Source organism: Phalacrocorax carbo, chromosome 22, assembly GCF_963921805.1.
Source record: "Phalacrocorax carbo chromosome 22, bPhaCar2.1, whole genome shotgun sequence".
NCBI classification, from domain to species: Eukaryota; Metazoa; Chordata; class Aves; order Suliformes; family Phalacrocoracidae; genus Phalacrocorax; species Phalacrocorax carbo.
In genome coordinates this window covers 3,795,446-3,867,064 of record NC_087534.1, presented here as the reverse complement: position 1 = coordinate 3,867,064, position 71,619 = coordinate 3,795,446, and the positions used below count along the sequence as shown (strand labels likewise).

The 71,619-nt window shown below is 47.8% G+C and overlaps 1 protein-coding gene and 1 long non-coding RNA gene across 2 annotated transcripts in view; both read right to left on the bottom strand.

The window, feature by feature from the left end:
- Positions 1-28,716: 28,716 nt before the first annotated feature.
- CLIC4 (chloride intracellular channel 4) lies at positions 28,717-61,565 on the bottom strand. The gene is made up of 6 exons (XM_064471479.1): positions 61,395-61,565; positions 42,394-42,503; positions 36,610-36,735; positions 35,123-35,229; positions 33,693-33,874; positions 28,717-32,916 (listed from the first exon to the last, which is right to left on the bottom strand). Exons 1-6 carry the CDS (start codon positions 61,464-61,466, stop codon positions 32,752-32,754), a joined length of 762 nt encoding a protein of 253 aa, XP_064327549.1. The 5' UTR covers positions 61,467-61,565; the 3' UTR covers positions 28,717-32,751.
- A 9,042-nt stretch (positions 61,566-70,607) lies between these two features.
- The window catches only part of LOC135316798 (uncharacterized), a 5,991-nt gene continuing 4,979 nt past the window's right edge, over positions 70,608-71,619 (bottom strand). The window contains exon 3 of the long non-coding RNA XR_010376043.1: positions 70,608-71,619. This exon is cut by the window's right edge and continues 1,303 nt beyond it. This is a non-coding gene — a long non-coding RNA (uncharacterized LOC135316798).

The window sequence follows — 71,619 nt, the reverse complement described above, 5'->3', positions numbered from 1 at the left end:
AACAACAGCTTTTCAGCTGCCCCAAAGCAATGGGTTTCTATCCAGAATTTTTTTGGGGGGGGCATAAAATCCCTCTGCTTTCCAGGAAGGGCGCGCAGAGGTTTCCGCTCCCAGGGCCGGCCAGTTTGCAGCACGTGGGACATTTTCCCCAGGTACGGAAGCCAGGTGCTGGCCGGCCCCCGGGTGCCCGGCCCCTCTCACCGTAGCAGGATTCGCCCAGCTCCACACCACAAGATATTAAACCCAAAATTTGGCTTTTGCTTTCCTGCCCGCAGCCTGGCAGCCTGACCTTGGGAGCCCTCCTCTCCCAGCAAGCGACCGAGACCCCCATCTCCCCTGCTGCCCCTGCTCCACCATTTCTTTTCCAGCGAAAAATAACCCAGTGCTGATCCAGGGCAAGAGCGAGCACTTTGACAAGTCCAAAATTACGAGGGCCATATTATCTTTAAACCATTAAAAAAGAACCCCACAGTGAAAGCCCTATTGGGCCAGGAGAAACTCCAGCCAAGTTCCCCAAGTCCGCCCCCCGCTTCAGTTGTATTCCCCTGGAAATCCTCGCAAAGAAAAACACAGGGCATGAAAAAAAATTTGGTTTTCATTAAAAACCTCGAATGTGAGGCGTTCTGTAACTTTCAATGGGGCTTTGATTCCTATAGATGATGGAATGTTTGCAGAACATTTAAAAAATGTTCTCCACCTTTCTATCTTATATCGGCAGAAAATTGCGCTGGCGTTTTTCCCCCCGCCCGGGCGATAGAAGTGGCGAGCGTTGAATGCAGATGCAAACCCTCGCCTTTATTTACCTTGAGGTTTCATTTTAAAAATACAATATTTTTTTGTGGCTTTGGAACCAGAGGAGATAATCCACGTGGGGGGGAAAAGAAATGTGTGGAAAATGCTGCAGGAATTTTCTTAAAGGGGGATTTTTTTTCTTTTCATTGAGAGAAAGCAGGGTCACGCAGCACTTGTAGCACCCACATACCTCCCTGAGCACCACTGTCAGGGAGCAGAGAGGTATTTCCTACCCTCTAAGTCATCGCCGGCTGCGTGGAGATCATTGTCTTGGCCTGAAGAGATTTATTGCTGGGTTACATCACTGCTCCTTGGATGCACAGAATTAGAGAATCACTGAATGGTTTGGGTTGGGAGGGACCTTCAGAGCGCGTCCGGTCCAACCCCCCGCAGTGAGCAGGGACACCTTCAACCAGACGAGGCTGCTCAGAGCCCCGTCCAGCCTGACCTGGGGTGTTTCTAGGGATGAGTCCAGCATCAGCTGGTGACTTTTATAAATACCCCTTCACATGGCATCAGCCTTTTATTTCATTCTAACTTTTTTAGTGACTTTAAAGTAGCTTTCTGGCCTTTGCATTTTTGAAGGTGAGTTTTAACAGGTCAGACTTGGGTGGAGAGGACTGGGGGGAAATGCCCCTTCCCATCACACCCACCTCCCCTGCCAGCCGCTAGCAGCCATGCCCGAGGAGCCCCGCGACGCTGCCCTTCTGGCTGGGCTGCGACGGCCGCGTGTCCCAGGGCCCGGCCCCGTCGTGCCGGGCGTCCCCGGGGCTCGGCCGCCCTCGTTGTTCTCTGCAAAAAGCTTCTTTCCAGCCGTGCAGCCAGCCGGCTCCTCGGGGCTGTGCCGCGGCGCTGCCTGCGGCCAACCCAGGCCATGCTGCAACGCCAGCGTCGCCCTCCAGACCTCGCCAGGAGCCGGCACCCGCCTTCCCCGTGCAAACCCTGACCGAGCTGGCATTTTGGGCGACTTCGTGCTTTCTCCTGCAGGAAAAAAAAGAACCAAAACCAAACCCTTCTTGCAACTTGGCATCTCGGTGCCACGTTAGGGCACGCGGCAGCGGGAAGGAGGCGCGAGCCCAGCCCTGGGTGGCTTGTGCCGAAATGCGGCACCCCGGCACGGGCTGGTTCAACCGGTCGGGCTGGCTGAGCAGCGCCCGTTGCACCCAGACACGCCGTGTTCGACCCTATCTCTGCTTCTTTTCCCCCCCCTCCCTTAGGTCAGCCTGCCTGCTGGTGTATATTAAAGCCTCATCTCAATTACAAGAGTCTTTAGTCACCACCCAAGAAAGGGCCACCCAGTCTGCGGTGGCAGGGTGCCACGGCGGGTGCCCGGCCCCGCTGCCCTGAGCCGAGAGATCACCTGCAGCGCTCCCAGCCCGTATTTATCAGCGATTCCTTCCAGAGGGATGAGAGGGAGCCGAAGGATTTGAATAAACCCAAGGGAGCCGCGCACATGCTGCCGCGGAGGCGATGGGTGCCAAACCCCGCGGATGCCGTCGCTCCGGCCGCGCCATGCTGACCCGACGCCCTCGGAAAAGCAGCCGTCGTGGGGTCTGTAGGTGCTCCCCGTGCTGGCGTCGCTGCACGACGGCAGGGTCCGGCCAGGCAGCAGCGGCCCGGGGGCCTGGCGACGTGGGCTCTACGCCTGGCCACGGGGCTTCGCCCGCCTGCTCTTCCGCAGGCAGGGACAAGCCCGCTCTGCCTGCAGGCAGCGCCCGGGCTGCAGTGTGTCAAAGGGGTGGGAAGCATCATGGAATTAAGGCTTTGCCTTCACTCCCCTGGGGTGTCCCTGGGCTCCCCCAGCCCCTGCACAGGGGGCTGTTGGCCCCTGCCCGTCCCAGCGCCCTGCCCCGGGTGCCGAGGCGGCAGGAGGTGAGGGAGAGCCGGGCTCAGGCGTGCCTGCCTGCCGGAGCTCACGTAGGCAGGAGGTGCCGCCGACCTTGGCTGCCTCCCCTCCATCCTCTTCCCCTCTCACGATGGGCAGCGACTGGGAGCCAAAGGCACTGTCACAAGGCGATGTGGCTGGTCCTTATTTTAGGATGTGAACGCCAGCAGCCCCCTCCCTGCCCCCTGAGAGCCCACGAGCAACAAGCGGCCAAATAAAAGCTACCCAGCTCCTGCCAACTACAAGAAATACAAACCTAATTAATATTTTTGTATAAAATGAACTTTTAGCAAACGTTATCCTTGCACTAGGAGTACAGTTACTGCCTCTGCGGCTGCCGCTTCAACACCACCCATAAAGAAGTTATAAACACCCTGACGGAGCCTTTACAGATTCAAGATCCAAGGTAGTTAGCGCGCAGGGGTGGGCAGGGTTAAACGCCAGAGACCTTGCACTTGTGCTGGCCGTGCACCATCGCAGCATCCCACCAGCCGGCGGGTGCTGATCCGGGCGGCGTTGAGCCCCCCGGAGCTGGGGAGCAACAGCTGGGGCACCTCTGAGCGCCATCGGGTCCCTCGCATGGTTCCAAACAAGCTGAAATTATTCAAGGCAACCGTCAAAGGCCCCTCTATAACCCGGCGCAGGGTTGATCTGTGCCTTCATGAGCTCTAGCACTTGCCTACAGGGGAGGGGAAAAAAAACGCTTATTAGATTAAAACCAAGCCCCTCTTCATGAATCCTCTCCCTCTTCCTGAGTCCAATCATTTTAAATGCAGAGGTGGAAAAAAAAAAAAAAGGATAGCTTTAGACTTACCCCTTCACAGGAGATACTTCGTCCTTCTGTAACTTTACAAATAAACTTTGCTTTAAAAGTTTGACTTGTGGCACAGTTTTGGCAAATTCAGACCCCTTAAATACACCGTTTCCTGCATTCTTGATTGCTATCTGAAGGCTTGTGAAAATATACAGGTGGATGGAATAAATTTTAACTCTTTGCTCCCCAACCTCCCCCTCCGAGTCAGAAAGCTGCCGGTCTAATGCAGAGCTCAGGGCTGCTCCGCAAGGGGCCGACGTTCCCGGCTGGGGACCAAATCTCTGCTCCAGCAGCACGAGTCGATGCTCAGGACAGGCTTAGAGAAAAATAGGAATTGGGCCTAAAGGAAAAGGCTGGCTGTTAGGCTCAACCCCAGCTTCCTGCTGCCTGCGCTGCGGAAAAGCGGAGGACAAGTGGGATGGAGGGGACGGAGGGGACGGAGACCCCCCTGCTTCACCGGGCGGCTTGGTTTGCCTGTCCATGAAATGGCCTCTCAACGCTGGCAGCAGCCAGAGCCAGTTTAATGCACATTTGCAGAAGCCCTGCGAGGCTCTCGCTTCACAATTGCAAAGGAATTTTTATTCTTGGGGTTTGGTTGTTTTTTTTAAAAAAAGGGTAATAATAATAATTTATGGGATGCTGGGCTTGAATCTCTCCCAAGACCAGGGACGGGGAGGCATCTGCCAGTGCCTGTGGCCCTCCGTGGGCAGAGCTCCATCCCGTCCTGTCCCCACCGAGCCCCATGGCACCGGAGGGGCCACGGGACCAACCTGCCCACGGAGCGGCACCAAACCAGCTCCAGCTTTCGGCCCAGGATTAACTCCCCCAGGAACCATCCGACCCCTTTCTCTGTGGGGCAGAGCTTTGCTCTCAGCGAGGTGCTCGCGGTCGAGGTGTTTGCCCCCCACCCTTTGGCCGTCACAAGTGTCCGGGGGGGGTTGTGCCCAGCGCGGTGCTGGCCTGGCCGGGAACCTCCTTCCCTCCTGCCAGCGTCAGCATCCCTGGGGAGAGCGAGGCTTGGACCTAATCCTATTATTTCCCAGTTATTTCCTCTCTATCCACTGCTCGGACGCTGCCAGGGCTCTTCCAAAACCACCGGGGCTGTTGGTGTTGGCACCTCTCCGCTCTGGGACCGAAGGGGCTGGGGGGTCCCCAGCCCACCCAGGGGTGCCTGGGGATGGAGCTGGGGGGGGGTCAGGGCGGGTGATGCTTTGGGGAAGCAGGCACTGCCGGCGTGGTTGTCCCGGCACGTTTCCTCAGCACCATCTCACTGCTAAAGGAAACAACCCCTGCCCGTGCAGCGAGCAGGGAGATTTCAATCATTTAAATAAAAAAAAAAAAAGAAAGGAATCAAGGAAGCCGTTCCCGCCCCCGTCCTCCTGGACAAACAGCCTTTCTCAACCCACATGCAAGAACTAATTTCTTTCTGCCACATCAAGATACTACGGATCTGAATCAGCTGTTTTTACAGGAGAGGATTAATTTTTTTCTTTTCTTTTCTTTTTTTTTTTGTATTTGCCAACAAAAGTATTAAGACATTCAGCTCTGCAGATGAAAAACGAGTGGCTGGAAGGAAATACAGCCCAAAGCCCCACGTGAGGCGTCAGGGGGAGTCTGTGCTGCCCAGAGCTGGCACTTTGGTGAGGAAAAGCCGGGCACTGAAAGTCCAGTTTAATTTCCACTAGAGCAGCCTACAAATGCCAGCAGCCCTGCTGGCTGAAGCTTGTCTGGAAAGTAAAATAAATAGAAAGAAAATAATACTAATTTAAAAAGAAAAACCAAAATAAAAATTCCGGCCAAGCCTTTTGATTAAAGGGGACCCCGGGAGCTGCAAAGACGAGGGGGCTCTGGTTTTCCTTCGCGCCGCGTCGCCGTGATTCAGGCGCGTGGCTGCCCGCTTCCCGCAGTGCAGGCGGGCAGGGCAGGGGCAGGCAGGGGATGGACGCACTCCTGGGCTCCTCAGCAAAGGCAGAAGCCAGCTCTGGCTCTGCAACCAGTTCCCCGCAGGGCTTGGACAAGGCTCTCCCTCCCCGGGTGAGCAAAGGCGGCGCGCAGCCCTCTCCTATCTGCTTAGGCTGCAGGTTTTTAGGACGAGCTTTTTGCTACGCAACAGCCCAGCTCTGGTGCACATAAAGAAGGGCCTTTTTAACCTTGCATAGGCACAAGGAGCTTTGCTAGAGTCAAACCGTGCTCCCATTCCCACCCAGCTGCTCTTAGCCCAAAATCAGAGTCTTTTCACTCAGTTCGAGGTCTCACCTTGAGAACTGTGTTTGCTTTCCACATTACATGGTGGGATGTGTTCAGCTACAAGCTGTGCTCAGAGACCATGCGTCCATGGTGTGTGGGTGATGGACCAAGACACCCGCTCAGCCCCTGCCCCAAAAAGCCCCATCTGATGCCCAGGAGGTTCCAGCTCACTCGGCTCTGCCTCCCCCTCCCAGGCGGGCTGGGCTTCGGCGAGCTCGGTACAATAATGCTTGGGTTGCCAAAACCACAAGGAAAATAAACGTCTGTTTAAAAAAAGGAAAAGGGGGGAAATAAAAAAAAAAAGAAGTCACAGTGCGGTTCCTTTGGTGGGCGCCAACGTTGTCCCCGTACCAGGAACGGCCCTCGGGCCCAGCCCAAGCAGGAGGAGGAACTTTCAGCCCCCCCCGTGCTGAAATTCCCACCGCAGGAAGATGCTGAAGGTGGTCAGAAAGGTGCTGGTAAGAAATGTGCTGTGCAGGGGCTCGGCCAGCCAGGAAGGATGCATCTGCACCGGGATGGCGGGGCTGGGTCTGGCCTTTTTGTCTCTTTTTCCCCTGCAAGCCCAGGTGCCAGCCTTGGCCTGCCTTGAGCACACGGACAGAAACACTGACAGGACCAGGACAGCTACATCTGTCAGCCAGGGCATTGCTGAGGGACGGGTGCACGTCGTGGAGGTCCAAACAACCTTCCAGCAGGAGCAAGACCATCCAAACCTCCCATGGGAGTGTGAGCGATGCCGCAGGGATGCAGTGCTGGGGGCAGGAACCCCTCCGGACCCTTGACTCTCCTGAGGCCACCAGCCTCACAGAAAAGCCATTTCCTGGTGTGCAGAGACCCAGCACAGCTGGTGAGGGAGGGGGTTACTCATCTCCGCAGGGTTTGCGGCTCCTGGAGAAGGAAAGCTCATTTCCCTCCCTTGCCCCAGCCTCCCCTCCTACCAGGGACAGATTTTTGCCTTGCAGAGGCCAGCTGGGACCTCGCTGAGTCAGGCAGTTCCCATGGCCCTGGCACAGAGGGAGCTGGCAGAGCATCGCTGTTGAGTTTTGCTGAGGTGGCCAACGGGACCCTGCAGCCAGCGCAGCAGCATTTGCAACGTCCACAAGCCAACGCTGGGTCGTTCCCTGCAGGGTAGCACCAGCGTCACTGAGCAAGGCAGGCAGCAGCTCCAAGCTGATGGGAATATCCACATCCGGTGAGAATTAAAGAAAATTAAAGCGTTCACCATCCCACGGTTCATTCTTCCCATTTCACCTGGACCCCTTGTGCTTTGACCATGGTTGCTGACTCCCAGGCATGGGTTCAATCCAAGCCCACCACTGCAAACACCCCGTGTCAGCAGCCTCTTCCAGCATGGAAAACACATAACACCCACCGAAGCGCTCCTAAAAATTAGCAGTGTTCCCACCACTTTGCTATCACACCGGAGCATCCCAAAGGCTCCAGTTCCCAGCACACCAATTGCCTATGCATCTGCTCCCAGAGCCTTCCTCAGCTGCAGGACACTGTCCAAACCCTCATCAGCTCCCAGGAAGGAAGAGAAGAGCTCATCAAAAGCTCTACATGGTGGTAACACCCCCCCGATCAAAGTGAACACTTGAGTCAAGATGAAGGATGGGGGAGATCACCCAGGCACTGCTCCCCCAAAGGCACCGCCTCACCCTCTTATCGGGTCCTGCAGCATCGCCTGATGTCTGTCCTTGCCCGCCATGTGGGCAGGGAAGGGTGAACCCATGGCCCCCAGCCTCAGAGGACACCCTCTGAGTCACGGAGGGAATTGCACAGATGGTTTAGGTGTCCACCAGCTGCCCTCCCTGCAACGGGGTGAGGATGCAGGCGGGACATGCCGCCGCACTGCAGGATGCGACGGGAGGCTGGACGAGCCGCTCAGCTGCGGGTGCTGTACTGAAGTGGGGGGCACAGAGCCCACCCTGAGCATCGCCACCCTCGGGGTGCTGCAGGGAGCCCAATGACACCCCATCGCTGCACACCTCTCCCCTCCCCACAAGGGACAAGGACATGGGGCAGAGAGGGGGCACACGCTGCCAGTGAACCCTCGCCCCACTCCAGCCTAGTAGGGGCAATTAACAGGAGCCAAATGAGGCTCCTGACTCACACCTCCTTCCCCAAGAAGGGTCTCAAGCGCTTGGGCATGGGGGCCAGGAAAGCCCCATTGTTCCACAGCTCCCCAAAAAGGACGGCGGCTCCATCCCACCCACCTCGGGCACATCTTTAATTGAGGCGACAAGGACTCGGCTTTCCCACCCACTCCAAAAGAGCACCGTGGGACTCAGCCCGGGCGAGGGCTGACCCCCCCTGCAGCTGGAAAAAGCTGGTGGGACCTTCCTGGGATCTGCAGGGCTCGCACCCGCCAACCTGGCTCCTGGGAGTGGAGGAGATGCTGGCCCCGGGCGGCGAGAGACAGCATGGTGAAGATGAAAGCACCCGAGAGCATTTTGGAGAGATGGACAAGACAAAAGGAGGGGATGAGCAGACACAAACCTGCCCCAGATCAGCCGCACTGGGGCTGGGGTGAGGATGGGGAAGGTGCATGCTCAGATCCGAGCTCTGCCCCAGATTCATGGGATGACCTGGGGCAACTGCTTTCATCTTGCTCCGTCTCTGCAAAACTGGGTTAAACGCTCCCCTCTTTCCTCCTTGTTTGTTTAGACGGTGAGCGGGCTGGAGCACGGGCTGTCGCCCAGGCCCTCGTAGGACCAGTGCCAAGGCTGAGCCGCTCCAGGTCCCGTTTGACCCAGTAGCCATCAGGCTCGGACATCCCAACGCACCACATCCACTCACTGCGCAACTGTGGGAACATCCTAAAAAAAACCCTATTTCCTTGAAAGGAGGGTAGAAATACAGAAATGATTCTGACCCTCACTTTTCAGCAGTGGGGAGGAAATCTGGCTGTCAAAAGGGAGCTCCTTTTCTCCTTTGCTAACCATCAGCCTCCTCCTCGCTCCATCGCCAGGGGATGGAGAAGCAGTCGCAGAGCCCCTGCGGCCGTGTCAGGGAGCAGGACAAGGAACCGAGGGCAGGAGCGGTTCCCTTTGGGCTCTAAACCCCAGCAGCTTCCACTTGGGGGTTCACGCTCGCACCCCGCTCTGCACCCGCCATGCTTCGCCCATCCCTGGTGCAGGGACCCATCCCACCACCCAGACGTGGATGGGGTGGGCGGAGAGCAGCCAGGCTGGACGCAGCTCTCCCCAACACCCGCCAGGATTTGCCAGGACAAGAGGAAAGTGCAGCCCGTCTCGCCCTGCACCCCCCCGCAGCCTGGCCAGGGGACCTGGCTTATTAGCACAGGCACTGGAGGGGAGAGAGGAGGCAAAAAGGAACCCAAACCAAAAACCACACACTGCTGGTTTATGGGAATGGTTTGCATTGACCACAGGAAATAACACACACGTCCAGGCAGCCCTCCCCTACCAGCCTCTGCAGGGCCGTCACCACTGCGCAGGCGGCGCTCGGGCGGGCGAGACGGGCAGAAGCCACTGGGGTCACAGCCCAGCCTGCGGCCGAGGACGTGGCACCGCCAGCACCGCCGAGGAAAGGCAGGAGGGATGTGAGGGATGTGCTGACCCCGGCGCCACCGCGGTGACAGTGCCCGCACGCACCCGGCCGTGGAGCATCCCCATTCCCCTCCTCTCTCCAGAAGCGCAGCGCCAGAGTGCTTTGGCATCCCCTCTGCAAGCACCAAAATTCGGCAAGACTTTTGCTACACGGAGAAGCCCCTACCCACTCCCAGTGCTGCTGTTTCTCAGCCAAGCCTGCACGGTGAGAGCCGTGGCGCAGCGCCGTGCCCGCTTCACGCATCAGCCAGTGGCCGGGGAGCAGCGTGGTCCCCCCTCCGCTCCCCGGCCATTCCCCCTCACTGCTGGGCTGCGCAGCCCAGCTCAGCCCCGCGATCTGGTTTTCCGTGGCTGGACCCACTGCCCGCCAGACCAGGGAGCTGATCTGAGTCACCGAGCGGCTGCACCATCCCCAGCTCGCGGGGAAAGTGGGAGGCGAGAGCGGCAGCCGGCGGCGGGGAGCATGGGCCAAACTCCCCGGGCACACGGCCCGTCCCGGGGCAGCGCGAGCAGATTGTGCAATAACACTCTGGTACCAGCCCGGCTTTGAAATGCAAAGGCAGAAAGATCTGTTACGTTCAGGTAGTGCTGTTGTGGTCTAAGGCAAACAAAGTACACAATATAAATCGGCTGCAATTGCTAATCAACGAGCAGATTCAGACCAAGAGGCATCTCGCATGTAAATCGGATTTACCACTAATTAAATGCACAAAGAAGATTTTTCCAGGCATCCAAGGTTGCTTCTGCAGAGTCTGAACACCCACATGCGCACACACCCAGCGCCTCTGCAAAACGACAACTTTTTTTGCGCACAAAGCAGTTCATTTCCATGCGCGTGGATTGGGCAACGCCGCCGTTCCCGTGTTCCCTTCCCTGCTCCCGCCAAGGCCACGCGCGCTCCCAGGCTGCACGGCGGCTGCGCCCCGCGCCACCGCCAGCTCTTGGGTCTCCCAGGTTTCATCCCCGTGTCCATCTCGGGGCGTCTGGATGGGAAACACAGAGCGATGGGACAATTTCAGCTTATTTCCAGGTTTGGTGGAGGTGGGTGAGGTCTTGAAGGTGTCAGGCTCCTGCAGGTTGGGGGAAGACAGCTTGTTTGAGGGGAAAGACCCAGGACATCCCATCTCCCACAGGAAATCCCCAGGTCCAGCCACCTGCTCTGGCTGGCTGGCGGCACCTGTGCCACAAGGCGCTCGTGCCAACGGCCATAGGAGAAAGTCATCTGCCGGGATGAGGAGACGTCGCTGGTGATGCCCCACGAGCCAGACCGGGGATCGCTCTGCACCAGGAGCTGCGGGTCAGCGCCCAGCCCAGGCAGCGCTTACCGCACGCCAGAGCGGGCGCTGGAGGGGCGTTAGGGGATCGGAGACTTTTTCTTCCTGACCGGCTTTGGGGCTGCCACGAGCTGATACAGGCCAGGAGCCGACCCTGCCCCAGCACCCCGCTCCCAGCACGAGGGCGGGCGGCAGCGGAGCGGGGCGAGCCGCTCTGTGCTCCGCTCAGGAGGCTGTCCGCAAGCTAACGGGGATACCTCGGCAGAGGAAAGCTTGGGGTCAACAAGCAATTCCCTGCGGCGTGCTGTCATCCACACGAGGCAGCCAGCCTGTGGGACAGAGCGGCAAGCACTGCCTTTAATGGGTGGTGAATATAAATCATCTGTTAAATTTACCTGAAACTAGAGTAACTTCAGAGCGAGGAGGAGGAGATGGCGGCGAAACCAGGCTGGCCTTTCCTAGATCTTCTCCTAGAGCGGTTTTACCGGCAGAGCCCCACGTCGCCGCTTTGCCAACTGGACAGGCAGGATGGGGCAGTCGACCTGGGGCGACGCACGCAGAGGCAGCACAGCCTGGGACATCACACCCTGCTTGCCCTGGCCGCACGTGCAGAACACGAACCCCAGCGCTCCCAGAGGTGCTGAGGAGCTCGGGGCCACCGACACCCCAAAATCCCACTGCCCCGGGCCAGGGAGGGGTGTTAAAGACTCCCATTCTTTCGAGGCACATGGTCACCCCTGAGCATCACCCGCGCTCACAAGCAAGGCTTTAATCTGAGCTGGCTGGTGGCCTGCAAGGAGTCATCGTGCCGTGAGGACACGGCCACTCGCCGGCCCTCGCCGGGACGCATTTGGGATGCGTTACAGCAGGGCTGTCGGCAGCAGGCAGCACGGCAGCGAACGCTTCAAGGCCGGGAGGACAGACAGACATTCCTGCTGCTTCTTGACACAGCAGAAGCCCCTGTACGTGTCACGTGCAATTAGGGGAAGGATCAAACGTTATGTGGAGGCAGGGGGATGATTAAACTCCTAATCCAGCGCAGTGCTAAGGCTCGAGAGGCTCTAGCAACAAGTCTGCAAACCCATGGAGGGGGAGCTTTTCCACAGGGCGATGTTAAGCAGTGAAACCAGCGTCAGGGCTGAGGGCAGGAAGGTTCAGAGAGCAGCCAGGCAGGCTCACGGGGATGCTGGGGCCGACCGGGCTGCAGGCAATAGCTGGCAGCTCCTTGTCCCCGGCGGTGGGACGGCTGTGGCAAGCGCAGGGCTGGGCTAGACCCGCTGCTTCTCGTGCTGTGCCCTGACCACCCGCTCTGGCCCCTCACAGCAGCAGAGCAGGGGAGGTGGCAGAGGAATACACCCCAAGCCTTACCTGCAGGCCGTCCCCCCGGCAGAGCGCTTCCTCCTCCGCCATCGGAGCAGCCAAGGGGAGATCACAACATCGGCAAACCGGCCTCTTCCAGCTCCTCCCAGCACACCCAGACCCCCCACGCTCCATCCCCAAACGCAAATCTCCCCTTTGCGACAGCGGCTGCTCACAGCCTGCCCGTACGTCACGGCCGTGCAGCGCGCAGGTGACACCCAGGGCTGCCCAGTCACCCGTGGACACAAGGACGGGCACGGAGGCCACCGGCGCCCCGGAAGGCAGGCTCTGGAGGAGGGCAGAGGGAAGCGCAGCCCTTGCACAAGAGGGCAGGGGGCTGCTGGCGCTCGGCAGGACGGCTGTGGGAGTCATCCCACCCCGCGCGGTGCCGGCAAGGGGCAGGAGGGACAGTCTGGCATTTAACAGCTGGGTTTCAGAGCCCACCCCGCCCCAGGGAGATGCAGGGGACGGCCGGGCGGCAGACACCGCCGTGTTTCACAACTGCAAATGGCTTGTGCTCCCCCCCGCCGCCACCCACATTTGGGGTGTGTTTGAAATCTAGATGTCGACTTTGTATCTCCTGCTCATCTCCAGTTGAAGCATTCCTTCTTGTTTACTGGTCCTCTCCCAGTCACAGGATCCCAGTCGAGCGAAGGAGCCTTCATTTCCTAGGGACATCTTGCATTCATTAGGACATGTTGTTATTGACTTACAAGGCTGCTAATTCTCAAGGTCCAATTTAGTCCTCAAAACCACTAACATGTGTGTTGGGGAGTTGCTACATCACTGCCATCAGCCAAGAGTGCTGCGAGCCAAGGCAGCACAGCCGGGCACAGAGGAAGCCCTGGTTTAAAGTCATCTTCTCCATCACCTTGGTGGGTTGGAGGTTTGGGTCCTCTCTGCTGGTGCTCCGGAGCTTCGGCCCCAAAGGCCAGCTGCACCTTGTGCAGCGATGGCTCTGCAGGAGGCACGGCTGGCAGGTGAGCTCAAATATTCGCCCTCTGCAAGCGGGAATAAAAGTCGATGAAATGAAAGCTGCTGCTGCGATGCCAGGGGAGACGCAATGGGGTGACGGGGACACTTGGTCCCCCACACCAGCACTGCTGCGGGGCCACAGGAACAGCCCGTGTGCTGCAGGCACAGGGGAGATGCGGGCAGCCCCCCGGATGAGAAGCAGAGCGTGAACCTTTGGGGTGGGAGGACAAACCCTGGCTCCCAGGGCTGATCCGCCCGCGAGCTCTGCACCACGAGACAGCGCCGTCAGATGCTGTCTTAGGAGCAAATTCAAGTGGTTTGAGAAGTTGCCTCAGCCATGGATGAACTGCAACAACTGACCACAGATGGGCTCCTTGTCTGGGCCCAGCATTAAGTAAAACAGGTTTGCTTAACTCCCCATCTCAGGGTATTTCTCCCTACCTCTGGTACCTGCGGAGCCAACGGGGAGGGGCAGGTTCCTGAATTGCCTCCTAGCAGCCCCACTGACTATATATAGTGATCCCAAGCTCTTAAGTTAAGCCCCTTGGGGCACTGACTCAACGAACAGAGGTGGATTAAAGTCGGGTGGCTGAAGCAATTACAGCCCCCAGCTGCCTGCCCCACCCCGGCCGGGGAGCTGCAGCCCCCACAGTGGCGATGGCTGAACCACACTTGAAGCAACGCCTGAACCGCTGTGTTTACAGGCTGGTGAATGAAAGCGGCGCTGGGTTCCTCCGCTGAGCCAGCCCAGGAACCACGAGATCCACAGGCTCCACGGCGCGATGGCTGGCTGATTGCGCCGGCGGGGTCTGCAGTCCCCGAGTGGCACCGGCACGGGCGGAGGCAGTGAGGCTGGTGGGGATGCAGCTGACGCACCTGCGGGAGAACCGCTCTTAGAAAAGACCTCTTGACTGCACAAAGGGTGGTCACAGCCCTGAGATCCCTTTTTCCTTGGCCAACAAGAAACTGAGACCCTGTACAAAACTAAAGGAAAAAGCCATGAGACTGAACCTACAGCCTCTGGTTCATTGAGCTGGTACAAACCACGTCCCCACTCACCGCCTTGCCTGTCTGTCCCCAGTTTCTGCAGGTTTGGATGGCACCGTGGGGCAGGACCCCCTTCCCTGGGTGGCTGTAGCCTGGTGTGGGACCAGGAGTTGGGGCATCCCAGCATGGGGGTATCAAGGGTCACACAGGGTGGCTGGAAGTCCTTCAGAGAGGGATGGCAAACCTGCTTCCCCAAGGCTGAGGTGCTGCAGAGGTCTCTTTTGGGGTCACCTGGAGAAGGAGAGCCAGGAGCAGAGCTCCTGAAAAACATCCCCTCTGCAAAGGCGGTTTTGGGTACCAGCTGGCCGCGTCTCCCAGGACGGTGCCTGATGCGGGGCCGATGGCAGCATCTCCCGTGGTCCCGCTGCGGGCTGGCTTGGACAGCCCTCGTTTCCAAGCTGAGCCTCTCTCAGCGCAACTCAGTCAAGCAAAACCCATACAATTATCACTACCTTTCCAGGCAGTTCCTCAAGCGGAGCAGAGAGGTGATGGCAGCCAGGAATTTCATTAGACCCCTGAGGTGTTTACATGGAAGCAGGAACACTGCCTGGCCATATAAAGTATCTTCACACACACACAGAGGAGCTGCTCAAGTCACTCGAGCACAGAGATAACAGCTCTGCCATGGGCCGAAATTGCCACGGTAAGGAGGAGGATCATAGGATTTTCAGCCCGAGATCCAGCTGCGCTGCAGACTAGTGCTCCATCGGGAAGCAAGCAGGACGGAGGCAAGCGCCTACCGGGAAACAGCAGCAGATCATTAGCACCCAGCAGGCTAACGCGTCCCCAGGGCACGGTGCAGAACCAGGAGGTGCTCCCGGCCTGCAAGAAGTCAGTGCCTTCATGTGCTGCTACACCCAAGCCAACCCGCCCTAGCTGTAGGTGATGCGGCTCCATCACTGCCGCGAGCGCTGCTTCGGGCGGCGCGTCCTTGGGCGGCGAAGTGAGCAGGACCACCTTGCTTCAAGCACGCAGCACCCTGGGGATGGGCTCCTTGGGCAGCAAGGCTGATGGGAGCGGCTGGGGTGCTGAGGTCCCTTTGGAAATCAGACTCCTCAAGTGGTTTGGGAAGGGCCCAGAGCCTCTCTAGGAGCCAATTGCCAGGACCAAGTCCCAGGAAACCCAGCCTTGGGCTCCTTTGAAAAATTGATTCTCAGGTCATGGCTAAGAGGGACTTGAATTCATTACCATATTTTTTAAAAATGCAGATGAAGAGGAGCCTGGGCAGGACAGATACAGCTTGCTACAGGCAGGCTTAAGGCAACCTGTAATTAAAGGTTTCAACTAATTCTTCCCAGGTTCAGGTCATTACTTAACTGCCCATCAGAGGACTTGGTCCCTGGAGGATGCTGACCACAGCCACTGCTCTGGAAGAGCTGCGGAGCACACAGGTGGCATCAGACAGACCCAGTGAACCACCTGCCAACCAACGCCAGGATGGGACATGCCACCACAGGGCTGGACACCTTACCGGGTGGGGTTCAGCCAGGTCAAATAACCAAAAAGGAGCCTTTTGGCACTAGAAATCTACACCTTACCATTGGAAAAAGCAACCCCAAAAGTCTTCAGTAAGCAATACGCGCCTCCAAAGGCTGGAGCGCAGCTGCACGCAGAGGCTGAGCTGTTCCCCAAGTGATGTGCATCTTCAGAGGGCCACGAGAGACCGGGGGCGGCCTTCCCGACACACAGCCATCCCTGGAGAAAGCTGAACAGCACCAAATTGTTTTAAGGCCTTAAAACAGCAGCTGAAAAATCCAAGCAGATCATTTCCTACTGGACATATTTGGGAATGTATTTATTTTATATCTCGTGAAAAAATTCCAGGATGTAAGTGAGAAGCCAAGAAAGAAAAAGAAAAATAGAGGGGAGGGGGGGAAAGAAAGAAAACAAATTTGAACCAGGAATGTTTTACGTGCAGTATTAAATCTCCAGCACACAATGAATCATGCAGTTCTTGGTCTAACAAGGAGGACTCCAGAAAGTCTGTAGTATGAAGCAGTCACTGGAGACTCTAAGAAATATGACAAGCTTGGTCCAAAGTGCACAAAAGAAGGGTGGTTTTTTTTTAGTAAAGGAAAAAGGAAAGAAAAGAAAAAAAGTAATGTTGGGGGGGGGGGAAATCTCTGAAATTACAGTCCTACAACAGCTTCATTTGTATAATCCTTCTCATGCCCAGAAGCTGTTTTGCAGCGCTCAACAAGACTAGAAATAGATGACAAAACGCAACAAAAGCAATATGTATTTGAACTTTTGTTCCAGATCCAAAACGCGTGTTCACGGTGGGACAAGCGCATTAGGTGAGCGAACCCGCTCCTAGGCGAGTATGTGCATACAAATCACGGAGAAACAGGGCTGGAGCCCACGGAGCTGCCGAACCTGTTCCCTCGCCCAAGGCGCGCTGGTGTTTACATAGACAAACATCTGTCTGGAGCGCTTTAACACGTCCTGCACCCCCAGCGGTGGCTGTTCCCCAGCCTGCCGAGAGGACTGGAGATTTTTCCTGACACCTAACCTGAATCGGCACCTTTTGTTTCCTCTCCCCCAGACGGCAGTTCCCATCTGCACTGGGGGGATTTGTGCCTCTTCCCAGCCCGTTTCTCTAGGCGATGCACCCTTCCCCTTCGTGCACCCTGCTCTAGGCTCCCGATCTCTCCTCTCTACCATGGAATTCCAGGAATAGCCACTTACCTCTGAGGTTTGACCTTGCAGCCTCCAGCCCTCACTTCTTAGCTCGGGGCAGACGTGCACAGGACAGCACGAGGCAGAGAGAACCCTGGGGAAAGCCTCTGCTCTCCCAAAGCTCTGGCACAGCCTCTCCTGTCTCTCCCCATGCTCAGTTTGAGCTGGGCAAGGCAGGAGCCACGTTCCTCTCTTTAGGGCTGGAGATCCTAAGGGATGGATCTGGGGGAAGATCCGGTGTGGCTGTGAGATGGACTTGGGTCTGGAGAGAGGGTACGTGCGTTCGGCCAAAAGGCTGTCCGAGATCTAAGGTGCTTGAGAGCTCCAGCAGTGATGCTAAGCGTGCGCAAAGGCAGAGCTGCCTCCAGCACTTGTAGAGCCAGCAGAAACTGGCACAGAGGACAGGCCACCGCCGCAGCGGCAGACCCAAGACCCTCAACCGTGGTTCCACCAAGGCTCCCCACTGTCCTACAGAGACGTCGCTTTATCTGCTACCCGAATGCAGCTACCCCTGCCCCAGGCACAGCAACACCTTCCCATTCCTGAGGCAGGGAGCAAAGAGTCATGTTTATCTCCAAACCTGCCCAGACCAGCGCCACCCAGCTCAGGACCTGGCTGCCCCTTTGGCCTCCAGAGCGAAACCATGGGATCTGCAACAGCAACAGGCAGCCGTGCATCTTGCAAAGAGAAACGCCTCCTGCCAGGGACGGCGTGCGTGCCAGGGGGGCTCGTTTCCCTTTCAGCCCCAGACAAGGAGCAGCCAAACTCCTCAAGGAGCTTGCCCACACATCGACTGGCCACGGCGAGCCCAAAACCTCCGGCCTCCCTTAGTCAAAAGCAGCAACATCAACAGAGCAATGTCTCGCCTTGCCCAGTCGCACCAAGCTCCAACTGGAGCGATTAATCTTTATAACACGTGGAAGGAGGAATGCACAAGTCAGCAAGCGAGCGGGGCAGGTGGACAAGTCTCGGGGAAGGATGGGGCGGGGGGGGGGGGCGTCTTTTTTTTGGTAGAACAACAGGCTGCAGGAAGCAAAAGATCAACCTGTCAGCTTGGCTCAGCCCAGCGATCAGTCTGGTACTTCACAAGCAGTGAAACACTTTGTGGTTTTGCTCCATTACCACCATCGCAGGGCCTTTCTGGGGAGCTCGCTTGCTTCTCGAAGCAACTTTGATGCAGGATGGATACAGTAAAAAAATGGGGGAGGGGCAGAAAGCTTCCCCCATGGGCATGCACAAGCACAGCAAACTCGTTCCTTGGCCTTTCATCTGCCTTAATAACATGGTTTCTGTGGCATCTATAGAAACCTGTTAATAGCAAAGATTATGAGCTCGTCTAAAACATGAATCCACCTTTTCCGCATATTAATGGCTGCGATGGAGCCTGGGGAGCACAAAGTGAGGACGGTTACCCAGCCGGAGAGCAGCGGAGCCTTTCAGCATCTGCTGTGGTCACCACCAGCGTCCTCATCGTTTAAGCTCTCCTTGCTTGATTAGGTGAGAAATGGGAAGAATTATTGCTTTGATAACACCTAAGGTGCCCAGCTCCTGGGAAGCTCCTGGACCTTCACCATGGGAATTTCCTACACACTTGTGAGGAGAATCCAGTATCCCAAACCATCACCGGGGCGGGAGCAAAGGGCATCGGCAGCAACCACTGCCGCACGAGCCAGCAAGGCAAGGACTTTCAACAGCGTCCCAAACCGAGCTCTCATTCCCCGTGAGGTGACACTAGAGGGCATCATCAATGTCCAGCGTTGAACAGCTCTGCAGATTCTAAGAAAGGCCTGATAGACTCCTTGTCCTTGGTTTTTCCAAACTCGCCATGTCCGATAATTCTGTATTGCCATAGACAGGGCTAATTCAGGATTAGGAAAAAAAAAATGTATTCCTGCATGGAAGAGGCTCCCACGTGGCCCTTGTCAGGTGGAGGAGGCAGCAAAGCGCTTGTGGTGCAGCACTAGGCACCAACTCAAGAAAGCTGGGTTTAATACCTGTCCCATCTATTGCCAGGAGGACAGGGACGTGAGACCTTCAGCTCTCACCATTACAGCCTTCCTAGAAGAGGTGACAAGTGCTACAGGAGAGATCGAGGAGTGAGAGGTACTTTTCTTCTCCATCGGTTCTCCATTGATCCTGAGGCCTCACTGCACACCTGCAATGGTGACCTTTGCTTCAGAGCTCCAGCAACCCCATTTCCCAGAACAACCACGATCATTGTCATGAGTGACGCAAAGTGGCATAAAAGCCACATCCCGCGGGGCAGGACAGGAGCCCAGCAGCAGAGGTCATTTCAGGAGCCTAAATTCAGCTCTGCTAACTAGCAGGCAGCACACAGCAAGAGGAACCACCCAGGATGGGCCAAGGAAACACCTTGTGGGAAAGAAATGGTCTTAAAATGCCATAATAAGAGGCGCTGGTCGCACTGGCCTGCTTGGTAGGCTTTGGAGAGAGGCATCACACGGGCTTCGGTTGCCCAGGGTCCTTCCAAAACTATCCCGTATCTAGAGCCGTGTTTTGTCCAGGCTACAGACCTTAGTGGTTTGTGGCATTTTGAGAGCGGGGACCCCTACAACAGCAAACACTCATTCATTTCCAGTGTCCTTCACTCGTTGGATGAGGAGGGGTCTGAAAAACACCAAGAGCACAGACAAACAGCAAGAAGAGTCCTGATGTCCATCCGCGGTCGCCTCTGACCTGCATCCTCAGAAGTGTGAGACACAGGTCAGCACATTGGAGATGTGCCCCAGATCCTAGATCGCGGGGACAAACGTTTCTCTAAGCCAAGCCCAAATGCACTCATGCTGTTAAAACAGGGTCAGCCCAGAGCGTTAAGCGCTTTTTCACTTCCTTCATTCTCTGCCTCTCCAGAAGTCAAACATGTTCCTGTGCCTCTGTATTCCTCCCTCTGGACCACTACGAAAAAGCAGCGGGATGTCACAGGAGGGTGGCAAGAGCCGCCAAACCCTGGGTGGGGTGAAAGGTGCAGCCTCAGACATGGCCCCCCACTTGGGCAGGGGGACGAGTGCTGGGCCACCCTGCTGCTCCCTGGGAGCTGCCGGGGAGATTCCCTGAGCCGAGGCTGACCTCCACAGGCCAGCTGGATAACAACAGCCCTGCGCTCCTCCTCAGCACCAGGAAAACATTTCCAAACCATGCAAACAGAAATAGGGCCCTTTCCCCGCTAAACCCAACCCGGTGTTACCAGAGCAGCGGGAGCCCTTGGGAACTGGGGCCGCCTGCCTCATGTCCCAGCAAGGATGGCTCTGTAGGGGAGCTGCCAGCTCAGGACACAGCAGCTCCCAGGCTTGTTTCTCCTCTTCATCTTCCCAGCTCATCCAAGGCTTCTTTCTGTGCATCTCCCCTACCGCTGCCTCCCCTTGCTCCAGAAATTAAGAGGTTATAAGAGACACGGATGCCACAGAAACGGAAGGTTCACAACAATTCATTAAGCTCTTGCTCTAACAGGGCTTTCCAGGGCCCTGAGGACCCCTGTTGCACACAGAAAATAAAGCAATACTTCAGTGCCAGGAGCAGATCCAGGAGTCCCAATTCCCCAAAGTCCACATCATCTGCTCAGAGCAAGCAACGATAGGCAAGGACTGTTGGCACCTTTGCACTAACACGGTGCCTGGAAGGGCTTATCCTACCTCCAGTTAATCGGTAGGGCAGCAAACACCGAGGATTTGGTTTTCAGCTCAAAAAGACAAAAAAAAGATCTCATCAGTGTAGCTGACATTGAGGCTCCCTTTTCCAGGAAGGTCTGGGCGAGCAACGCGTACGCCCTGAGAAAGACCAAAGTCATCCCTGGAGGGCAACGGCAGCTCCGAAGCCTCTTGCCTTACTGAGGTTTTCACTAACAGCTGCTGATCTGAATTCCTAGATGCAGCGTTTGCCTCCTCAAAGCCTTGGGTTTGTCTGGGTGTTAGCACCAGATCCAAGAGCTCTCCGGCATCCAAGCGGATCTGCTTTGCCCTCCGCACACACCAGCAGCCACCAGCCTCCCCGTGGCACAGCATGTGACGGGGACGGAAAAGCGTGGCCCCGAGGAGCAGCGCGTGGCCGGAGCGGTGGGCAATTTCCCCACAGAAGGGCAGTTGTGAGTTGGTGATGCTGGGGAGGACTTCAGAGCAGGAAAATCAAAAGTGGGATTATTCAGACACTCATTTTAATGCCTGGAGGAAGAAAGTGAGCAGAGCAAAGCTGACCAAACTGGCAGGACAGAGGGAGCGGTTTGCAGGTCTGAGACATTTAAACGAGGATGTTGGCCAGATATGACATGAGCCACTCCGTGTCCCTCCAGCCCACAGCAGTGCTGAGCCCAGCCCATGCTCTGACCAAGACCTTGGGTCTCACTGAGCCCAGTGTTCCAGCACCGACGCTGTGACAGGTTCCAAAGTTGTTTCACAGAGATGGTAACAACCACCTTCTTTCGGAGGGCTTAGGAGCAGCTGCGTCCACAGCACAACATTCAGCATGCCGAGAGGCAGGTTTTTCTCTCTCCCACTGCTGCTACGGGTGGGAACTGCAGGAACAAGCAACGCCGATGGGAAAACAGCTCCTGCTGGGGAGGGGGCACAGTCGCTGTGACCATTCTGCCACCCTCTCCTGCGGGTAACTGGACGTTTCGCCCTGCGGACCCGTCACTTCCTCCTGGCCTGCTGCTAGAGAAGAGACTGGCTAGGCCAGTGCTGTGAAGAGACATGAGGAAAAAAAAAAAAGTCTCCCATGAAAAGAATCATTCAGGAAGGTGCCTGGCAGACAATTTGATGTACCGACACATTCTGCAGAGCCAAGTGTTTATACTGAAGTGAACTCTGTACAGATATGCACTCTAGGCTGGGCAGAGATCAGGATCAGAGCAAGGGTGTAAATAAAATTATGAGTGTAACATTGATTCCAGTTTGCCCACTAACAACGCTCCCATTCACTCAAGGAAACATTCCCAGGAATCACTCCTATTTGCTCTCTGGCAATTCAGGCTGCGTTTTTCTCCTCTGTTGAACCAACACTCCTGATAAAGCAGGGAGCCTTCCGGCTACTATCTCAATGTAAAAATACAAAGACACCCCGCCTTTCATTGCCTGTTCCAACCAGACGGTGTGGCCAAAGCGGGGATCCTGGGGAATCAGGGCTCCTGGATTCCTTCCTGGCCCTTCTGCAAACTCTGGGAGAGGCACTCCACCCTCTGCACACAAAGTGGGGGCCCTGACATGTGCCCACACTCCACTAGAACGGGTGCATTTATAAGCTCAGCTCCCCTGCGGACGTGATAAGATCAATCCTTGGGAGCAGCGTAACCGCAGCAGGACAACACTGCAGTTGGGTTGTTTAACCTACACGCGGTACCCCAGATACAGCTTCACCCTTTGGGCCAGGTCAGAGCTGGGGATCTCTCCTCCAGGCCGCGCTGCACGATGTAGACATGCACCAGGTGACTCACGCAGGGGCACCCAGAGAGTCGGCAGCAGAGCCAGCTACTGCGCCCAAAAGCGAGTAACCTGGAGGGACCCCCAACGAAGCTGTGAAGCTCAGCTATTCTTGGGAACCAGTCACAACTTGCCTCGGTTTCAAGGCCTTCTCTTATCTTTTGCAGCAACTTAGGCTCATTGTGAAATCTTACCACTGGAGATGTTAACAGCCAGGATTTATGGCTTCTGTAGTTTCCCTTTAATAGCTTCAGCTGGGGAAGCGCTGGCGAAGGATGAAAGATGCTGGTACGGGATGGATGTCAGGAGAAGACTTCAAAGACTTCCAATACATTGAGCCGCGTTATGATACTCAGGATCCTTCTCTTACAGCCATCCAACACTTTCAGGAGCCTCTCCCTCCTTAAGCACAGGCTTAACCATTTGGACCCACAGTCAAGCACCTGCAGATAGGCTTGCAAGGCTCACAGGCAAGATTCTGCCCTGAGGAGCCCCTGTTCGGTTGCTCCCAGCAAGTTTCTCGTCACCTACAGCACATTACACAGCAGTACCTTTCTCCTTACCCCAGATTTCCCCAAATCCTTCCCTCCCACGAAGACACTACGAACCACCAACAGGCTCAGACCAATGCAGTAGCCACTACAAAATCCAGTTTGGAGCAGGAAGTTTCATGGGAAAGCTGAGCAAGTTCTGCTGTAACCAGTAACTACCCATAAGGAAAGTTCATCTGGAGGGGAAGGACAGAGGGAGCCTGAGAAGGGATTTTGCACACTAAGATCTATGGATCGCGTTGCCCTGTGGGCTAGTCGCACTGTGAGAAAGTCTGCTCATGTGCATCTTTCACTGCCCACTAGCACAAAAGCATCTTAGACTAACTGAACTGGTCTGTCACACACTGAGTGCCTGGAGGGCAGGTAGCCACGGACGGCCTCCGTCCTGTGAGTTGCCTGCAAGTGTGCAAAATTTCTCTCCTCAAGGAATCTAGCAGAGAATTCCCCCAACGGTCAGAGCAGCATTTGCTCACACTCCTTCCCACGGCAAGCTTTACTGCGTGGCTGATTCTGCTCAAAGTCCTGAAAATGCTCTGAAATTAGTTAGAGCCCTTTGAAGAGATCTCAGGCTGAACACTTCAAATCCGCCAACCCCTTGCACGGTGCCTCCAGTAAACGTGCATGTACTGCTGTATACCTGATTCCTAGGCGAGTGGGCGCAGCGAGACAAAAAGCCAACCACTGCCTTAAAAAAAAACAACCAACCCAAACCCACACAGACTGCAGGAACTCCCAGTCCCTATAAGAAATATTGCCTGAGGAAGTTAAAACTAAGAAGTAGCTGAAGCAGCATATGCCTGCCTACACCTTAAACCCACATACACAAGCAGGGGCTGCAAAAACTCTCAGTATTTTCCTGCCCTATGTCCTTGCTTCTCACGCTGCGTCCTGGCTTCACATGCTCCTGTCACAGGCAATGCCACCTGGCATGCAAACAGCAGTTTAAGCTGTCCAAGTGCCCTGAATGACAAGAAGAAAAGCACAAGCTTCATCATTCAGGTTCGTTTCAAACGTACCCACAGCAGAAGCCCATGGATACAGATCAAACGAAAAAATTCAGCTACAAGCCACAGTCGGTAGGAACGCTAACGCAGCTTTGTTACACTGATGTAACTTCGTTCTCAGTGAGCCAGCAAAGCAGATAAACAGAAGTCACTGTGACCAGCAGAGCTAATAGAAGCCAATTTCCTTGGGGCACATGCCCTTGTCCTCAAGCACCCCTCTCTAGTGCAGCAACCTCAGCTCCCCTCTTCACCCCACGAGCCTCCTGACCAAGGCAGGGTGCAGCAATGCCGTGACTCCTCTGGAGCTACGTGTGCGCTTAGGCCAGCTCTGCTGCCAGACAGCAAGTACATCCGCTGAGGGTCTTCAGTTAGATCTCATAGGGAAATCGCTGTCCTTGATACTTTCTTCTTTAAGTTTCCTCTTTGGTAACAGACAGAAACCACTACCAAAATCTTTCAAAGGCGATTAATCTGCTTTTAAGAAAGCAAAGCTGAGACCCCACAAATGGAAAGAGCTTGCCAAATGGACAAGAAATGAACTCATGGCCCCTAGAGTCAAGTCCAGGGAACTATTGTCTAGACCATCCTTGCTAGACTCTTCCCAACAAGAACTTCACCGCAGAAACAGCCTCCAAGGATTGTGCAGCTCCACGTGGCTGCTCACAGGGCCCAGCTCTGCTGCTTTGTGTTTAAAGGCAGCGAGTCTCTAATGAGACTCAAGCCTCAGGCAGTAAATCGTTCAAGGAAGACGACCGGGGTCTTCATATTTTGCCTGGCCTCCCACAACAGCTGCAGGAGTACCCAGGGGTTCGAGTCCTCGGAAAGCTGTGCACATACAGCACGACATATACGGAGCCGCTGAGCCTCTGCGAGAAGGCTGTGCCGTGCCGTTCGTCGCTACCGGGCGCTGGGCTGACGGCAGCTGCTGCCTCGCCAGGAGGCTGGAGGGGGCTGCTCTGTGTTAAAAACAGGAGCCAGCTGCAGCTGTGCTCCACATCCAGACTAAAGCATCGCACAGCAAAGGCTGCAGCAGGCAGTAGGGGCGTTGAACCAAAGGAGAAACAGGAGCAGAAGCTGTCACGGATGAAGTTACTTATTGCGGGGGACAGGAAAGGGGCATCAAGATTGCTGGGTCCATGTGTCGGGCAAGTGTGACCAACAAGCTTCCTGTTCCCGGTTCGTGTTACTCTTCAAACTTGACAGGAGAAGGGAAAAAAGGTAAAAATAATGGCTATCTACTCCTGGGTTCTGCTCCCACTCCAACAACCAACTACTTCTGGGCAAACCCATTTCTATGACCTACAGTCCCATCTTCCTCATGGGAAGGACTGGAACAGGAGGCTGGAAACACACATCAGATCGGAGAACCCCCGCCGCTGCCTTGCAGGCGCCTCTGACACTTGACTAAGCTCCCTCTCCAGCACACTACCAAACCTGCTGCCTGTGAGTGTTTTATTATTAACAGTAGCTTCTCACAACCAGCTTTTTAAATCACGCATCATTTAAAACTTTGCCACGTTCTACACGTAGAGTTCAGCACCGTAAATGCTTTCTTCTTCACCCTGCATTCAACCCGTGCATGGGCAGAGAAGGCCATTTTTAACCAGCATAACCTTCACACTCATTAAGAGGAGCAGTATCACTTTAATCAGACTCTTTAAAATAAGAATTCCGTGTGCAAACTGACAAAGTCATTCTCCTAGGTCCTGCCAAGCCCTTTGCTGTAGGCAAAGGAGTTGAGACGTCCCTTAGCATCAATTTTGTTTGTTTATTTATAAAGTTCACGTTTGATCTTTGTTTAGCAACTGTTTTCATCTCTCTGTCCAGTGGTAAGAACACAGCAGTTCTTCTCTTGAGTCAAAGAATCATGAGGTCTCTTTTTCCAGCTCTGGAAACCGTCCAGCATCAGCTTGGGGAGCTCACCAGAAATTTAGCAAAACCAAGTGCAGGATGTGCAGGGAGAAGGGTTGCTCACCTCCAGAATTTTCATTTCTCACACACAGTTAAAAGCCAGGCTCTTTACGTCGCCGTAAGACTTTTCAGAAGTTATCCCATGACACTTGACTAGTTTACCTCCCCCAGCCTCTGGTTACTTTTGAACACTGCGATCATGACCCCAAGTTGCTCAGCCACCACACGCTTTTGGCAGTCTTGGAAAAATACTAACCCAGACTAAAGAGCTTTGTTATTGCTGCATTTTTTTCGTTACACCGCTTTGAGTCTCACCGCTGTGCCTACTGACTTCAGGAGACCACCACAAAACCAAGCATTTGGGTGTGAACTGTTCACTAGTTCAAGGTGAATCTTGCTTTTGCAGACTGAATTCAACGAAGAAAGCAAAGCCCTCGAGCAGCAGTCCCTAAACAATTGTGACTGAAAGGTCCATCAACTTCTCGGGGACCATTCACACTGGTACCACTATCCCCTGCTTCATACAAGCCCATCAAAGGCCCTCCTTGGCCTCCTGGACCACCTGCAATCCACTGAGAGGAGTTTGGGAACCACTACAGTTAAACGTGTTCTTGATTAATGAGTCACTACATCCACCCTCTTTCTCTTGGAGACTTTCAGAGACAGCAAAATGTTCAGACATTCAGCTCATACTTAGCTTTCATTGTAATAAGTGTCCAAAAACCCTCGAGGCAACCATGTCAAATGAGTTCCTTTTCCATCCTTCTGAACCCAAAGGTTTGTCCAGGCTTCTTCTTCCTTCTATAAAAATCCCAACTACCCTCTGACAAATTGGTTTATTCCTACACCAGCAAGTACTCAATGGAGACACTTGCAGGGTCTCCTCAGCCTTTTAGCTACTGTATTTTGCTGCTGTTTATAAAAAAACTGAGTTAAGGAAGTAATTAGAAAACTGTTTCTGGAATTTCCACAGCACAACTAATATTATTGAGGCTTTTGGCAAATAGTATGTTTTAGCCTCTGTGCAATAAAACACCTGGAGCTCTGACAAAGCGTGCTAATTGCTAAAGGAATGGACCAAGACCAGTCAGATCGATCTCCTGAAGTGTGTCCAACAGCCCTGTGTAAAAGAGGGAACACTGCTAACAAAGTGCTAGTTTATTTCTAGGAACTTCTCGGTGAAACATCACAAAAGTAAGTTGATGAGTATCTAATAGTATTTTCAAACAAATAACAGTATTTCCAACAATACTTCAAGGCTGGTGCCATTAAGAATAAGTGCCAAGGGGAACCAGTGCTCAAGATCACTAGATCTGCCCCGGCTTGGTACCAGAGACTGACAGCAATTTCCAGAACATTGTGAGGCTCACTTTGAACAAGGCAGAGTACAAACAGAAAGAAACTAATCACTTAGATATATTTAGCTGGGGTCTGGCTAAAGCATGTTGATGCTGGGGGCAGACAGGACACGGGAGACGGGTGACACACTTCACAGGAGTCACTGCAATTCTCAGACTGCGCTGCGCTCAGCCCTTGCGATGAGGTGAACAGGCACTGGCTGCTTTCACAATTGCTACTTACACGGTTTAGGTAGTCCAGATCCTAAACCACTGGAGCTCATTACAGATCTCTAGACTAGTCTTCCTTGGGAACGTGACACCATTCTTGGAGAGGTAAGCCAGAGCTATGAAAGCTGGATCCAGGCCAAGTCCAAAGTTATTTGGATCAGAGCTGTCCCTGAGAGCCGGGAGAATGCAGCGGTCAGAAACACGTATGAAACATTCAGCCTCACCTAGCTCCCTTCAAGCCCTTAAAATCATTTCCACTGCTCACAGTCAGCAGCTACACAGAGCTCTTTGGGAGCAGGCTCCATAGCTTTCACAGAAACGGAAATCCAGCTGTTCCTTGCTAGGACATCCAGGAGGAACCTTCCACGCCAGCCTGGGGAGTCACCTGCGGTATCTTAAAAACAAAACCTAGCAAAAAATATAAAGGTTATTACCTAGTCAAAAGCAGCTCTCGCAGCAAATCATAGTTATACAAAACACTTATTGCATATCCTAAGCCTACTGCCTTTGCCACACAGGACCAGCATCGTCTTCGCAGCTCAACGTTCCTCCCTTTCAGTGTGCTCTTCACGTGGAGAGGGTGGGCGTACCACCACCTTCCAGCCCAAACTGCTGCATTTCGTGGAAGCACGTGACCGGACTCAAACAACGCAACTACAAATGCTATTGCAAAACCCACCTCTGATCACAAACCTTGCAGTCAGTAAAATAATACAGCGACACAGGTATGTAATCCTACCCAGGCTTTAATTGCTGGATTTGCTACTACTTCAAGCACGTCTGAGACTTCCCTGCACATGCTCAAACGCAGATGATGGCATCCCAGATTACAGGCTCCAGGAATGTCTGCTGGGTTCCACAAACTTCCTTTCAAAAACAAAAATCAGACCCCAGATGCACCTCAAACACTCGTAAGGCAGACAAGAGATTGACATGATAACGCTTAGGAAGTTTTGAAGAAAACTGCTGGTGGTCTTTGCTCTGAAGACCCAGTACCTAGTTAACATACGGAGATTAAAAGCGAGGGCATACGGTGTTTACCGTGGCTACTCGAGACATATTTGAAAGCAAAAGACAGTAAGGAAACACAGCTGAAACTCAGAATAAGAGCACCGAGTCTGAAATCCATGAATTCTGTAGATAGGACCAATTCAGTCGCAACTCCTGATATGGTTTAGTGGATCATCTGGGTGGAAACAAGTTGCACCAAACATGAGATTTTTTTTTTATGTCTTTTTAATCAATTTTCACAGTTTAACTCTGAAAACCTAGTATTCCACAGAAAAACAAGCTACCAAAGCTTATATTCTGAAGAGTTTCCACTTAAAATCTGAAAAAAAATCACCTTCATAATTTCTGTAGAGTTCAGTATTTCTCAACTCGTTCTTAACTTTAAGGCAGTTAAGAACTTAACAGCTAGTTATGATGTTAGAATCAGCACATATTCTGCCTTAAACCACAACACCACTGAAAAAAACAGAAGGCCAGAAACTGAGAAATTAAGAATATAATCACTACAAAGTTCTGTTCTGTAGTTTAGCACGGCACATTCAAGTCGCAGCTCAGACATGCGAGAACTGTAGACTTCAGAAATAAGAGAAAGATCTGCTTGGTAGTGAAAATATAATTTTATTTTTAACAATAGCTGCCAGCAGTATACTGGTATATCTGTAAAAGATGTTCCAGAGAGTGAAAGACATAAGCAAACTACAACAAATTGCATCAACTCTTCAAGTATTTCTGCGAACAATGCTCCAATTCTTGATGTCCTGTCTTGGGAGTCTCGAGATCCTATTCTGCTCCACTCTTCTTCCATCCCCCACACCCCCTCCAGAAACAAAACGTAATAGTTGGTGGCACAGGTTCTGAGGCAGATTAAATATTTTCCACTTGGGATAAAGCCTTCTGAAAATATTCATTGGATGCGTTCAGATAGCACTCTGAGTGGCAAAGAGTAAAAACAAAAAGTTGACTGTACTTAGCCACTTTTTTTGTTCTACATCGAGATAGGCATCAGTGGGTTTGGCTCAAGCATCTTCAATTTATTCATGTCTGTCTTCCTTTGATACGAAATGCTAATTTGCTACTTTAGCATAAAATCTCGATTACATCTCTCTTCTTATCATGGAACTGCATGCTACTCTCAATCAGTTTAGACATGCCCATTGCGGAAAAAAACACCGATTTTATGGGAAAATGCAAATGTGGAAGCTACATGGCTGTGACTGTCCGTGCGGGACGTTTACACAGACCAGCAGTGAACAGTAGATGGACAGGAAAGCTTTGGAGTCCATGAAATTGTTTCAGAATTCACATGCCTCTTGTTCAACAGGCAGCTCTTACACATAAGGAATCTCTTCAAGAAGGAAAGCTTTTTTAGGAAAAAAAAAAAATCATGCACATAGTATAATCTGTTCTCCCACACAAAAACAGGGTGAAGATGATGGATTTTCCCTTTATGCTCAGGAAATACACAAGTCACCTGTTTTAATGGGAATTTAAGCATATTTCAGCTTGAGAATAAAGTAAGTTATTCAGCATGCTAATACACGCAACCAACTTGCAAACTGGAATGCCTACTTGAAAGGGTAACTGCTGTTTTTAAATTGTGGAAGGGGCTAGAAGCATCATTTTAAATTTAAACAGGGGGTAGATTAATTGCTGTTTGATGAAATTAAAAATGCATTTAAAGATCAGATTGTAAACAAGTTGACAGAAGTCAAGAATTTACATAGTTATGAAAGGGCTTTTTTTAATTAATGTAGCGCTGGTGATTGGGGCCAGATGAAAGTGCTCTACCCACACCAGACGCTAAGCCTTTTACACACCACTCCAGCTATAACTCTGACGTTCTGAAGGGATCACCTGCAGAGGTGGAAGCCACCCGCTCTCCATTAGACTCCAGGCCTCTGCTGAAGCCAGCAAGAGGCTGGCCAGCTTCTGCCACAACACAACAAAACTGTGCAATAGGAAGCCTAGAAGATACTGACTCCTTTTGCACAGGACAGTTAACAGCTATCACACGGTAACCACCTTAGAAATTGCTAACCTGGTCCTCATTTGAATTATACCTATAAGGGAAAGGCTCCGACACTCAATACTTCATTGTACTGAGATAAGAAAAACATTAGTTACAGCAAGAGCTTTAACTTTGTTTACAAGCTTTCAGACACAATCATTAAAATACTTAACGCTGAGTATAATGTATTACAATTGTTTGAAGATTGCCTAAAAAGTAGAGAGAATATATTATCTATAAAAGACAACAAGCCTGGTATTTTAACAAGTATTTGTGTGCATTGATATGCAGGCAGTGCACACACTGGAAAACTGCATGAAAGTCTTTTCATGCTCATATGCACGTAATTGCCTCGTGTACACGCTATGGCTAATTTGCTTTTAAAAGGAGCGAGGCCCGATTACTACAACCTCAGACAACTTCCAAGGGCCATCCTGATCTAGGTTTTAAAGTAGAGTTCAAAACTTAACAACAAAAGTATGCCTGCAATCACATTGCTTCCTATATTTTTGTTTTTAAAGGTTAATTATACAATGGCAAAGAGCACCAAACCAACAAGGGTTGGGGTTTTTTTTATCCTATGTGTCACTAAAAATGTTATCTAACAAAACCCGAAGGCATTCCTTTTCTACATGTCACGTTGTAGGAGAGACTGAATCCCTACAGAAGATTATTATGGCTGAGAAACTTTATTCAGGATGAGAACGTGACATTAGAATACAGTAATTATTAAAGGCTACAGTTAAGTTTTTCCTAACGAGGTTGCTCTGCAGAATTTTCTTTCTGTGACTAAACACTCCTGTAATAAATCATAATAGGGTCTAAGTGTATCTATGGTTGTCATCGAAAGACACGTAACAGGATTGCTAACTGCCTTTATATTGGAGTTCTAGCTCTAGGAAGGCAAGACAAGGCACCACAAGCCATGTATACAAATACGGATCTTTTAGACTACCTCTTCTATGTCAAACTAACTTCATGGGTATATAAAGTAGCAAAAGCAGGATGCTTAGAAAAGTCAGGCTGGTTTTCATAAAGCCAGTGCTTACCAAAAAAATTAGTGTATAAAAGTGTTTATGTGAGCATTTCCACGTTATTGCAGAATGTTAAATATTCCAAGAACAACCTACCAGGAATAGCACTTTCCAGCTTCTAAAATCAGTTAAATATAAAAGTATCTTTACAAAAAAATAGGCATATAAGTCTAGCATTCTTTGGAGTTGTTTATGATGGTCTTTTAAAAATAACCTAGCCGTTTATTTCATGCATCAAAATCATTAATTTTAAACAAGAAAACTATTCCCTGGTTTAGAAATATTTGAAAATTGCTTTTTAAAAAAATTGTAGTGCTATTCCTCAGTGTTGCTGTAAAAAGATTATGTATAGTAGTGCAATGATTATGATTATGCAAAATTGCAGTCCAGGTGCACAGACAAGCAATTAGGACAAATTCCATGTAAAGGACTGGATTTCACACACCGTTTTTTTACAAGTGTAATTAATAGATTTCCTTTCAGGAAAAAAAAATGCATACTATAATTTAAGGCAAATGTTATCTTTAAAGGTCACTTTAGCTTTCTTCAGAAAAGAAATAGCTTGAAAAAGTTCCCAGAAAGACTCCCACTTTAACAGCTCTCAGTGTTCGGTCCTGCATCACTAATCATTGCACTGCTATTCACCACGTACAGTAGCTATTTACCAACTAGCACACTAACGTTACATGTACTTTGTTTACGAGAGCACAGATTTTGTAAGTATCACCAGAAAGACCTATACAAAATAAAGGCTCTTAACTACCAAAAAGAAAGCCACTTGCAATTTTTGAGGGGAACAGATGGCAAAGGGCATCCTGACAAATATTCGTTTGCTGCAACTCAAAATTCGGGACAAATGTAGGTTGCCAATTTAAAAAAAATATTGTTTTTTTTTAATCTCATCAAGCTCTTGAAGACACAACGAAGTACTAACTCTGAGCAAGCTTCCTGCTAAAGCACTCAAGCCTAGATTCAAACTCCCCTGACGTCTGAGGTCACTCAAATCCAAGTTTCACATTTGAGTCCATTCTCAACCATTACTGTGATTTCAAATCCAAGAGATTTTTTTTTTTTTTAATGTTGCCTAATATTCTGCAAATGGCTCTTTTGGATAATAAGTTCCCTTCTATATGTAAATAGGATAGACAAGCAGGTACAGTTCAATGTGTCACAGATATGACAATTGTGTATAGATCTTCTGGAAAAGCAATAAATTCCAAAATACATAAATATTCCTTTGTACCATGTAGCGAGACAGTATCCTCAACCAATTCATAGACAGGGACCAAATGTTTGCAAAGAGAAGTAGTAGGGGCAAGAGAACCCTTCAGCCTGAAGAATCTGGAGTTACCCCAGTGCAATATTAACATAACTGCATTAATGATTCAAACTTGCTGTGAAAGGAGGTAAGGAAAAACAAGCCTATAATTAACTCTGCAAACTTTAGGTAATTACTGTACCTGGTCTATCCACCATAACTTTGAATAACTGCAAGTTCATGCAAAAAAATTGCTATCTTATATGAAAAGAGCAGTCTGTTAGAAGCGTTGTTATGGAATATGCAAGAAGTCATCTCTTTTGCAAGTGCTGTTTACTTAGTGAGTCTCTTGGCTACATCACTGTAAGCTATTTCAATTTCTTTGTCTCCAGGACAGGTATTGGTGAATTCATCTCTGCTATAAGCATTCGTCAGGTATCTCCAAATCCCTGTCATTTCCTTGGGAATCTCAAAGTTGCGGTATTTTTTGGCTACCACCTAGAACAAAAGAATTAGATTATGAATTTATATCCTTCAATTTACACCCCTTTTCCATCCCTTGTCACTCTCTCGTTAAGCTATCCTTCCAACACGTACGCTCAGAGTCGCTCCTACAGTCAGCAGAACCTGCCCCTCCGGGATATGCCTGGGCCTGGCAGCACCCTGCCTCGCTTAGTTACTGTTACTGTCCTCACCCAGGCAGAAACTTAATCTGTGGCTCCATCTGCAGTACAAAACTGTCAAAGATCACTGGAGACAGTGAAAAGAAATCAAGCCACAATTATATGGGCACATCCTCACTCCTGTGGTTATCCTAGGGTACCTCTTGCTAGACTTCTGATGTTTTTGTTTGTTTTAATACAATCCTTGTATTTCACATTGTGTCATTTACTTCCTTGCTAATGGAGCGGTTTTCTCTACAGCTGTGAGACGACATCCGCTTCAAATATCAACCGGTCATAGGATGTTACCCTTCCTTCTACCTCAGTCTTCTAAGGGCTGCAACTGCCTGTGACCACATTGGTCGGTGCTTGTGCCTTTTCATCATCTGCCACCCAACTTGTCTTCGGGTTCACACCTTCACCGAATTCAGCCGCTCCATCCCTGAAGTCCTTGCAAATTACCTAAGTCTTACACAATTTCACGTACTGTTTATACTGTAGTTAAACTTACATGGGAGCTTACACGTGGTTGAAATGAGTTGGGACTCCAGAATATCGTAAGCCATAGCGTTTTGTTCTTCCTTATCACATAACAACATACAAGTCATTTACCTTGACAATGTGTAGTTTGGGTAGCAGGTTGCAGTCTGCTAATGTCATCTCATTGCCATCCAAAAACTTGCGGGTAGAAACTGTAATATCCTCCATGCTATTTTCATCTATCTCATCAGGAAGAGGAGAGTTCAGATACTCATCCAGCTTCTGGAGGGTTTTCAAGAGGCCACGTTCTAAGGCTACAGAGGGAGGAAGGAACAGTTTTAAGGAAAAAAAAGTCAAACCACAGCACACAAATTTCAAAGCAAATTATCATTTAGAATATTGATATTAGTACCAGATCCAAAAACCAAAATCCACATCACTGTACTACCCAGCACACACCATATGCTGAAGGATTTGTAACCCTTGTACAATTTTTGTGGCAACACTAACTGCTGGAGCTGCCTTTGTGGTAACCGGTAACACTGAAACTGACCTGGAATCCCTTTAAATATCACAGAGATGCAGGTTATTTAAAAGCTCGTTTATACATGAGCTTGCACTAATTGAAATATTCTGACTGTCCACAAATGTTTATTTTTGGTTTAAAAAGTGGCTTGTGTCAGTTTCTTAAGACTATTCCTATCTGGCTTAAACTAATTAGAATTAAGCTATGCTAGGGTTTATATTCATTCAAACATAAGCTGTTTAACATCACATGCTCAGCTAACAGCCACGACTAAACACACTGACTACCAAGGAGGTTTATGGAACACAGCAGCAGAGGGCAGCACACCCCACAAAATCGACACGTATTTCTTGACTGTTTACAGAGATGTCTTCAACCCCTCCATCTGAAAGGCAGCAGAAAGGCATTCTGAGTCCCTGACTATAGTTTTCCCTCCAAGTACATTGTGGACAAAAGATTTGTACTAAACAATTTAAAGGGCTAACTGTGCGTTCTTTATCTCCTACTGATCTCTCACCTTCCATCGACTATGTTCTCTCTACACAAAAAGGTCTTAATCTTTCAAAGAAAGCAACCTGAACTAAGCTTAACTCAGAACTCTGAATGGGAGCCCTCAATCCTAGAAGGGTCAAATACCCAAGTGTGCAGAAAGGCCTCCCAGCAAATGCACGGAGACTCAACCACTGGGGCGTGACACAAACTCTGCATGGAATTTGGTTCTGGATGTTAAAGTCGTTTCTATTTAGTTCAAAAGGCTGTTGCATAGAGAAGCGTCAATACGGGGGCATTTACGAACCACGCACACCCTACTAAAATTCTGACTGAACACTACCTAGGTGAAGTTCTCTTTGGAAGTGTTGAAATCTTTGTCTCTGACCATTAACTTTAAACCACAGGTTTAATTTATGAGAGTCCCTCAAGCGTCCATCAACATGCAGCAAAATTTGTCAGTGAGACACTTCACAGTAAAGCTGCTCTGAAAAACCCAAGACGACGAAACAACATGCGCACGGCTATCAGCCCCCGCGTAACCTACCTTCATTAGCTTCTGGTCTAGAATTTTTGATAAATGCAGAAAATTTGGCAAATATATCCATTCCAGCAGTGTTTGATTCTGGATGCTTTGGTGAAAGTTTTAGGTACCTAAAAAATAGAAAGCAGTAGATCTACAGCATGTCTCGCAGAATGATGCTCATCACATATCAACTAGCACAAAATGGCCCTTTTTAAAAGAAAAAATTCCACATCATGTACATTTACCAATTTATCCATTTTCAGACTAACGTGGAAGACTTGTTTCTCAAGCGTAATATCACACACTTCCATTTAAGTTAAAATTTTTAAACCCAACACTTTTAAATCACTTTTCAGAGGAACATCGAAGCACATTTCTGCTTTCTGAATCAGGCGTTTGTTTCAAGCACAGAGTGGCTGAAACAGGCCAGGGTCACAAGAGCAAGCTCCCTTGCTCTAGCGCAGCAGTGCTGCCATGGGGGCAGATCACAGTTCTCTAAACAAGAATATAATTAGGGATCAAACGGGTAACAAATTAAATACTCTTGTCCAGTCTCTGTTCACTGGAGGTTTGCTTTTTTGGTTTGTTTGGTTTTTTTTTTTTCATTTAAATATCAGCTGTCCCAGAATATCATGGACTCCAAATCTCTTAATAGAAAAGTAAAGCCTTGCCACACTAAAAAGACAGAACAGTTCAGCCTGCTAAAGGCAGCATCTGCATTTTGCCCTTTCCTGCCAGCTGAGGGAGAAGAAAGTCAACAGTTTAGAGGAAGCTTCAAAACACATTTCTCTTGCTAGTGCTGTGCAATCTAGCTATTTTTAAAAGTACTCAGTGTTTTCCACCATAATTTCCAAATACTAAATCATCAATCTGCAGGACTCATCATTATGCCTAGCACGAAGGAATTAATCTTTTAAAAATTATTTCCAAGTTGCATTTAGTAATCTCTGGTTCTGTACAACTGTCCATCTGCTTATAGAAAGCTGGAAGGAATTAAAAAATATTTAACACTAAGTACAAATTTCGCTGCTATTCCTGGTGAGAACAAGAAAATGACAAACTCTTGAAGACTTAAATACCACCTTACTTCTAGAAGAATGACTGCAAATACAAGTCTCGAAAAGACACTGCACATCTCCTTAAAAACGGATTCCCAGTTTATTACGGAGTCAGGACTAAGTTTTGTCTAATTTAACATTATTTGAACACATCACCAGAATGGCCTGCCCCAGTCATCAAAATTAAAAGTCATTTAGTTTGACAACTGCAGGAAAGAGGACAGGACTCTACAAAGGGCAATTTTTAAATAATCTTTAAAAAAATCTATTATTTAATATACAGATGAAGGAGCTGGAAGGAGGAAAAGTATGAGCAGCAGTAACTCCAACCTATTTTCCATGTCTAATCTTCAGTTTACTGATGCTGGAGAACATCTTAATCAGTGCAGAAAACCCCTTTGAGAACACTCCATCTAATCTAAGGTGACAAATTACTATTTTAACACTTACTTGGGTGGAGCCAAAACATCTTCCAGGAACTCTTCGATCTTATTCACATCTGTTTTCACTTCACCATTGTAAGTTATGAAGGGTGGATGAGTGCCTGGAGCCAAATTTTGAAGGTCTGCTGGTTTTCTAGGGTGAAATACAAACCAATCCAAAAGTAAGCATGGGACATCCGTGACCCTAGCTTTCACTGCTACAATCACAAAAGCACCGCCTGAGGTTTTCATGTCCTTGCAGTTTTAAAGAGGTATCACCCATTTTCTTTTTAAAAAGTGAGTTTACAGCTTGATTAGCATTTTGAATGTATACTTGATAATAATTAATTTCAAATACTTAAAAACAACTGCTTCCTCCTACCTCTGGCTATGGCTTTTCTCAAGTCGATATAATGTTGACTAGTGGGGGGGATATATATACCACACACACACTCTCTTTCCCAAGACCTGTAGTACAGAGTTTACATATAGCATAATCTGCAATCCGTGATAATCCTCCCCTTTTAAACAAAGCTTCTCTGGAAATAAGCAAGTCTGAGACAGAGCAGTATGTACAAACTATTTATTATGTGCACACAGAATCTGGTTCTAGACAAGCTGACAGATGCTTAAACATCATGTTTAAAAATTATGCTTAAAGCTTCCTCCAGTGAGAAAAACATTTACAAATAAGAGCAGCACACTGGGGCAAAGGGAGGAGAATCCCCAACATTAGTATGACTAGACACAAGAGAAACAGAATCAAGCTAAAATACTCAGGCATTTCTAAACCTTAAGTCAGTGTTGGCGATACCTCTCGCTATTGACTCCAGCTCCTTTCATACCAATCCTCAGCAAGCTACGCCAGCCTGTTTTATAAGCAATTGGCTTCTCTCCTCTAGTTGTGCAGTGCGTGATACTGTACTGACAAGGAACAACACTGCAGGCATTTATTTAGAAGCCTGTATGTCAGTTGCACATATACACCTACCTACTCATTCAGCCCAAAATGCCTAACGTACTCTTTAATGTAAAGCCCTCACATCTGCCTTGTCAGCAGCTTCAGATGCAAAGTTGAAGTCGGTAATGAGATGTGGATTCATTACATGCTATAAAATCCAAAACATCATCTGAAGAGCTGCAGCCAACTTTTCCCCAGTAAATCATCATGGTGTTAGTTAGTCCCATGCTAGTGCAACTGTCTCAGTGCAAGCAGAAATAAAATTACAGTGCTGCTTGGCATTTCTTCAGCAGCAGCACTTAACGCTTCCTTCTGATGAAGCTATTGACTGCAGTCCAGGATGACTGCTCAGAAGGACGCAGTCTAATTTCCCTAAGAACCTCTCCCCATTTTAGAGGACAGTCTGCAATTCCCAGTTCCTCAGGCCATCCCTGGGTACCAACATCTGACAGGACACGTGATCCAGATGAGGCACGACAGTACAATTACATTTCTGTCAAGCTGACCAGAGCACATGCTACCAGATGACCACCACCTCTCGCTAGCATGGTGCTGGATGAGGAACAACAAATGATACCTGATCTAACAGAAAGTTTGCCAAGATAAAGTTGCCCCTTTGTTACTGTTTAAACAAATCCAAACTGGACTGTAACCCTTGAACTTGTTTGTTTCGTATGATGCCGCCACATTTCTGAGCCAGCACCAGGCATCCCGGAACTGGATTCACTGGATACTGGAACTACAGTTCAAGAAAGCCTTCCTGACTGTACCGGAGAGAGAAGCTAGATTATTAATATACATAAACACAGTCATTCAGGGTAGCACGAGAAAGCAGCGTGTTCAGGAATAGCATTCAGACTCTATAAGCTAAGCACACTTTACAAGTTTATCCTGTAGAAACGTTGCTTTCAATTTCTTACAAAATTAAGAACCCCTGACAGAATTTCATGTCCTGCCCTGCTGAATCTTTTAAGCAGGGCAAACAGCAACAGTATAAGGTGCCAAAGTACACTTACGACAGATATGAGCACTCGGCAGTATATGTAAAACTGAATGAGAAAACTGATTTTCATACTTCAGGACATTAAGCACCCTGCTTTCAGCCAGGTGACAGAAGCCTCGTTAATACACCATTTTCAACTTTTTAAGCTTCCAAGAAGTTATTTCTCACTAATAGCTGCCATCGCCCTCTTACTTTTAGGATTTAAAGTCTGTCATCAGTTAATGCTTTAAGTAGCTTAACACTTCATTTAAATACAGCTTTGTAACCCATAACAATTACAGGAAGTCATTGTGGCTCACTTCCAATTTCACATGTTGGCTAGATAAAATTCCTCAAAAGGAATGTTATTTTAAAAACAAACACAGGCAAGACCACCGGATTTGCAGCAATACTATCAAAGGGAAGATTTTATTTCAGAAACAGACTAGTCTAATGAACTAACCAAAAAAGTTTTCCAAAGAATCAGAGTGCATCTCAGGAATCCCACAGCATTTTATTAACCCCTCTCGCCACTCCAGCCAGACCACCTGTATCTTTCAAGAAAAAGAAAGCAGAGATTAACATCCCACAGGCAAAGCCCAAACATAATACAGGGTTTGACTTCCAGTTTGCTGCTCTTGCCAGTAGATCATAAACAACCCCTGGTTTACCACATACAAGCCACGGCCTTTAGAGCACCATGAGTACACAGGAATATCCTTAAAAGGCAAAGAGTACAACTTCCCTTAATAGTCAAACAAGAAGGCAATTAAAAATATTATAGTGAAGTTTACTGCAGAGATAAAACTGGACAACTTCTTGTTTAAATAAAACCCTTCTATACTACTCAAAATAATTCCAAGTTAGCTGGTACCTGCCCCAAAGTTTACCAGGGTGTTTGGAGGTAGGGCCACATACTTAAATATCTGGCTATCCCTAGCTAATTAAGTGGGCAGGCTCTTTAACACCAGAGTTAAGGTATAAACATTTCATTGCTTTGCCACAAACCAGAATAAGCTATTAGCATTCAAATAATTTCTTGAAGATCAGACAAAATCCGGCCCCAAAGTGTCATATGCTCCACAGTGATTTAAAAATTACACAACTACTGCAATGAGTGTCTGAAGTGTAAGGTGGAAAAAAAAATGCCAGCAGTAAAAAACCCCCGTCTCCAGTTCCTAAGCAGTATTTTACACTGCTGAAGTTGCATTCACCTCTGGGCAGTCTTTAATTGTCCGTCAACATAATTGTAAAACCACATGATCAATATGTTTAAAATAGGATTTCAGAACTTAACTGAATACAAGCTGGCTTTGAATGTTGTTACAAGCCCAACAAACAGTTCATGGGCTGCAACTCTGCCCTAGTCACCAGAACAAGTCAAATCTCTGAGCACTGAAATGCTGCTTCTGAAAGGCAAAGAATAAAGCCTCTGTCTGACTAAACAGAAGCAAGAAATGCATGATTTCTTTGAAAGGGCGGTATGTCCCACTCTGTTTGCCTATGTGCATATTTTTGTGTCTTAAGAGTAGAACTGAGAACTGCAAAATATTCTTTTGTTAGCACAGTATGAAGTCCAATGAAGTTATGGAAGGGAAAAATACACGCCACAGAGTCAGTCAAACCAGACTCAGTTTTTCCTGTGTCCCAAGTCCTTACTGGTGCACTTTTGTACCCAACCATGACCTTTTAAGCTTCACAAACAGACAGAGCTCGCCTTACTGTTGTGCAGAAATCATGCTATGAGGCAGAAGCATGGTTTGCAAGTAAACCCTTTTTCATTTTTTGGCTAGCAAAATAAATTCAGATGCTTAAAACCATCACTACCCAGCTGTTCAACGAGCTTGTCTTTAACAGGAACAAAAAGAAGAGAGGGTAATTGGAAAAGCAGTTTCTTGTGACAGTACTAGAAGTATTAAGGCAACATCTAGCACCTATTATCCTTCTGGTAATGGTAACAGGGGAAAACACACCATCTGGCATAAAACGTTTCCACTTGAGCAGTTAGCTGAATTTGATATTCTGCAAGTTACACTACTTAGACAATCCAGAATGTCAAATTTGTATTTATGAAGCTTATTTAAAAGCCTAAAAGGAATTAAATTTGTATCAACATCTATTCAAATGTGAATTAGCTTCAGTGGTCCGCCTTTTCTTTTACCAGAAAATACATTTAGTGTACAACAAAAAAGTAGAGTTCATTTGACCTATTCCCATGCAGTTTTTAATTCTGCGCTTTTTGTTTCCCCCCGATATAAAAAACCTGAAAGAAAGCTTTCCTTGTGTAAGAAAAAACAATTTTAAACATCTGCAGCCAATTTATATTCTAAAAGTTAGTCTTACATCCCATTCCCCCATCCAGTTAACTCAAAGTTGCCAAAAGGACACAAATAAAGCTGATTCATCAGGCACCTTTGGCATTTTAATGATATCTCTCAGACTGGTTCTGCAGTAAAAATGCTTCCAAGTATAAAATGTCTCTTTCAACCTTCTTCTCATCCCCTCCCCGCCCCAATAACTGCAACAGGTTAAACAACGCCATCGTTAAAAGTCAAGGAAGTCCAAAACTACAAACAGTACGCAAGCACAAGTTCTACTCCCGAGGCTCCCGCAAACCTCATGCAGTGCTACATGGAAGATAGGATACATTTGGTTTACGTGTGCTGGCAGCAACAATTTGCAGTAAAATCCCACACTGGCCAGAGAAGATCTCTGCGCTGCTACAAATGCACACACAGTTGACAAAAGCTGCTTTCTCCCCCTCTGTCTGAGTGGCTGCCTCAGCCTTACTACACATGGAAATATTTAACACTAGCTCCTAACATGGAAGTAGCAACTTCAGTGATTTTTTAAAAAATCTAAACAAGTTACCTGCTTAAAAAAAAAAACTACAAGAGGTTAAGTCTAGCAGGGTGACTTCTTTCCTACACATTTTAAACTTGATTCATTAGAGAACACTGTATATTTCTATTGGCTTTATTTCTGAAAATAAGGTTGGTAAGCACTGGCAGTTTCTCCTCTCTCCAGAGAGTTCAGTGACTAATGTTACATTATATTAGTGCTGTGAAAACATTACTTCACACCAAAACCAAATACAAGGCCCCTGCTGAATTCAGCCTTACCACTTCTAATAAAAGTATATCCAACCTTAGGAAGTTAAGATTCCTGGATTCACATCTCACCCTTCTTCGCCACTAAGGTATTCATTTCAGAGATGGAGAAGTTGCAATTTAGCTGACACACAGCATCACAACATATCTGGCTAACACTGTACAAATGCAGAATATTTTATATTTTATTCCTACCCACTTAACTTCTATTTCACTTGTATTTACACCATGGACAGATATTTTCACATCAGTTTTAATCTTATTGCATAATAAGCAATAGTATCTTAAAATCTTTAAGAGCAGCTGCACATTATTTATGACAGTTAGCCAGTAATCATTGCAGGTTTGATCAAAGATTGGTTGATCTAAAACACCCATCCAGCAGTCTTCACTTGGTTCATTAGAGAACACTGTAACACTGTAGTGTTACACCTTGAGTGCAATCTCGAGGTGAAGTTAGTGTGATTCAGTATTCAGTTATAAGAGAGTTCATGTCAGCTATTAGTGTTACAGGAGAAGAGCATCATTTAACAAATGCAAAAGAATTTATCAGACCTATTCTTTTTGGTTACAGATACTTACAAATAACCATCAATGAATGCACTGTTTACATCAGTGTTGCCTCTTAGTATTTATGAGGACAGATTTTCTTTTTAATTTCAGAAAATAAACCATGCAAGGTTTAGAAGCCCCAGACAAACATCTGTTACACCAAACGTACTGTACTCCTGCTTGTCAGATAAACCAAGTGTTTCTTACCTCTTCAGGTCAACTGTTGTGACACTAAACACCACTCCCTTCAGCCAAAGAATCATGAACAGCCTCTGAGAAAAAGGGCAGTTTCCTATGCTTTCTCCATCACTGCCAGCCTGCAGAAGAGAACAACAGATCATTAATTAGAAGGTAGGACAGTGCCCATCTACACACGCTCAACAAGTACTGAAAGATCTTTAAATAAAGACAGACTTAGTAACAAGTCACAGGTTTTATTGCCTGGACAGTCTTCACGTCACTAACTCTTCCAAACACCAAACAAGCTTATGCTCAAACCTGGCATCATCTTGCAGGAACGTTCCCTTTCTCTCACAGTCCAGCTGATGCACCTGGGCCAGATATACTGAGGTATCTCCACATAATGCAGAGATGAGCATCCTCAGAATATTTAAATACACTTCATACGCAGAAGTCCATGCATACCTTCCCAATATCATTTTGGTTTGTTTTTTTTTTAAATACTTGCACCTTCCAATGATTTTTTGCTGCAGACATAATGAGGATTTTGTTACAGTGAAGTTTGCACATTTATGAAGTCAACTAACCTATTTACTTGTCATGTCCTCCAACAGCTGCTCACAAAATGTATTAAAACAAGATTTCAGACAACAAAATACGTTATCTTTCACACTGAAGATGATCCAACTGCTCTTAAGAATCAAGAAAGGGCAGCTAATCATATTTGTCTGAGCAGCCACATCTTTTGATGGCAGTTTTCCAACATTAATATTGTTCTTTATTACTTTTTTCCTTCTTCCACAAGGCATAGGTAATTAATTGTAGTCATCTTCCAGTTTATTGCTTGTACCTCGCACTGTGTCGGGCTACAGCGAGCCAAGTGCAACCAGGAACTATGAATCTTTATTGCATCGCAGGTGTTGTAAGGAAAGACATAACTAAGTACATAGAGACTTCACTGACAATAAAGTAATATTCCCTAGCCACTTTTTATAGGCAATTTATCAATAAGTCTTTGTCCTACTGTAACAAAGGCCCATTACACAGCAACAGTAAGCCACTCCAGGGCAGCCAGTGATGGCATGCATCTCATGATTGCTCTCACAATGAAGTATGTATGGCCGAGTTGGAAAATTTTAGGTTTTAGTGGGCTAGAATTAGGCGAGCAAAACCTTGAATATCTTGACACGTACTTTACATTAGACGAGTATCAAAGAATTTTGCTTATTTTTGAGAGTATTTCCAAGAATAAGTTTAATCAGTACAATTCTCAAAACCTGGGTAATTCTTTCATCATTACTTCTACCTGTTCCCCTGGCCTTTTTAGAATATATTGTAGGATATGCTGTCATTTCTCTGAGGGGTGCAGCCAGAAAACAATTATGTTCACTAAGCACAGGGTATTTAGAAGCAGAGGTACACAAGTGGAAGGGTTGCTCACAAGGCCTGAGCACTGACTGGTAGAGATCCAGCGTTTTAAAAAAAGGGCGGTGAGAGGGACTGGGACAGAGGAAAGAGAAGAAAAGCCAGCAAAAACTATGATCACAAGAGAATTAATCTTGAAGACCGGCACTAACTGGAGAAAGGTTTAGCCACTCATGCAAAGGAACTGCTTTTTCTTCAATTCTCTGCCAGTTCCCAGCCAGGCACTGAGTGGGAGCCACGTTTGGGAGAATGAAGGAAGGCTTTGCAATTAGGAAGAGTAACAGTAGGATTTTCTAACAGCAGGAAGAGAGACATTTTTTTCAGTGAAACTGTCTTAAATTCAGAAAGGTATTTTTAAAAAAAGCTCATGGAGCCTTGAGAGAAGGCTAAGACTCCCTTGACAGTTTTTGATAAATACCAGGATGTGAAGATTCATAAGCTGATTTACATTGCCTCAAGTTTATGGACTCATTTCTACAAGTACCCCTCCTGTCAGAGCTGACTGTCCCTCTGAATTCTTTGTTGTGGAGAGCAGATAGAGCCATTTTTTCTTCAAACCTTTATTAGTGTCATTAATGAAGATTTTAAAGAAAAAAGAAGTTGTCTTTCTGCCATAAATTACAAATTGCCTCCTTTATCTTTAGAAAGTAAAACTTGCAGCAGATAAATGATACTAGATTGTCTTAAAAGTTGGCATGTGACTTCTCAGTGTTTGGGAAAGTAAATTCTAAGAGCATCTACAAAAAGGCTAAAACCAAGTCAGTTTGGTCACTCTGGACATTCTGCTTTTCACTAGCTCGATCCACAATTTTCCATGTTGCATGGAACTGCTGTGAGGATTCTGGCTACTGTATTGATTATCATGTTCCTCCCTCACAAGATGCTCACATGAAGAAAGACTTCGTTCTGCAGTCCATTTCCCATAGCTCTATGCCTTTATGGATGTTAATATTTAACCACAGTGCCCATCCCTCCAGACAGCAGTGCATATTTCAGAGTTCTCAACTATCATTACAATATTGTGTTTACACTGGAACAGACATTTCCTGCATGTAAATTATGCCAATGTAGATTTATACCCATCTACCTTTTTTTTTTTGTTTTTGCCACATGCAAGATCTTATCTTCCTTTGAAAAATGATATTGAAAAAAGATAACACTTCACCCCATCTAAGGAAAATCTATGTTTTGTACTGCCCAGGCTAATTCGCACTTCGAAGCAGAAACAATTATTTGATTCAGAACTGAATTCTTTGATTCAGTCTTCGAGTTTTATGGCAACTTCTACAACGCTACTTAAACCAAAGCGAATGAGTTATGCTGCAGTAACAGCACAGGCATGCACACCCTCATCCAACTGAGCATTACCTCAGTTCCTCCAGTGGAAAAGCTACCACACATTTACTACAAAGTAAAAGGAGGAACGTGGGCATTTACCAAAGCGCAACACCCTGAGAGCATAAAGCCGTACCTTGAGGCACCTCAGTGGATGCATTCACACTGCTGTTCTCAAGTGGCTCTGGATCTGCTGCTGGCTGCCACGCTCAGCTCTGCAGCCTGTTTTGCTCACACGAGCCGCGCTTACAGGAGCCAGTACATGACCTAGTCAGGATTAGCTCTCCTCACTCTTCATCTTTTATTTAGCACTTCTGACCTCAAAACCAGAGACCAGAGCGGGTGCAATATGACATGCATTGTCAGAGGTCTCATCTGATATGGACTAAGGAAACCTTTGAATAGAAAAAATAAAGGCATGTGACCAAAGGAAGAATCACTGGGGTGGAACTGCCTGACATCAATGCACAGATAATCCTCAGCACCAAACCAAGTCTGGAGGCTTAGCTTCAGTACCACGTCAACAAATGTAATTGAGGCATTTCCTGAGGAGAGTATTAGTATTAAGTTAAATAAGCACTAATCAGCTCCCCTAATTTCAAACCAATACTTGAATACACATGAATAGTCTCCCAATGGATCATAGGCACGCATCTAGAAGACAACTAGTTTTCACAAGTCGCTTAATTTATGAGTTGCAAAATATGAATTTTAAAAACTCATTGCAGAGGGCTGATTAAGAGCTTTAAAGATTGAAGATCCATCACCAGACGCAGAAAGTAAGAAGTTACTCAGAAGCCAAGAACTAAAATACCTGTGGTGATAGCATCAGATGAAAAAACAAAATTGTGCCCCTACACATAAAACAGACTCTTTTTGCAGACAGAAGCAAATACAAAGATTCGTTATTACAAGGCTTCAGGGCTTTTCCTGAACCCAGGAGTTAGTTGTAAGACCAACCAACTCTTTGGCTGCCCAGGTTTTGCTACCCGTCAACGTGATAGGGAAAAGCAATGACCTTCTATCAGCAAAACAAAGCTCCAAGGGCACAAGAAAAAAAAAATACTGTTAATGACCGAGAGATGTTAAACATTTTTGTATCAGACAGACTTTGGAATTTATCAGCTGCGACAACAATACAGTTTGAAAGAAAGTTAGGGTATTGTATTAAACCCTATGCCTTCTTTCATATTAAAAAAAAAAAAATCAGCCCATCTGGAACCCAAAGCTACTTTTAAATCATAGAACTAAACAAAAAGTTTAAATTTTAAGGCAGAGCACTGAACTGTTGCTTTCATTAAAGTCCATTTTCCTAAGCCAACTAAACCGACCAGTGAGGACCAAAAAAGGTCAAATGCATTTACGCTACAATGCCAACTTGTACCGAAACTTTTCTTCTCTCCCAACACAGGCGTAACATCAAAATGAACAAACAATCGAATAGCATCTGCTTTTGTTTAAGACAGACAGGCTTTTTGGATTATTTGAATCAGAAAAAAGAATTATAGCCCACTAATACACACTGCTTTGAACAAAACCTAATGCATTTTCAAAGCTGCAGCTGAAAAGCTAAACTGAGCATAGACTTTTATGCCTACGTTCAATGTCTGTCCCACTTCTGCTCCAAAAAATACCAAGTTATTCTGAGCACATACTGGAATAGGAATGCAGTCCGAATGCCAAGAAACTTTTGGCTTCAGTGCTCTTGAGCCAAGGAATTCTGCTATGTAACTGTTTGCCCGAGAGGCCCATTTTCTATCTTCTTCTATGTGATGCACCGAGAGCTACAGCACAGATCTGTTACAACCAGTCATCAAGAGCAACACCATGCTGGCGATGCAACACATTCTTCTCCTTCAATCCCATAAGGATTTTTTCAGAGGGAGACAGAGGTTTCTGTGTCAGTTCTAACTCTGATTTTCTCCATTGGAATAGAGCTGTGCTGGCAGTAAACTATACACCTTGAGATACTGCAAGAATATTCTGAAATTCTACACAACTAGTCATGCAGGGAGTTAATCATCTAACAATTGTTGCTTAAACCCAGTATTAGAAGCCAGAAACCTGTCACTGTCTTGTCTTTCCATTCAGGCCATAATATTCCAGGATATCTTCAGTGTCTAGACCTCATGAGCATCTGAGTGAAGAAAATATTAAATGTTGGCCTCTTTGTGCTAACATCAGCCTAGATCATTTGTTAATTCAACAAGACTATACTCATTCTATACGATAAGCTTCGAGTTTTTATTTCAAATGCTTTCTAAAACCAGTCTAAAAATTCTTATTACTAAGTAATGCCAACCTTCCTACAGTTGGGGCTAATTTTCAGTTATTGCTACCAAATCAAGTTACCATTATCCTCTGAAGGAAGTGTACTCAAGAACATCAACACACATCTATGTCTCACTGAATACCAGGGTTTGGGGTTTTTTTGCACAGATTAGGACCAGACAGAAAAAAGTCCAACACTACACACAGCAAGGAAACATGGTATTTTTCAGTTTTAAGTATTTTGCTTAAGGATTATATCCATTGAGAACTAGCTCTGAAGAGCCTGGCTTTAATTTACCACCAGGGAAAGTACCCTGCCAAACCCAGCGTTTAACTTGACCACGAGCCACGGCCAACTCCTGCCATGCTAGAGATGCCATCAAGCAGTCTGAAAAGCTAACAGCTGTCATAGAAGATTTATTGCAGTAAGAAAAAACTAGAGATATCCAGCTGCCTTGAACTAAGTTGTGTTACCCTCCACAAACCAACTTAAAAAGAAACTTAAATAAGAAAGTACGTTCAAAGAAGAACAAAAGAGTTAGAAGGCAGTAAAACAAAACAGCATACTCACTGATAAATCAACCTGGTTTATCGCAGCCACAGTAAAACTACTGGCACTTCCCAATGCCAAGTAGCTCAGCCCATGCAAGAATGCCAGCTACTTTGGAAACAAACAAACAAAAAGAAATCTACTTATCCCACTGTCTGGAAGACTGAGTGTAGCTGATCCTGCCAATGCTGAAGCCACCTCCTTCCTTTCTCCTTCCCTAAAGCAGAGATTTCATTCAAATGAGATTGTTTTCCAAAAACCCAGAGTCTCTAAGCAATCATACATCTGTTTAAGTGGCTAAACAAGCTAAGGGAAGAAAACAAAATCCATTTTAGTTGTAAAATGTTTGTCTTTACAGCTGTATAAAAAATAACTTGACTCCTAACACAAGAACCCACATGTATTTACTTTACCAAGGTAGTGCTGAAGCTTACTGAAAGACTATCAAGAACAACAGACAAGCAAAGAAACACTTAAAATGACACGAAGCCCTTAAGATATAGTATAGATCTGACAAGCTCAAGAGTAAAACAGCATTCTAGAAGCCTTTGTTCCCGAAGACCTGCAGAATCGCTTCAAACCACAACCAGTTAAAAGGAGCACACTACAGGTTTCCCAAACTGGATCAAATGATTGCAGAAATATTAGTAACGTCAAAGTGCATCTGATGAGAAGTGTAACACAGTTCAGTCACTGCCTACGTAAATAGGACAAAAGAAAAGGGCAGAACACTAGAAGACCATTTCCTAATTTATTCAGAACTATCAAGGGAATCTCTCCCAGATTCAACATAAGCAGGAAAAAATGACATTTGGATAAAGAGGCAAAAACGTATTTTAGAAATATCTCACAGAATACCTTTCACCAAAGACAGCTACTGGAGCTATTCAATTATACCACCAGGGAAGTCCCCCTTCCCTGAATAAGCAATCTGCAAAGTCTAGAAGATTAATGTTCCAACAAATAAGCAGACTGGGGGTGGGGGCAGGAAATCAGAGGGTATGTTCACATTTTGAACTCAGCAATCTTGAATCATATCTCAGCCCTAACAAAAAGCAAATCTGCTGGAAAAACTACACGAAACAGCATGATGCATACCCATTACCACAAAACAGCAGGTAACAATCACTCTTATATTTTTCATGACCAGTGAATCCATTTTAAAAAATGAGTAAATTAATAATAATCCTATATCGATTACTGTTTTGAGAGGAAATGGTTAAGGTAAACTAAGCGATGCAAGTGAAAACCATGCAGCAATTCAAAACTCCTGAGATGAAAGGATACAGAATACAGAAAAGAGTGGCTTAACGTTCCACACACGAATACTGGAAATGGTCTGGTAATATCACTCTAAATCCTTGGAGCATCTGCTCAGACCTTTATCTTGCCAAGCTGAATAAACAGCATTCCATGCTGTTTATTGAGCAGTGTTTTCAGATAAGATGTAAAGAATTACATGCATGCAAGGACCATAACAGTATTTGATGTAACACCCATCAAACGCCTCCTCCATATGGTGCCACTATACTGACTGTCTTGTGTTTCTGGTCAGGCAGTAGATGGATGAGCTTCAGGGATGTTATATGTAAGCATTCACCCTACGAGCCAAAACATGTCTTAAAGGGTCCCAACGTCTCAAATATTAATGAAGCATCATTCAAAAGAAGAAAAGAGCTGACAAGGCAGCAAATTGTAGAGATCAGGACTGAAAAAAGTGGTGTCTGCAATACACGGTATTCAATTCATTCTCATGCTTTCAGATTTGTTAGTTTGAGAAGGGAGTTGGTTTGTGTTTTTACAGGAGGAACGGGTCAGGGAGCAAGCTAGAAAGTCAAGCCCTGAACTCTGATACTAACTAAATCTGGTTCAACCAGATTTAATTCCAGGGATGACAAGACACTTGTCAGTTCACCTTTTTCCTTGCCTCTCCAGGACAATGGATAGCTGGTGCCCCAGCTTACACGTGAAAGCTTTTGTTTCTGTGTGGCGCCTTATGCCACTAGGCAGATCAAAACTTAACAGGACATTTCAATGTGCAAGACTGGGACATTATAATAAATAAGGCTGATATTGCTGACAGCCTAAAGAAGTTGCCTACCACAAAAAGCAACAGACAGGGAAGGTCAGAACTGGGGGGGAACCCAGCAAAATGCAAAAACTCCCCACAGCTGGAAAGACAATTTCATCCTGTAAAAGATCCAGAATACTAGAAGGACCTTCATGCCATGTTTCAATATAAATCAAACATTTTACTACTGTTACTGGAAACCTATAGCTAGTGACAGCAGCAGGCGCTGCTTGCGACATACAAGAACCTAAAACGCTCATTTTCTTTGTCTTAATAGCACTGAAAGTGAGCAAGTAAACCTTACTCTAACCTTAATATTGAAAGATTGTCTACAGATACTTGACACATGCTGCTATGACATACTTTTCTTTCAAGTTCAGCTATCCTCATAAGGATAAACCAAGGAGAACTAAAAAAAAAAGTTAAAATAGAAAATGTAAAGAACAGTATTATAAGGATAGCCAAACTAGCGGAAGGAAACAGAATCTTAGGCTGTTTGTTATTCAAACACAGCAACAAAACAGCTATGCTAGCACAAACCCAAGATCAACCTTGGACAACTCCCTCCAGCGTGTTTGTTCCCTTCTCCCACCAGACATACCAATGAGAGTGTTCAAACAATTAACACTTCATAAATATTGCAAAAAAACATCCTCTTGCTTTAAGAATTAGCCAGTGAGAGCTGCTATCACCACTTCCACATGAAAGATGAATGAAGAAGGCCTGGGAACTACCTACTACACACGCCTTGTCTAACAGGATGTTATTCACCCACAGCCACGCAGGCTGAGAATTGTGATGTGGATCCCAGCTGAAGAGTCTGGACCACCTCATCGAGGGGAAAAGAAAAATACACACACAAAGAAGATTGAATTAAAAAGATTTAAAGTATTTCCCCAAGCTAGTACTGCTAGGCTCGCAGGTTATATCTGTCTTGACCTCATCTTTACGTTAGAATTCACATCTGACAAAGCTGTTCAAATATCTAACATACTGTAAGTTCCTTCAGTTCTGAGTGCTGATTACAGCTGACGTTTGTCATATTTATGAACCAGCTTTCTCTCCTTTACTGCATGTGTGAAGATCCATGTCAATCCCTTAAGAGACAGGAGCAAAGGCACGTCTCAAGCCAGCTTCAGGCTGCCGGTATCTCAAGTGTCAAGGCACAGGCTCTGTGTATTCCAGGCGATACCACAGCACAGCGTTTTAATGAAGCTGTCTGATGTATTTTGAAACCTATCCTACTCACTTACTGCTAACAGAAGTTAAAAAGTCACTAAAGATTCAGTCTGAGAACAAAATAAGCTTGTAGCAATCGTTAAGAAGATTTATTCACTATTAGATGTCCCTGATGAGCAAGCTAACTCATGCAGTTCTTTCACAATCTTAAGATGATTCTAAATAAAACATCCAACATCATTTTCATCACCTCAAAGGTCAGCAGTTTGGCACCTTATATAGCTCTTACTTCAAATTCACCTTTGCTCCTCACGCTGTGCGTTGTCAGTAGATGAGCCTACAGCATCACAGGCAGCACAAGGAGGGCACAACCCTGCATCACACCTTTTCTGCATAATCTTGTTCTCTAATGTCATTATTAACTAGCCTCCACCATAAGTCTCCCCAAAACCTTTCAACAGCTTTTGAACTTGGAAGGTAACTTTTCTCCATAAAGGATGTGATAAGCACATGTGATAAGCACATACTTCATTATGTGCCATCTGAAAATAAAAAAATATTTTCCGGGAAAGAATGTACCTTCATCTCCAAACTGAAGACAAGTGACCTCAGAAAGGACCAAATGAAGCTTACACCACCTTAACACAGTCTTATCCTTATAAGAACTATATTGATTACAGCAACCCCTTTACTTGACCTTTATAAAGGAACTGTAAAAAGCTTGGTGATGCTGTATCAAGCTACACTTAAAATTCTCAAATCACAATCACAACACCACCATCCACCAGTTTTAGTTCTATAGAACAATTTAGGTAATCACTGCTATCTCAAGTAGCTAGTCCTTTAAGAAAAACATAGGGGAAAAAAATAGAAAACAAAAAGCATTAAGGCCAGGGTTCATTCCTGAAACTCATCACAAACACAAAAAGCCTACTATGATTAGCCTGTATTTTCTGTATGCTGACTGACATCGACCCACCCAGGGAAAAAGCAGCCTTAGTTACCACTGCCTCTTGACAAGCTCTATCATCTTTGCGCAATTCATAATCGATCCAACTTCAACATCAGCTGAAATTTCTGTAAACTCAAAAAATGAACTGAACTCCCTGCATTTACTTGAGATCTGGCTATTAAACCAGGGAAAGGAATGTTTATCAGCCCACTCAATTAGCCTCTGAAGTCATTAGCTTTCTGATAAGCCACCACTGTGTTAGACGTTGGACTGTAACAGCAACTGACCATCTTAGGATGATGCTACTTTTAGCCCTGTGATGCCATCCCTAACAAAATAATTAGCAGACTTGTCTTGTACACTTCCCTGCAACTCTTATTCATTGCTACCTAATTCTCACTGTAAAGCTTTTGGAAAACACTATGGGATCTTCACGATGTATTGAAGTAGCTTCACAATTCAGCAGAAATTAATTAAGCACTTCTAGTTCTTTGGAGAAAAGAAATTATCCCGTGTTCATCCTCTGGGAGAATCAGATGAAGAGTCAGAATCAAAACTTGCATTAAATACTAACCATGATTTTATTCAGTGAAGAAATTAGCTTAATGATATGCATACAAAACCTTGGGATTATTGTGGACAGCCACGCACATTACCACCTCCTAGGCTGACACAGGAAAATTAAACTATTCATTAACAGCAGAAGCCTAGCATCTCTTCTGTCACTCTTATTCCAGCAGCAATACCTTTAACAAAGTGATCCAGTTGTAACAAACCTCGATAAGATAAAACAGGGCCAAAATGTCTAAAATTTGCTGCCTAACAGCCTGACACATTCTTGCAATATTCCAGTAGGAAACTGTAAGCATGCGATTAACTATACAGTACTAAGGGCTTCTTTTATAGTGCCTGAAACCTGCCTTTGGGTAGCCAGCATCTGAACTTGGAATAGGCGTTGCATATGACAACGATTCTCTCCCCACACACTTATTAAATTTGTTAACAAAGTACAGTGTGTGCTTTGGCTACAGCCCAAGAGACCTACTTCCAACTCTTCCCACATCGAATAATGAAGCATCTGTAAAAATTACAGGAAAGAGCTGCAAACCTTGACAGTGGGGCTCAGAAGCCCAAGTAAAATTTGTATCTTTGGCATTTAAGAGTTCTTCAAATAAATCTTTGAATATGCATTACTTCCGCAGGAGAGAAAAACAAAGAACCCCGTTTATGGTATTTTATAACCTGGTTTTCAGAGCTAAAATGAGCATGAGTTGGACAGATTAGCGGAGAGGAACAACGAAGAGCTGCTCCAACTTCACCCTGCGCGCTGCTCCTCCTCCACCAACAGCCAGGCCCTTCAAGTTGCCAGGCTGACTTAGACTGAACCCTAGCAGGAGCAGGAGAGCCGGCATCAAATGGCCAGATGAGTTTCACATGAAAATGCAAGCCCAAAGGCAATCGCCTGGGAGCTTCAGAATTCAGCTGAAACCACAACTGCCTCCAAATCAGAGTGTAAACGGTAATGTCCACAGAAGAACGCGCCAGTGAACAAAGAAATTGCTCAAATTCTCAAAACTCCATGAAAGTGGCAGTTTTGAACCTGAGGCCCTGCTAACAGTGTATTCAAAAGCTATAGCAAGGAAAAACATTATCGTAGACTGAAACTGGTGCGAGGATTTTTATCTTAGAGCAGCTAGAGAACAAAGGTTTTGAGTAAGGCTTGCTCTCTGTGGCTTCTGGTGCCAACACAAGCAACGTGCAACTCGGTTACTAAAAGGCACGTCTATGACCGACTCCGCATCCCACGGGAGATGGTATCCCAGCTCTTCAGCTGCAGAGTAGAACTTCCTCCTCCGGGACATTTTGCCTTATCTCATTAAGCTCCAGGACAGAATGTCTCAGTAGAGTGGCTAATGCATCACTTTGAAAGACTACAGAAATATACTTACGCTTGCTTTGATTTTATTTTTAGACAAAGCCATATTAAAAAACTATTTCCTTTATTTAAGAAAAGCAGCTCTCCAAAGTACAGCCCATCAAACTCCAGCCAAAATAGCAACGCTTTAACAGAGCCAAAAAAACTCTGAAGCTGATCCAGTAGCACTGACTGATGTCATTAGCTCTTCTCATGAAAATATACAGATATTACTTCACTCCTGGATTACACGCCTATATTTAGTTTATACCTAATATGGATATTCAGTGTACAGAACTAAGTCATTTCCTTTCCTCGTGTAACACTGACTGACGTCACCATCTCTTCTCATGAAAATATACAGATATTACTTCACTCCTGGATTACGCTCCTATATTTAGTTTATACCTAATATGGATATTCAGTGTACAGAAATAAGCCATTTCCTTTGCTCGTGTAGAGTTCCTTGCCCTTTGTCTAGCCAACAATACAAGGAATAAGTTTGAACTCCCAGAGAACTCGCACACAAAGGCATTTGTAACTAACAGCAGTTCAGCTTATGTTTTTCACTTCAGCATAAACAAACAGAGCATTCAGAGCCCTAAAAATCAGATTGTGCCACAAACGCATGTTGGACCTGAATTAAAAAAATAACCCAAACAACTCAAAAGAAGTTTTAAAAAATTAACTATTGTCTTTTTTAGGAAAAAAGTATTCTAAGTACAGGATTTAAAGTTCCTGAGGTCAAAGCTCTATTTAAACCTATCTCAAGGCAACACAATGATTTTGGGTTTGGGTGTTTTAACTGTTAAAATGTTCACAAACTCTTAATACAACAAATGAGCACAGTGCGAGTACCTAGCAGCTATTTTACGAGTGAAACGGTATCATTCCAAAGTGAAGAATATGCAAACAAACAAACAAAAACAAACAAAAAAACCCACACCACACTTGATTAGGACAATAAGTTGTTTGTTACAGGTTATTTACAAAGAACTCTGAAGATAAAAATCAAATTAGATTGATAATAAGTACAGATATAAATTATTTTTCCATGGACAGTCAAATTGCAACCAATCACCATCTTAAGTTTGAAGGTTTATAGAGTTGCACTGCTCAGTCACTTATCAGTTGCAGGGCAAAAGAGTTACCAAAAAAAAAAAAGACAACAAATCCAACTGCCAAGTACACTTATCCAGTCTTAAAACTTAAACGTAGTTCTTGTGGATTTCTGAGTGGTATGTCCAGCCCAGCCAGAACTTAGAATTAATGTAGGCAGTGTCAGAAAAGTGTGTAGGCCTTGTGTTAGTCACATCACAATAAACATCTCATTTAAAACAGAATCTGAACATGCTCACACTGGTGAGAAAATAACGACAGCCCAGGGCTCTTTGTCCCTTTTAACTAACGTACACTTTTAAAAAACAGACTTGCAGCCTCAGAGTACAAAAGTCATTTTCCAAAGCACATAGATTACTCTTTAGCTAGAAGTTCAATGAATGCCCCAACTAGACTCTTCCAAATACAGATTTTGTGTAAGAGACAACACAACACAGACTTCAAGGATCCACAAGTTCAGCTACAGAACCAACTACTTCTCTGCTCACCCTATCCACATTAAAAGAGAGACAGTAATACTCCTCAAATAAAGAACTCTTTTCCTCACTGTTTCTTTCCACAAGATTAGGTCAGGATAAGCAGTGAGAGACTAGACGGTGGCACTGAGTCACTTCAGGCTGCAAGGGTAATGATTACTAACTTCTTAGGATGCTAATACTGTCACAGTGCTGCCCACTGAAAGATTATCAGACCCTTCCACCCACTTCCTAACAGTGAAACTGAGTTTACATAAACATTCCTCGTATCTAGGTGTCATTTCTCAACAATCAGTTATCTTTCTGTACAGACAAGACACCTTGTAAGAAGATTCTCATTCTCTTCAAATATTTTCACCAGAACTTTGGCGTTAAGTATGCTCTTCCCTGCTTCTGCAAATTGCTTACTGCACATACACACAATCACAGACTGTCGTAAAAAAGCATCAGGAACAAGACGGAGACCGCAGATCCTTGATGTGTATATTTACCCCTGACTTTTGATACGTTCCAGGCCCTAAAGTTTGTCCCCCAACACATGCTCTGATACACAGGCTTCTCTTTCCCCTTGAAGCCTTCAATGCACAGCCTGAGACATTGCCCATCTGGGAAAACTGAGGACAGATGTGTCTTTTACAGCAGTATCCATGCTCACAGAATGCATCTATGGCGTACGGCACTGGTGTGCACCACGGAGCGAGTGACTCAGAAGCACCACTCCAGATGACCATACAATCCCAGCCAGCAGATTAGCAGGCTGTGAAGGGCAACGAGTTCAGACCCAGGAACTCAGCTGGTTCTCAGACCACTTTGTGGGGAAAGGAGGAAAAGTGCACGAGTGTTAGACCTTGTTCAGCTGCAAAGTAAAACACAAGTTCTCTTGGCTATCTGACTGAGCTGTCTAGATGTTAATCATTGGAAAGGGGAGGATAGATGCCAGTGAATAAAACCATTACTGTTAAAGTTTATTCGGAAGCAATCTGTGACTGAAGGAAAGTTAACTCATCTGTGTAATCCCTTTGAAAATGACTGGAAAGTTTAGTTTCCAATCTTTTGAATAAAAATTCACATTTACAGTTGAGATCATCTCTGTATTTTTAAACAACATTGTACCAAGCGCACCAGTTTCTGTATTAGCAATCAAAATTGCCAGTTTTGGTTAGAAGATTCAAATCAATAAGCCATGGATGTTTCTGGCTATAAGAAATTTCCCAAGCAGAATTTAAAGGAATAGTTTGCTGGCCAAAGAAAGAAAAGGCCTGATTTATACCAACTAAGCACAGGATATACCAAGATGGTTACACCTCAGTTTATAAAGGGATCCTTCACAATATGCCAGTATTTGCCTACAAGAAATAAGCCACCCATGAAATTTTGCTATCTATACCAAACACATATCAAAGGCAGACTGAGAAAGTTCTCAGGTGCTGAAGTTATTACATCAAAAACTCCAAAGGATGATCTGGTACATAAGGAAGAGACTTATTATCTAATAAGATTATCAAGTGACAAGCCTGCCCCTGACAAGACTACCTCTGAGAAGCAATGTTGCATGTCTCTAGTCTCGTTACTTCCTTATATCAATGTTCCTTTTAATTTTACATCTATATTGTAGTTGGAAAACAAACAACAACAAAAAAAAAAGACTACAAACAAGATGAGGGGGTGGTTTGCTATAAACCAACATACAGCAGCTATACTAGCTCAGAACGACACATCAGAGCTTACGTAAGGATACTCACAGACAATGAGAACTGCAAGACAAAGGCAGACCCGAATGTATGCAATTCAGACAAATCACACTCCTCCTCCCGCCCAGCCTGAGCTAATATCAAGCCTGCTGCTGGAGATGCAGATGCACACATCCCCTTCCTTCCACAGGCTCCGACATTTAATTGAACAAAACCAACCTAGTTCCCGGAAGACAAACAGTTCACCTGCCAAATTTCTGTTTAATTCAGATATACAAAAATGTAGATGAGCTTCTGTTATGATCACTGGAAGTGTTTTAGAGTAGGATGTTTATTAAATGTGAAGTCACAGCTTTTTTCCTACTGACAGTACAATTCATAGGTAAACAGAGAGTAGACACTATCTGATTTTCAAAACAGGTGCCCAATTTCACAATGACATCTTATTTGAAAGCTGCCAGAAATCCAAGGTCTAATTAATTTGCAAGTACACACACGTTACACAGTTGAAGAACACCTTCACTCAGTGGTTACCTACATCTACAGTAATCCATCCCATGCCAGCAGATAATACCACTATGAATTTCTCGTGTGGGGTTTTTTTTGTTTGTTTGTTCAACAAGTTTGGTGTTAATCATCTGTGTCTTCACCTTGCTGTTACAATAAGAAAGTGACACCAACTGCCCTTTAGAACACCAAGGGCTGAGCTTTGGGCAGCATCCATCCCCATCTCCTTTGTACACTGTCTTAAAGAAACTGAACAAGTAGTTTCGTAAACTGTCTTGTGGTTTCCACAGGTGAGTGGTTCTATTTGGCCAAGTCAGTCCACCACACTTTTTATTTACAATAAAAATCCACACAATCAACTAAATTGCAGCTTTTTGGCCTAGACAAGTTGGACTCAGATCACAGTGCTCGAGTTTCTGCATGCACGTTCGTTGCAAAGCAGCCTTCACTACTCTCAAATGCCACTAGGGCATATAAAAATATCCTTGTTAGACAATGGAAGTGGGCCTCCCTCGTTAATAAAACATGCGAACATATGAGGAACCTAAACGAAATCAGATACATCACTAGTTTCTCCTAATCAGCTCTCAGAGGCAAGACTTGAAAAATAATTACACTTAGTTTAGAGACCGCAAGCAGCCCACCAGCGCTGTAATGAAAAAGCTGCTGAAGCTACTCATTATACGAGACCAAGAAGCAGGTTATTCACCTCAGTTTCAGCACTGTAACAGTTTATTACTTAAATATCCTAATTCTGTGACAGACTATGAAAATACAAGTTACAGCAGACTGATACACTGTCGTTTGAAAAAATTAAAGCAATTTGCTGGTGCCAAACTGCCCTATATAGTTATTCATAACTGAAACCTAACCATGTGTGCACTCCTCCCCATGCCGTGCCCATCCTATTTTGTTACTGATCACAATTTAATAAGATTCAAACCCAACATTTTGGGCATGAAGCCAAACAGTTTCTCCTGCTTCACAGGTTTGTTTCTCAAGGTTTAATCCGTACCTTTGTTTCATCTTAGTCTGGCTGCTACAATCCTTTGTATGCAGGTCACACAGTTGCCGCCCTTCAGCCGCAGGCATTTGGCAGAGAGTTCTTTTTTGGTCAAGAAGTCTTTCCACTACCTCTATCTTAAGAGCTTCGCTGACTAACAGTGCACAGGTAGAACCAAGGCCCCATATACTGTTTGAAAAGTGATTAGCTACAGTGCTAAATACTCTTAGAAAAACGACAGGCTTTTTCTGGGTCGTGCCTGTAACCAAGTAAAAAACTGCAACAGACGAAAGCAGAAACTGCGCTTCCCTTTTACGGGGGGGGGGAAAAAAATGACTGCATCAAAATCTAGTGCTCTCCTAGACCGACACTATTAGTTTTATTGAATAACCATAAATATTCTGCTTGCATTTTACGAAGTGACCATCTTAATGAGACAGGTAGCAAACAAGACTTCTATTAGCTTTACAAAAACACTGTTCCAATACTGCTTAACAGCTTCAGTAATGTGCGGGACAGGCAGCAACACCTCGATGAAACAACTATTTTGGTCTGTCTGCTGGGATGGGGGGTGTTCTTACTCTGCAGGGTTTTGCAGGGAAATAACCTTTACCGGAAGATCATGAAGGCAGACAAGAATAACTCTTTTTTTAACCAGAACTCTATCCTAAAGGCAGGCAGCATACAGCTTGCAGGAGTCATTCATAACACTGGGAAAAGGCTTCCTTGAGGGAGATACTACTCACTGATAATCCCAAACATATCCTTCTTAAATCCATGCCAATAAAGGGAGTCTCAATTGAGAGGTATGGAAAAATTCCCTGCTTTTCCCCTTTCATATAGTCTCACATCTTTATTGGTACAATAACGATTTAATCAGAGTCAATACATCTTTCTCACAACTAATTTTACACTTTCTTCCATGCTACTCCTCGTGCATGAAATATCCTCTTTAAACAGACCCACAAAGCTTATTTCCCCTGCCCCCAAATCCTTCTGCCATCAATCACTGCTCTGATTTGTTTAAGAAAAAAATCGGCCAATGAACTTTAGGACAGACGAAGATAAGTTGGCATGTTATATTAAAGAAGTACTGCTATAAATAATTCAAAGTAATCTGTAACTTAATTGCTGTACTAGTAAATTCTAACCTCTACACTAAGAACCTAAATATTCTGCCTAAAATCAGGTCTGGAGTCCTCCACTGCAATGCTTTGCCTGGGCCCCATTACTGCCTCTTGAGACTACTAGAAAGTCCAAAATGGGAAAAATTCCATACTTTAGAGGATCATTTAATAAATAAAATAACTTATTTGCAAAGCTCTACCTAGTCTGCTGGAAATTGTCACGTTTGTCATCATGGCTTTTATAGTAAGCAATTCCCAAGACCTCAGATGAAGGTTTTCCATTCTTTTCTCACTGCAGCAGAAACTAACTTCATCTGAAAATCAAAATACTTAATCTCTACAGAAGCTTTCTTCAAAGTTTGAGCATAGGGGAAAATAAAAAAAAAGATTAGGACCATTTACTCCCTGCACCTTTGAGATGAAGTAAAAGGAAGATGCTGCATCACTAGAGCCCCAGAGGATGCAAAATATTGCATCATACTGCAATATGTGAATGCAAAACATGCGGGGATACCATACGGTATCTTTGCCAGATAAGGGCAGTAAAACACACGCTCATTCTTCTAGTTTGGAAGAAAGGCTGGTGATGCATTTACATGTTCGGTCTCTGCCACGAAAATGAAGACTTTTTAGGTAGGGGACTGAGTGAAAAGTAACTCGTGTTTTTACTACCTTCGTGCGCACGCAACGCATTGGGCTGAATCGCCGGGGGGATGTACGGCGGTGCACAGAGCAACTTACTCCTCTCTGCCACCGGTGCCCACCCTCCTGCTATGCACCAGCTGCAGCGTTCGCTCTCGGGAAAGAATTTTCCAGCAAAGGCACGCCGGACACACTTTTCAAAAGTGACTTATCTGCGGTTCGCGTTATCGCTCGCCGCATCGGTACACGGTGAGTCAGGCCGCGCTCCCCGTACGCCCTCCCCGCACCGGGCACACGGCCTCGCCTCCCCGCCCGAGGGCCCTTTTGTGCGGGGCCTCCCCCCCACCGCACCGAGCGGCGGGGCGTCGCCCACAGCCCGGCCCGGAGCCGCCGTGAGGGGAGCCCCGCGCCCCCGCCGCCCCCCGACCGCGGGGATTTGGGGAGGGGGTGGCTGGAAGGGGCTCCCCGACGGCGGGGATGGGGTGGGGCTGGGGGGAGGGGTCCCGGAGGCGGCGCTCCCCCCGCCTCAATCCGCCGGGGAGGGGCGGCCCCGAGCTGGAGGAAACTCGGAGCCCCCCGGGCGGGAACGGGCGGGAAAACGGCGGCTGGGGGAGGGGGCGCCCAACGGTCGGAGCGCGCGCTCGCTCTGAGGGGAGAGGCGCGCTCTGAGGGGAGAGCGAGGCGCGCTCGGCGGCGCCGAGACGGGACTAACCGGGACGGGAGACCGCCGCCCCCCCACCCCGCGCCACCCCCACACCGCCTTACCTTGACGAAGAGCTCGATGACGGGCTCCTTATCGCCCTCCTTCAGCCCGTTCACCGGCACGGACAGCGCCATGCTTCAGCCTCCGCCCGCCGCTGCCAGCCGGGACGACGGCGACGCCGCGCACGGATCGCCTCGGCCCGCCCTGCGCGCGACTGCGGCCGGGGCCGGGCGGGGGGGCGGGGCCTGTCCTGAAAGAGGCGGGGCCGGCGCCAAAGGGGCGGGGCCGGGGCTGAGGGAAAGGGGGGGCAATAGTGTCTATGGCGGGCTCGGGGGCGCGGTGCCGCCTGAGGGGAGGGGGGGGGGTCCCCGGCGGGCAGAGCCGGGGACACCCCCGGGGCGGTGGGGGACCCCCCGGGGAAGTGGGGGGCACCCCCGGGGCGAGGCCGGCGGCGGGCGCTCCCCGCAGCTGGTGCGGTGCCCGGTGACCTAACGTCTGGGAGCGGCCTGCTTAGGCCCGGCCTTTGGCGGAGGCCGCAGCCGTGTGGGCGCTGCCAAGCCCGGGGAAGGGGTCCTGCGTGTCGTCCCCCCGCTGTCACCCCAGCCCCGGGGCCGCAGCCCGCCTCGCCTGCGGGGAGAAGCTTCAGAACTAGGGGTTTCCCCCTCACGGCCCCGCCGCGCCGCAGGCGGCTGCACCAGGGCAGCAGAAATAGCTTTTTCCCTGGCTGGGGGGAAAAAAAAACCAAACTATTTCGAGAGGCAGGGAGGAGTGTTTCCAGCCTAGTTTCTCTCTCGCTATTAAGGTCAGGGACTGAGGAGCTTGGACAGAAAAAATGTGCGGGAGAATTGGGCGAAACGTCGGAAGGAAATGAAACCGTTTGCCCTTTCCAGTCTTTTCACCGAAATAGCACAAGGCAGCACACAGCCTGCGATCACATTTTCCCCATGCGACTTCATGCCTGCAGAGTCCAAGCCGCTGTGAACAGAGCGGCTTTTATGCCCCAGCAGCACCCGCCCTCGCTCCCAGTCCTTCCTTTTTTCAGGAGCTCAGACTCTTAATAGTCTGAGTTTGGCTGCACCTGAATGTCTGGGCAGAGCCGTTCCCAGGGTAAGGGTGCGCTGGGGCTGTGGGATACCCCGAGGAGCCATTGAATACTTGTAGACGCAGCTCTCCGCCTCTACTGCTTTAATGCTGTCTGTGACCCGGCGCTGGGACGAGCCTCCCTGTAATTTGTACCCAAATGCATCCATGCAGCCAGAAATGGCTCCGGATGAAATGGTTACCGACAGAGTGTTCACTGGTAATAACAAAACCTCGTATCTCTCCAGGCGTTTTACTACCCTCAGTTCTGCATAACCGGATGTCTTTAAGCAAATTTCATCTTTGAATGCCCTTGAATTGTTCATCTAGAGCAGGAAAATCTGCTGTCGGCCCCTCTCCCGGTGCTGGTACAGCTGGGCAACCGATGTGACAAACTCCTTTTCATTCCCATTCCTACAGCTCCTGTGCAGCCCTCCTCAGCTCAGCGGCTCCCTGGGAGTCGGTGGAAGACTTGTTTCTGTTTATTTGAGAGGCAGTCCAAGGAATCTCACTGATTCATAGGGTGGGACAGTCTAAATTGGACATCGGTGTGTCACTGTAACCAAACCGATGTGGGAGCAAGGCTGGGCTGCGACCAGGAATCTCCCTGAATAATTGTCCTTAAATTAACTGCAGCCTGAACCACAGACGACACCATCGTTGGAAAGTGGGTGGGATAGAAGGGAGGGAAAACCATTTCCCTTAAATGGGATTGTCACAGAGACCTTCCACAAGCATCATTTTTGGGGGGTTATGTTCACTTTTTCCACATGGCAGAGTAAGACGTTTGCACCGGTTGGACCAAACATCCCCAGTAGGTTCAGGAACTGGTAACGAGGGGCTTTTATTGCAAGGCCATTGCAGCACCTGGCAGGGGAAAGTTGCTACCCTCTGCTGCATGTTCCGTGTCTGCTGGGAAAGGCAAGAGCTGAGTCCTCTGAATCGGGGCTGAGCCGCGCTGGTATAAGGAACACGGAGCCAGATGCCCTTCTCAGCCGAGGACCAAGCCTTCCTCCCCGTGCTTCACCCTCCTCTGCCAAAAGTTTCAAAAATCACAGGCTTTTGTAAAACTTGAAATACTTTATAAGACTCCCCAAAGCAAAGAACCACCTCCTTCTCAAAAGGCAGTGGTTTTAGTACAAGGAAATAGCTCTCCCACGGTGCCGCTAAAGGTAGGTGTAGAGCAACAAATTTGAGGTCTGAGAGGCACTCTGTGCTTTTTTTATGTTTTACCAGCTATACAAAGGAGCTGCCAGGGCTGTTTTTTCCTCACTACCACTGAATTTCTTCTCTAACAAAAGGGTTTGCATGCTGTTTTCTTGCAGAGCGGCTAATAGCTAGCTTATTTCATTGATACCCAGCTGCACCAGCCTTGTCTGTTGCTTAATATCTTCTGTTATTTTACTTTTAGATGACATTTTCCTGGTTTCCAGCTGGCATCTACCAAACCCCTCATCCTCCCCATTCAAATGAAACCTCTTTCTCTAACAATGCTCAGGATGGATTTGAACGTTGAAAGCTCTTGATTCTTCCCTGGTTCTGTAATTGCTGCTTATGTTATTCTGGAAGATTTTTTTGCAATAATACTTAGAATTAATTTGCCCAAGCTTTACAAAATAAATAACCAGTCCTCCCAACAATCCATAGGGAAGTGAGCATTACCCACCTTTTACAGCTGTGAGGAATGAGTCAGAAAAGTTAAGTGACTTATTCAAAGCTAAATTTGCACCGAGTCCAGGAGTCAGAACAAAGCAATTGTGGGCCCCCCACCTACGCTTAGATCAGTAGGTCACTCCCTCTATATTATTTTATGCTGTATTGAGAAGGCTTATTTCCATTTGGCAGAGCGGCAAAACGGCATATTATTGTTTCACTTCTCTCGCACTTTTGGCCTTTATGCAGCAATTTTCCATCTCAAACTTTCCAAGTGCTGTTGAAACTGAAGGCGTCAGATGTTAAAGATATCAAAGCAAGCGCTCTCCTGCCCCGGCCCTCACTGCGCACGTTCAGCCGGTGGAATTCGCTGCCGCGTTGACCCCGGGTTTCAAAAATGGTTTTTAAGGGGAATTTTTGAGCCACTGGAGCTGCTCAGCATGGCAGGTCATGTTGCAGCTCAGCGGGACTGCATGCCGTGCGAACACCCTGGCTTTTAGGCATAATTAAACTGCTTTGAGAAGACAGGGTGCTGAGGAAGGCTTGGAAGGCAGAGTGCAGCACAGCAGCTCGCTGGACCGTCCAGTGCCGGCTGCGGCTGGAAGCGAGAACCTGGCCTGAGAGTCGGGTTCCTCGTAGCTCTTGAAAGCAATGGTGGATGAAGCTGCGAGAAGAACCTGCCCACGGACACCTATTAAAAGAAAGGCAGGAACGACACACCCTGGTTTAAAAATACCAACATTCTCATTCCAATGCTAATTCGGGTTCCTGGGCTTGTCTGCAGGCTGGGATGCTGCAAAGTCCTTCCCCGGAGACTTGAAGCGGAAGAGCAGTGACCGCAGGCCCAGAGACCGCGTGCCCCAGATGCCCTGTGTGGTGGTGCCCCTTTAGCAAAGTAACCCCATAGACTCCAATTTCCTTAAGCCTCCCACGCAGACACACCGAGCACGATTTTGGGCTCCCATCCATCACCTGCCACCGAGGATGGACTATTTTGTTATGCTGATATTGCTCATTGATGTTTTATTACCCCTGTGTTGAGCAGCGTTTGTTTTTGAAGCCGATCGGAGGGTGTTAGCCCGCCAGATTTACAGGGAGTGTGGGCGAACTCAGACTTCTGCTTGTGTCAGACTGTTTGCAGTTTGCTACAGCTCCCAACCAGCTGTCCCTAGATAGCTCATTTTCATCCGGGGCGGATGCCAAATTTTGGTGTTAGCTGCAGGCTCACGGAGCTGGTCCCACAAGGCGCCGAAGTGAGCAGCTGAGGACACACAGCGCTGCGTGGAACCGGACCCAGAGTTAACAGCTGACACTGGTGAGAAATACAGTGGAAAACAGCCCTCAGCTGTGGGCTGAGGCAGAATTAGAGGAGCAGAGGACGCATCCCGTATCATTATGTGGGGAGTTGACTTCATCCCACAATTTCTGGGTCGCACCGCTTTTGCATGGTCCAAGCGAACACTGCTCCAAGCACAGAGGTTGGAGGACTAAATGTTTCTAGGAAACGTTAATCAAGAACTTTTAGTGGCAGTAATTGCAGCTTGGAGTCATTTAACAATCGATGTACTTTCCATGCAATAGCATGCTTTTTTTTTTTCTGGTTACTGGCATATGGTCCCTACCCCAGGGAGCTGGACGGTAATTAATGCATTTTGTGGTTAAATGTTTGGACTCAGCATCTCACGGCGCCCGAGGAGAGGGGAGGTAGACAAAGCAGGCATTGTCCGCAGGTTTCCCTGGGCTGCCTTAGGTCCCCTACATTGAGGCACGGTGGGGGCAGGTTTACGGGAACGCTGACACAGGCAGAGTTTTCACCTCGCTTCTTTTAGTGTTGCTGAAACACTGGGAAAGTTAAACTGCTTGGCATCTCCCCGCGTTTGGAGGTGCTATCCAAGGCGGGGAAAAGGAAAGTTGGCTCTCAGGACCACACATACAACACAAGTAATTGAATGCCTGACTCTCCTCTTTCAGCGGGAGGCCGTTGCCATGCCTCTTGTCGCCTCTCTACGTATTTCTCACTGCCCTACTTTTAAAATTCAGATGTCGGCATTTTCCTCTACCGTGAGCGTCAGGAAGCAAAGATTTCAGCTTCATCCTTTTGCAGAAAGGGGCCTAGAAAGGACCGAGAGGCAGAGTTCGAGCCTCAGCTAAGCGTGAAGGGAGCTGGAGCCAAGCCTGGGCGGTGGGAAACCTCCCAGGACACATCCCTGCAGCGGCACCGCACAGACTCACGCACCAGGGCACCTGGAGGTCCTTCAAGAACATCCCAAAATCTATTGCAGTTCGAGTTTTAAAATTTATTTGGGAAAAAAAAGACACTGTTTCCTGTGCCTGCTTAAATAAAATCTGTATTTCCCCACCCTTATGTACAGAAGTTGCCTGAAAGTAAATAAATTAAGGTCATTGGCTGTTTTCTTTTAAGGTTAGTCTCCGGGTGATTCAAAGAGTTGGACTGATGGCGTGATGTGATTAAAGAAAAAACCCCTATGCAACCTGCTTCTCTCAAAATAAAAACGCTAAGTTTGCCTGGCTTTGGTTGATTAAGTGGTTAAATCAGCCACACTACCCCGAAGCACAGCAATCAAATGCCACCACCTTGGTTTCCTGCTGAATTTCTATCATCTGAAGAGCCTGAAGGTTGCCGGTAGCTGGGGACTCCTCTAATGAACTCTTTCCATTATATCCCAGCAGCTCCCAGCTGGGTTTCAACACTGTGGACTGGCTTCTGTCATGAAGCTTAAATGGAAGAAATGCTGTTTGATGTGGCTTTTTAATGGTCTGCAAGTTCTGTAAAAGACCCCGGGGGAAGATGTGGTATTGAACGGCAGCGCGCGGCACCGGCAGCCTCTCCTGCCCCGCGTGCTCCCTTGTGCGTGAGCGGCGAGCGGAGGCACCAGCTCCTTCCCCATCTTTCATCACCCCACAGATGGCATCTGCGGAGGATCAGTCCAGTTAAAGTAATGACATGGAGCCAGTGTGTTTTCTCTCTGGGGTGCAGCAGGCTAAGAACAGAGAAAAAAAAGCCAAACCCAAATCTAACATGAAAACCCTTTTATCCTCAGGCTTGCTTGATCCAAAACCGTGCTATCAGTGTAGGCACCTGAAAAGCCATCCTAATTTATTTCAAGACTATTGCCTTTAAAAATATAAGCCACTTTTATGGGTTTTCTTCCCAGTAAAGTGATGTTCTTTGCTCCTCAGCAAAGCTGCAAGCATGGGAGAAACCCTTGAAGGAGAGAAGGGGGGTACTTTCTGCTCACGAGCGGCTGCCAAACTTACGCAGCTGATGAAGGTGCGCGGTGCTACCCCACACCAGGGCTTGGAGCCGGCAAGGGGAGGGGGAGGACAAAGCAAAGGGCTCATTCAAGGACCCTGGCTCATTTCACCGTGGCATATGCTAAGGCTCAACTTGCACCCAGGGTCTGAAAGCTATTTCCTTACCTGCACGCTGGGCATGAAATGGGCCCTGCCCTGGCAGAGTCTTCTACTGCCCTGGCGGTTGCTGGTGTGTCAGCAGCGATCACGGTCAGCTTGCTTCAGAGGGGCCATCAAAACAAAAGCATTCAATTAGTACCTTCTCCTAGGGGAACAGCTGGATGAGGTTAAGTGATTTGCCCCAGGATCACCGGCAGAGCAGCAGATCATTCAGCAGTGCAGGTATAAACTAGTCAGCATCTCAAGTTTTACATATCTGCTGGCTCCCAGGGCTATTTCCACTTCTAGCCATAACAACAAGCATTGTCCCTCCAGGCTCAGTCTCTCCTTCCTTCCTGGGTGCCAGCACCCAGCCTGGTTTTGCTCCTCCTGAACGCCATCCCAAGCCCATTCTCAGCACAGCCCAGCTGACCTCAGCACTGCATTTGCTCACCTGAAATTTAAGATGGCCCAAACGGAGCTCCACCAAGGGGTGGTGCTGGGCTTGGGGTAGCTCTGGGGTGGGTGGCCGGGACAGGGCATGGAAGATACAGTCAGCGCCAGACTCTCATGCTCACAGGCAGGATTTTCCACCTCCCCCTCCCTGCTCTGAGCAGTTACCTGTTCCCAGTGCCATAATGTGCAAGAGGGAGGCAGGTCCCTGCCCCAGCCCGGCTGGAGATACATCCCCATGACCCGTGCCCTGCCCCAGGTAAGGAAAACATCAGTGCCCTCCTCCCCGCTACGAGCCTCAAAACCACACGTGGCGCTGGGGTGAACACCCTCATTCCGTAGGCACAACAGCCCTTCGTGGTGCCTCTCCCCGTCCCTTCCCCGGGCAGCTGTCTCTGGCTGCTCCCGCAGCCCTGAACACCAGAGGGGCTGTACAAATCCCTGGGCAGATGAGATGAGGCAGCTATCGGAAGCAGTGAGGAACCCGAATTGTCTCCCTGGGTGCATTTACCCCTCAAGGCCCGGCAGGCAGCAAGGCACTGGTGTGACTATTTAATTGTCTTTTTATCACGTGAGGGCAGTGGGATTACCGGAGCCCAGCAAAGGGCTGCTTCAGGGCCACAGATCACAGCCAAAGGCCTCGGTACCGGGGGCAGCGCTGCGTATGGGCTGAGGACTTGCAGGGAGCACCAGGCTGGATCCCTGAGAGGTTACGGAGATGCTTTGCTATGGACCCAACGCTGCCGTGTCTGCGGGGAGAGCAGAGCATCCCACCCCGGCTGCTGGTGCTCCTCCTCGGGTGCTGTCGAGGTGCTATGCCCCAAGGTGACCCGTGGGCGCTGCTCGTGGGGTGGTGGGACCGAGCAAGCAGCGAGAGCAAGGGGAAGCTCAGACAGCAGTATGAATTGCTGTCTGGCCCTGGTTTAATGCAGAAACATGAGTCCCTTGCAGGTTGCTGCTCCCCCAGCTCAGCCCCACACCCCTGCGGAGGGACCTCCTGTCGACGGCGTGAAGCTGTGCACCACGAAGGAGGCATCCGAGTTCCCCCGAGCTTTCCAGGCGGTTCTTTGGGCAAAGTCCACATCTCAGATTAATTACTTTCATCACAAGGAACAAAGCAAACGCCCATCACGGAGCCAACCCGCTCCAGACTAATGGTGTAAACGCCAATCTGACTCAAGCAGTGACATGATGAATGTGGGTTTTATTTCCTCCTATCTGAGTCACGGTGGAAGGAGCCAGATTTTTTTCAAAGGACTCAAGAAAGAAAAGGAAACGTTGGTCAGGACAAGAAGCCAAGATCTCGCAGTTCTACCAGGACTTAGAAATAATCTTTTTGATAGAATTATTTGTATTGCAGCAGCACGTATAGTGCTGGGAGCTCTCTAAACACAGTGATAGAAACTCCTCCACCTTTCTTAAACCTTGCAGCCTGAGGAGGCACAACTGTGCCAAGGGAATGACGTCCCAAAGCCCCGATATGCCCGCAGCAGGATGGAGAGCTGAACTTAAGCCTCCTGAGTCACGGCTTAAAAACTCACAGAAGCAGCTGCGTTCCTCGCCGAAGCCACTTTTGCCCTGCAGACAGGGAGAACAACAATCCTGCGGGGCAGAACCAGAGCAAATAGTTCCCAAATCTTCCCATTACAGAGCAGGTTATCTGTGCCACATGCTCTACCTGCTCAGGCTGAAATTCTGGTATTTCTGAACACCAGGTATTTGATTTTGCAATTTTAGTAATCACCTCTTTAGCCCAGTGGTTTTTCACTGTAACGATCACTGTAAGGCACTCTGCAGGCTCCTACTGAGTTACGATAAGAGCCATTTAGAGGCAAAATTCGGGCACAAAACTGCAGCAGACATTTGAGGGCTGCAGCCATCCCTCTGCCCCACAGCCCAGCCCAGCACAAGGGCTGTCTGAGCCCACCCAGGCATCTCTCTGAGCGCCAACGCTGCTGAGATTTTCCCCTTTTAAATCTTTGCATCTGTCCTGGCCATGGATCTCAGTATTTTAGGTGCTCTGCATCGCTTCCCCAGCTGCTCACTGCAGCGAGGTGAGCAACAAGGCCGAAAGAGCCGCGTAGGGCAGCGGGCAAGCATTGCCAGCAAGGTGCTTAAAACACGGGCTCCTTTTCTACAGCCATCCTCGTTAGATGCACAAGAGGTTTCTATGAGTCAGGTTTCTTCTACTGATTTAACACATGCCACGGGTAAGCAAATGAGCAATTAGCAGGGCTGCATCAGGTGTTATTTGACTTCAGATGACACCCTGGCTGCTCATTAATAGTGGGGATGTGCAGTTCGAGAACCAAATCCTCTGCTGGCAGCAGGTAGACATCCCGCCCTCCACACCCCTCCTCCCAGGAGGATGGGCTGGTTTCAGGGAACACCCCAGGGGCAGGCAGATTTAGGGCTCCCCAAACCCCCCGTGCTTTGTATGGGAAGGTCCCTGCTCATCCGCGCTGTACCACACCATCTGCCTTGGCATTATGCTGCTAATCCGCTTGTCACATAGGAAGACGCCTTGCTTTGCATCGATAGCATTGATCTGGGTGAAGATTCAATGTGCACAACTGCTTCAGCCCGGCAGGGCAAGGCCCTATTTCTAGCACAGCAAACCTATGTGAGGTTTGATTACAGCCAGACCCACTTAAACCCCCTCTCTTGGCACTCCCACAGAGGCCCCATCCCCATCCCACTGAGGACAAAGCTCCGTGGGGTTATTTCCTTGCCAGCTGGTAGCGCAGCTCTGTCTCAGCTCCTGCACACCGCAGAAAGCCGGAGCACAAGCCCACCCCAAGGCTGGGCAGTGGCACCTCACCCATCCTCGGTCCCAGCACCCACGGTCCAACACACGGCGCATCGCCGCAGAGACCACCACGGCCGCTGCTGGGGAACTCTGCTCCTTGCTTCTGGCACCCTCGATGCCTCCATCTCCAGTGGGCGCGTGGTCAGGGCGCGGAGGGTGGCTGCCACGGGGACCCTGCCGGGCTGCGGTGGCAACACGGAGCCCAGAGGCCACCGCGGGAGGAGCTGGAGAAGGGGCTGGTGCCGCCCAGGCTCCGCCGGCAAATACCCACCTGCCGTCGGCCAAGATAAACCGGGGCTGCTGGTTCCATCCAAACACCGCCTTGCTTCTTCCTTGGTATTGAGGAGATCCGCGTGGCACCTTGCCAGCGTCCAGCCGCCTGCTTACCCAGCTGGAAAACTGGTGTCCAGCACAGGCAGAAGTGGGGTCCCAGAGCCCCCCTCCCCGAACCCCCACCGCACCAGCTGCATCGCTGGAAAAATCTCTCAGCCACGACAGCAAAGCCCAGAGGAAAAATTTCCGCAGACAGACCAGGTTGATGCAGGCAGGGACTTCAGAGCATTTTTTTTCTTCCTTTGGGGGCCTCACGTCCAGCGGTAGATGCTAATTTTATCTTTTTTTACAAAAATCAAAAGGTTTGTGGTTGATAGCAGGTGGGTGTAACACATCCACGGCAAAGAGAGCCATGGCCATCGCAGTGGGTGCAGGAAGGAGCAGGGGGGACCTGGACCTTTTATAACCTGAGAGCAGGCATTTACCTTCGCAGGACACGTGGCAGGAGCACCGGGGCTCGGAGGATGCGGGACTCGGCGCTGTTGGCTTGTCTCGGGACTCTCCCGCCGCAGCCTTTCGACCTGCAGCATCGCCACAGCTTACCC

Coding starts and splice junctions, on each gene's coding strand:
- CLIC4 (XM_064471479.1), bottom strand. CDS start 61,466: ATGGCGCTGTCCGTGCCGGTGAACGGGCTGAAGGAGGGCGATAAGGAG. Junction 42,504..61,394: donor TCATCGAGCTCTTCGTCAAG/GTAAGGCGGTGT, acceptor TCTCTTCTGCAG/GCTGGCAGTGATGGAGAAAG. Junction 36,736..42,393: donor ACAACAGTTGACCTGAAGAG/GTAAGAAACACT, acceptor ATTTCACCCTAG/AAAACCAGCAGACCTTCAAA.